The following is a 71,609-nucleotide window of genomic DNA, read 5'->3' on the forward strand; positions in this document are numbered from 1 at the left end:
TAACTATAAGGTGAGTTCCTAACTTTTATTTTTTCATTTTCACTCATATTCCAAATTAAATAATTAACGGTTCTTTAAAAAAAACAAAAGGGAATTTCTATCCAATATTTTATTCCAAGAATACCCTTACTTTCACAACATTATTATAGCTATTAGTACTATAACATACAAAAACGAGAATGCCCTTCCTTTCAAAGTTATTGTAATAATTACAACTAGGTACTATAACATATAGAAATTACTAAGTAGCTATTATAATACTAAAATAGTATTATATTATATTAAATGTTACACATAGCAGTTAATATTTTTAGTAGCAGTTAGTTTTCAAGTGATTTTGATCAATTTAAATTAATTTTGATGAAATTTAAATAAGTTAGTAAAGAGTATTTTGATATAATAATTTTTAAAATTTATGATTTAGAATTTAAATGAACATTCCTTTACTATTTATATAATTTAGGACGTCATTTAATTTTTGTTCATTTTTATCCAAATAAATATTGTACAAAAAGAGAGAAGACCGGAAATAAAAGTATTTGTCAAAGTGGTAGGCTCTCATACCATGCAGTGAATGGATTGGGCCTTATTTGATGGGCTCATATTGGACGGTGCTCAAGGGCCGAATATGGGCCCAAAAGTATTTGTCTCCTTATCCCCAAATAAAATTAATAAATCAAAAAGAAATGATATTCTTAAGGAAAAATCTGAAGAAAAACTTTTAAGGATAGACATATAAATAATGGGATCCACAAAAAGTGAAATGATGGATCCTATCATTTATGTGTCTATTCTTAAGAGTTTTCCTTGAGATTTTTCCTTGAATGTATCAAAACTCTAAACAAATAACACTCTTAGGATAAAGATCATAAACATCGCAACCATTATTTTTTTTAATCAAGGTGCCCCCAAAAGGAGAGTATTGACGCAATGATAAAATTACTATCGTGTGATTTATAAGTCACAGATTTGAATCTCAAAAATAACTTCTTACAATGGAAGGCAAAATTTGGTACAATATAAAATTAAAACACAATCTTAAGTCTATAAAATGAGATCCTTTGAAGCACCCATTAGAGTTTTGCCTATAAAATGGAGTACCCAATAGAGAAAGACTCTGTTGGATCAGACAGACCTGCTTTCACCAGGAAAATTATTGAAAAGTGATTATTTCTTTTTGTTTATTTATTATTATTATTATTTTCAAATGGAAAGTGAAACCTTTAGATAAAGGTGTGACAGATCTTTCTTCCTCCAACAATAATTGCTTAGCTGAGGTTGTTGGTCCACTTACCCCTGTGGAAAAAAGGACCCACTCAACCTACCTTTCATCTTCCACAATAAAGCACAAAAGGATATGACAAATGATTTTGCCACTTTACTTGTCCCATGGCTGGTGCCAACTTACCTTATGTAACTCCAAAGTTGCCCAACTACTCTCCCAGTGCAATTATTAATACAATATATACAGGAATCACAGACTCACACTGCAATTTTTAATGCAATATATACAAGAATCACAGCTTTGTCCAATCCAATTTGCTCTGTGGTAACCTGAAGGTATTGCCATTATTTTTTCTACTATTAATGAAGATAGAGGAGAACAGTGGAGATATGTACTGAAAGATTTTTTTTATTATTTATTATTGTGTCATAGAACAGCAAGTGTGGGAGAAAGGAATCCAATCCTCTGCGAGTTCACAAGGTGCCTGTCTCTCTTCACATTGTGTTAATTCTTAGAACCCTAGTTCTTTGCCTTTTGTTTTGGTGCAATTCAGTGAGTTTCTTGTTGCCAGAAGCTCTTCTTTTAGGTTTACAGAGGTGGAAGTTGCTGTACTTTTGATGCTCGAGATGCAAACTAGAATTTCTTTTGCATACTTTTGTATCGCCTTACAATGTATGATCCAAAGCATAAATTCTTGTAACTGAATATTCAATTAACTGTTCTTCCCTTGCGTTGGGGGGGTTAAAGGAATGAAGTCTCGGTTCCTTTTGTTGCCTCTGTTCCTCCATTTCATCATTCAAGCTACATCTCAAGAACACTCCGATGTGACGATCGTAGTGAAGGGATCTGCTCTAGTGGCCGAAACCAGTGATAGTTTTGTTTGCGCAACTCTCGATTGGTGGCCTCGCGAGAAGTGTAACTATGATCAGTGTCCATGGGGAGAATCTTCAGTCCTGAACCTGGTAAGTTCCCTTTTAGGCAGTGACAAATTTGTTTTAGTGTGGTTTTAGAACAATTGCAACAACTACTTTGGCTCCATGGTTTGTTCTTGACCAGGACTTGACTCATCCCTTTCTTGCAAAATCCGTTGGAGGTAATCAACCCCTTACTCTTCTTCTAGTTTTCAAATCATAATGCTCGCGATCGATCCATCATGATCATTTCCTTCTCATCGAATTCAGCCTTTAGTCCATTGCGGATACGAATTGGAGGTTCATTGCAAGATCAAGTTGTGTATGGCTTTCCGAATCCGGGGAGTCGATGTCTTCCCTTTTCGAAGATGATTGGTGGTCTCTTTGGTTTTTCTAAAGGATGTTTGAGCATGGCAAGGTGGGATGAGCTAAACCATCTATTTCAGAAGGCCGGGTAAGTTCCTTGCTATATGTCAATAGGCTAAATGGAAGCTTGAATTTGGGGAACAAAACTTTAGGATTAAAAGTTTTAAAGATAAATAGAACATTAATAAGAAAAAGTATTAAAGATAAGATAGATCGATATGAAATCTCTACTTGTATGTAAGTAAGAGTTTTAGGTATTGAACTGATTTGTATTGCGGTTGTAGAGCTGTTATCACATTTGGTCTAAATGCACTATACGGGAGGCACCGCGCGCAAGGCGATAAGTGGGCAGGTGCTTGGAACTCTAGCAATGCTCAAGAACTCATCAAGTACTCCATATCGAAAGGATACAATGTTGATTCATGGGAATTCGGTAAGATCTTTCTCTACATCCCTAAGATTCGATCGTCAAGAAGACTCACTTGAATCATCATTGATTATGAAAACATCAGGCAATGAGTTGAGCGGGCAAGGTATCGGTGCGAGTGTCAGTGTTGAGCAATATGCCAAAGATTTGATCGAGCTCAAAGCTATCATGAAAGAGTCGTACAAATACAAAGGTTCGGTGGCAAAATTGGTCGCTCCCGGAGGTTTCTTTGATCAGCAATGGTATGCTCAGCTCCTGCGGGACTCTGGTTCAGGCACGATCGATGCCATGACACATCATATTTACAATCTAGGTGCAGGTGAGTTGGAAAACATACTTCAAAGTACACAATTCATAATCCGTAGTTTTCCCGCCGCTCGTTGCAATTCAAAAAAATACTAGAAAAGATTTTGGAAACTTTTGCAGGTAATGATTCTCACATACAAGTAAAGATTATAGATCCACAGTACCTGAGTAGGGAAGCGGACACATTCAGAATTCTTCAACTCACTATCGAGAGGAATGGACCGTGGTCCTCTGCTTGGGTCGGCGAAGCTGGAGGGGCATTCAACAGTGGCAATCGGTTCGTGTCCAATAAATTTCTCAACAGCTTCTGGTAGGTCTACATTGCATCCCTTGCATCGAGTGTAACTATTTGATTTGCTGAAGACGGGCAATTCAGGTACTTGGATCAACTTGGCATGGCATCGAAGTACAACACCAAGGTTTATTGCAGACAGACGTTGATAGGAGGGAACTATGGTCTCCTCGATTTGAATACTTTCGTTCCAAATCCTGATTACTATAGGTAAGAACTCATTATCACCAAAAAAATGGTTTTGTTATTTTGACTGTATGGTTGATTCTTATCAGTGCTCTACTATGGCATCGACTGATGGGGAAAGGAGTGCTTTCTATCGATGTCGGTGGTTCGTCATACTTGAGAGCCTATGCCCATTGCACGAAAGGAAAAGAAGGCGTCTCTGTGCTGCTGATTAATCTAAGCAAATTCACCAGGTTCAGTGTGAGTGACCTCAATGTTCTCCATGTTGATGACGACGACAACGACGACTCCTCCATCAAAGCATCAGTGGAGTTTGGAAACAGAGAAGAGTATCATCTCACAGCAAAAGATGGCAACCATTTGAGCCAAACTGTGTTGTTGAATGGCACTCCATTGGAGCTTACTGAAGAGGGAGGCATTCCACCTCTGAATCCTGTGAATGCTATTGCTAAATCGCCTATTGATGTGGCTCCCTTGTCCATTGCCTTTGTTGTCTTCCCCAACTTGGATGCAAAAGCTTGCTTGAGATAATGCAACCATAAATTGTAGTAAATAGCAGCTAATTACTTTGTCAAATTGTTGTTGTCCAACTCCATATTCATGGAATGAATTGGATAAGTTTCTCATGCTTTTAAGAAGACATATTACTTTGTCAATTGGTGATTTGACTTGCATTAGTTTACCTGTCTGTAGTTAACAAAATGGGGGAGAAAAGATTAAAAAAAAAACACAGGGAGATGAAAGACACAATTGAACTTATTATGAATAAGAATCTGCGTGAAAGAATTAACTGCACATTCCAATATCTTGTGAATTTTAAGACATTTGCTAGAGTTGCCCAATATTCGAAGGGATTGAGATGTTTGAAGTAAACATCCCACGGCCTCTAAATTTAGAGGTCGAATAAAGAACTGGAAAGGGTCTGAGTAAATTAATAAATAAAGCCAAAATAAACTTTTCAAAGGGGAAAAAAGAAAAATAAACACAAAATCTGCATGCCTTCAGGATAATTATCTCTTCAGTATATACTGGTCATGCAACTGGATGCTCCACCTCCACCAAACAAGGAGCAGATTGTTTGTTCCAGACCGGGAATACACCGTCCAGCATACTGCGAAGAATTACCTTTAAGAAGCTCGATACTGAATACTATTTATCTTAGAATGAATGTAATGTTCAGTGATGCCGGAACAGCAGCCTGAAAAGGAGTCTGGGAGGTGCATCCCATTTTTTTGACTGCACCACTATGCAACAAAATTCGTTTAGATATTTGAGTGAAAAAAATGTGCACCAGTTGAGGATTGTAACTCCTTCCCTCTATTTTCAAGCAGTCCAGTTATCTAAGCGTTATTGAGGGCTCCAAGATATGACAATTCCTTATGAACTCATTGGAATAGTTTACATGCCGCGTCCAAAAGGGCTGCAAGTGCTTATATCCGATCTCCAGCCAGGGCTTGCACTGCCCATTGTAGTGGATCACAGCGGCCGTCTTAACGCTGTCAAGGTCAGTCTTTTCCTGATAGCCCAGACCTAACAAATGCCAGGATGATTCAATAGGATGTACATGACCTCTGAATGCAATTAGAGCCGGTGGCAACGTTCCTAGCTTCCATAGTGTCAGATTTGACTTCAAATTCTGCAGAAGCCAGTTACGCAAGCAAGTACAGTTAGGGAAACGACTTCGACTGAATCATCTAGGAGGGTATGAAAATTAAAAACAAACGAACAAAAGATCAGTTACAAGTTGAGTTTTCTTATGCATGGGTTCAAAAAAAAGAAAAAACTTTCACCAATAGAAATAAGGTGCAATAAGAATCTGAGGACCTATCCGTGACAAAAAGTCAAAAGGCAATACACTTAGTATGGGCCTAGAGTTATAGGCAATGATATAGTCTCAAGTAAAAATTTGGAGCCTATCTTTAACCAAGGTACATTAAACTGTAACGATATCCATAGAATTTTACAAATATTCCATTTGCCATTGGTGCAATGGATATAAAGAAAGTTGAAAAGTATATGATGAATATTTGTTGAAAACGATGAAGACTAAAAAGCAACAATAATATAATTAGATCAAAGGCATCAATCCTGTATATTCTTCCAGATGAAATTTCATATTCTAGTTACAACTTACAGAACTGCGAGTCTTATGCTGCTATTGAAAAGTATGCTTTATTAAGATGAATAGACTGGGTTTAAAGATGAATCTGATCGTTAGTTCCTCAAAAACTTCATAATTAACAAATATTATGGGTATTGCTAAATAGATCATATTCCTCCATATATAAGAAGACCTCATCATGGGTTAGCCCAAGTCATTTAATTTTTTTTGCTTTTAAATTGTCTTTTCGGTGTCCCTTGTATTCTCGCACCTCTAGCTGTAATAGATCAACGAACTAGTTTTGAAATCTCTTGATCATTTTTCCAATATGTTTGTGCCACATCAACATATTTTGTCTCAATCTGTCTACCAGAACTGCAACCAGCTGCTCGATTATAGAATCATTTAAAAAAAAAAAAAACAAATTCTCCTAATACGCTCATAAATCAATTCAACACTTACAATACGAAGCATTGTTGGTCATACTATTTCTCCCTCATGCGTTAGTCACTCTTCCAACGGCTAGTAGCCACATGTGATTTACCTCATCAGTGTTGGCCCTGGGACGGGTTGGCAGGGGCACTGGGGGCAAGCGAATCGTCTTTTGCCACCATTGTTGGTCATACTATTGTCTTAGAACTATACTTTTAACAAAGCACAATACCCTGGCATGAACTTCAAAGTCCTCTCCATTTTAACTACCTAGCAATTATCCTATAAGTTCTTAGATAGAGAGCAAAGATGTATAATTGAACTTCCACTTAAAAGAGGTAGCAGATTGTTTGATTGGCTCCATGAACAAGAATCTAGAACATTATCCTGAAAAATAACTGGTTAATAGGCACCAAAGTTTCAAACCCAAACAAACCCCATTTCCATTGTGGAGAATTGTAAATACTTGTGACAGTTTTATCTTGCTTCAGAAACATATTGTCAAATACATTCCTATAGTATTCAAGATGCAAGTTAGTAGAATTGAAGGCAAGCAAACATCATTCAATTATGTAGGATCATAACAGAGGTTTCAAGAACAATAATATTCAAGGAAGGTTCCAACCAAATCCTGGAAAAATTAGTTGAAACCAAAACAGGTAGTAGGAGAGTCATGATATTTGGTATCACATTCAGCGTGCCAAATGGCTACCCAAGACATTCAATCTTGCTGCCAATCAATGATATTACATCTGTAATCAGAGTGATGCATCTATCTAAACCAATCAAAGTATACCAGAAAACTAAGAGCAAATCCAATGTGCCAAAAAAACTAATTTAGTTAATTTTTTTAGAAGGGAAAGAGCAATTGGAGTATCAAATAATTTAACATTAAAACATTAGATTACATGCAAATTGGAGAAGTTTAACAACAAATAAATGGTAAGAATCTTTTAAAGTTCTCTCTAGAAGGAAAATTTAGCACGTTCATTAGGATGGAAAATGAGATGCCAACTGAGGTTAGACATTACCTCCTTTACCCAAAAATGGTATGTTTCCCGAATATTAGTCTTCCTCCAGGCATTCAAGTCAAAAATATTCATCCCATATGCCCAAGCACATTCATCAGGATCCAATTTATTGGCAATGAGGGGATGCGAGAAGTTGAAATATGTCCTGAACCTTTTACCCATCACCCATGAATCTTCACCTTTGCAAGTTAGGACAGCACCATTTACTTTCCCAGAAAGATCAATTTCCCATAATGGTGACAAGTCATGCTGAACAACAACATCGTCATCTAGAAACACCACCTTGTTGAGGTTGGGGAACAACTGTTTTAAAATTCAGAATGATCACATTATTGCCACAATTCAGGAAACCATTTATGAAGAATACAATTCTGTGCATCAATATGGGAATGAGATGATAATCAAAACCTGACTTAATTGGACAACAAGATGTCTTCTCATGGCCATCCATGAGGTCACAAACATGAACATTAATATAAGACAAACTACTGAAACAATCTCAGAAAATTAGGGCAAACATGAAGGGGGAAAAACAATCCTGCAACAGCTTATGTCAACACAGATCATTTATATCTTTTATGAGTCTTATGACCATTGTAGACACGTCTCAACTAATATTCTAAGCATAGTAACAGCTTTCACAACCATTGCATTAAAAAGTCAAAGTCATGTGTATGTGAAAATACATGTTTGGTGGGGGAAAATACATTTTAATGTAAGACTAACATGGATGTTACTGGTTAATATTGAATATACATCTAACCTTACATGATTTCTGTTAATCACGCTTCACATATGGTACAAAACATATTTGAATCCACTAAAGAGTTTCCATGTAATATAAAAACAACTATTTCTGTTTATAACCCATATATCTGAATCTGGGTAACCAAAACTCAGTTTTAATTACCTTCACACAGCTGCCATTTTCCTAGACTTGAATCTTAAATAAATTAGTTACTATCTGGGGCAATGTGTTTCATTCATATTCTTCTACACTCCAATTGTCTTTTTACTTCAACTAAACATCAACAAAAACTCATTAGGTGGACATTTTTTTTATTTGGTCACTGGTTCACCCTATGTTTTAAGAAGATTTTGACACAAAAAGTTCAAGAAGGATTCATTGGCTGTTCAAATAAGGTTGCCATGTGTCTAATTCAGGCCTTCCAAAAGAATATCAGAATTATTTAAATAAAACTAATTTTTTTAGGGAGGTGCAAAAACACACATACGTATATAATATGATTGTGGTAATTTATTAAATATTAATGGATGCATTTCAGGAATAAAACAACTGAAAGTCATGGTCCTAGGGGAAACTAAGCATCTACAAGGATGAAAATCTGTGTAGAGCTCATGTGACAAGAAACATTGAATCATACATTTTCCAACTTTATTCTCCCAACCTTATTTTGAAGGATGAAAATCTTGAATGACAGTAACAGCTTGCTGTATTAACTTTATCTGATTAAGTTTATAATATGACAATTGAAGTAATATGGGTTAAATCAATGGGTTAACTTCATCTTGAAGGATGATGCACCTAATAACATGGATAATGTATAATAACCTAAGCCAGAAAAGTGCTTAAGATGAAGGTCTGGACCCTATGAGCTGATTCTCTACTCCATACTCCACAGCATAGCAGACAGATTGATAACAAAAGTAGCAGATAACAAAATTCCTCTTACATGTTTGCAACTACATAATTTCTGTGAAATTTTCTTTAATAGTAGAGATGGTATCGTGAGACAAAATGTTTAGTGGCTAAAATACCTCAGGCAGGTAGATGCGCAGATGGTTGAGCAAAGAAATATATTTAGGACTTCTAGCTTGCAATTTAGATGCAAAAACCCTAGGAGTATCAGTATCATCGGCTCCCACAATATGATTCCCATGATAGTGATTTCTGACGCCATTGTGATTTTCAATAGCTTCAAGAACAGGTACATTTTCTCTTGTTAACCAGCCAAACTGGTGAACACCTCTCACCTCAACAATAGCAAAGGGGAGAGTATTCAATGCAAACCATGAATGCATTCCAGGATAGGTTTTCTTGTCAGTTATGACATGAAAGACTACTCTTTCTGGATTTAGTGACGATGCAACAACTGAGTTGACCACTACAGAGGCTGCAAGAATGTTATCGGTGGCTACAACAAAATGATGGTAAGTGTTATCAGCAAGCAATGGTAGCAACTCAGGTGGTGGCAACTGTTTACGTGCTTGTGCATTGGATGAATACTCATCAGCAAGTCGTAATGAGAGACAATGTAAGCCTTTCGGAATAGACGTTGCTGCATAGTGTTTATGCAGTTGCTCTGCTAGTTTAGATCTTTTCAACTCCCTGTCCATGCTTTCCATCTGCACAGAGCATGGCAAGTGATAAGAATAAACCTCCATAAATATTGACTCAATGAATTTTATATAAAAATGGTTGACGATCATGATGTGCAGTTAAAAGAAAAATCCTATAGTTTTCACCTAAATTTTTAACTTAAAACATGAAATTCATTTTTCTTCCTTTTATGGTTTGTCAATTATCGATAAAACTTTGGACATTACTATGCACACAATTTGTGATACAAGATAATTCAAAGCTTCCGACCAATCTGCTGCTCCTAATCAATTCACCAAAAGCTCACATAATTGGACATGAACAATTGTTTTTGACAAATAGACATACCATAATCTGTTGAAAGAGAAAATGCACATAGTAGATTTTAGTAGTAATGGCTAACACAATTTCTAGAACCACAGACTAGAAACCATGAGCATAAGAGTGTAGCTTCTGCCGATCCTGATACTCTGACTCACCAATTCTATTATATTTAATGGCATTGCTTTTATAATTGCTTGAATCATTTCAAAAAATTTCTTAAACTGCAAATATATAGGTGAAGTTTTTCATCATAGTGTCTCTAGCCCCTCCTGAACAATCTCATTTAAATGTTGGATATTTTGAGTGTGAGAGTTTGGAAGAAACAGAATTAAGCAAGAAGATGTTAGGGTTTAAAAGTCTTTAAACAACTCAAATTAAACAAAACAATTAGCCTAATTAGACCTTGAGGTTGGACTGAACAATATAGGTTGGTAACAATTGGCATTTATGCATCTCTCCCCTTATTTACAAGACAAAATGTCAGTAAACCATGCAGCACCACAGTGAAATGCAAGTCCCTTATAGATCAGCAGACTGTCTCTGATCATTGACTGTGATTCTAATCCAAGATCAGAACAACCCCTAGCTGCATGGAAAGAAATACTTAATGAAGTTCAGAACAACCCTTATCCATCATTTTTGGTTTTAATTTTTGTTCGTTATAACTTAAAATAAGTAAAATACAATTGCTATAATTGAATTGGTGTGGACCATGTAGTCATGTTTTGTAATTCTATACTGTAAAAGTAGAAACGTATCGGTTTGAACAAAACCAATTCTCATCTCTGTACCAGTATTTGTATCAATACATACCAGCTATATTGCCTGATTCCAACCTATGCTTTGCTACAAGTTCAAAAGAAACTCATCTTTTCAAATATATGCATCAATCCCAGGTACTTCTAGCATTAAAACTGCTTAAAATACACCATATTCATTTTGGTATTAGTAAGAACTGCTAAAGAGGAGTCTCTGTTATGGGACTTTGAATAGCCTGATGGCCCTGATCACATGTGTTATGGGTTTGCTAGTAGTAAAAATAAAATTAAAAAAAAATAAAGCTAGTAGAAATGAAGAAAAATAAAAATTTAGGCTGCGAATTGTTTTTTAAACAACCTTTTTCTCTTATGAATTTAAGGAAGATTTAAAACTTCTCTTGGTTTTGAGCCTTTGATATTTTAAACACCAGAACTGTAAAGATAACATATCTATTTAGTTTTTCTACTTCAGCCAATATCACTTCCGTATGGTGATGATGTTTGAATTTTTATATGACAAACATTGAGAAATTTAAATATACAAGTGACTACTACAAAATTATTATACATGGATCCTAACTGATGGTAGTCTAAAATGAGAACAGATGATTCATTATCACACCAAAAGGTTGCGAGCATTACAGATTCAATGATCATAAACATTTATCATTACCAAGTGTGTTGGTCCAGACTAGTCTATCATTATCCACAAGCAAATTTAGTCCCAACTATTTTGTTCCTAACACATGGATCACATCCCAACTTCGGAATATATGCATTATGCAATGCTACACGGCTACTAATATTCAAATCTCTTAAACCATGTTAATTACATCAATGAACTTTCCTTGGTCCCCTCTATTCCTTCAACTTCAACTTGAAACAAAACAAATCTGCTTGCCTAACTAAAGAATCCATTAGTCATTTTTTAACATGTTCATGTCATCCTACCCAATTTTTTTTCTAATTCTACTATCTATTCAAGTTAAACCTAACAACTCCATGATAATATTTGTGAATCTTTTTTCTATTAAAATCATGCATTCATCTTAGCATTGACACTTCTGCTACCTTGACTTTTTGCACCACTTCTTATAAAATATGATGGATTGTGCTAAAATTCCAAAAATTTCCTTTTAGCCTAAGGGGAACATGATAATAAGATAAAACTTAAAAAGCTATTTTCATTTCCCACCTTGTATATTTCTATCAATATCTCCCTTTTAAATAGTGTTCCAATTTTGACCAATAAATGCCCCATTTAGGTGATGTGAGACTATAGGATAAAGGGTCGGTTGTTGTTCTTGTTGTATCTTCTTTTTGAATTATTCAAGGTATTTTATAGAAATTCCATAAAATCCATCCATTTATATTCGAGTAGTTAATTTTCTACTTAACTTGAAATTTTGAGGTTCTGAAATTTCTCTCCACAATTCAAGCTTTGAGCTTAAACTCTACTATATCAAGAAGATTTATCTTGAATATAATCGGTAAACACAAGATTAGTCTCAATTCTTTGAGAATGGCCAAGTATTTGAAACTTGATTGAAAAGAAACAGATGTGAAATTATAATTTGGCTACATAATAATATCCTTACAGACCCAACAAGTGGAAATAGCAACTCCATAAAGTTCAGAGAACCTGTAGCAAACAAGAACTAGAGCGTCTCTAGGTAATTCAACTTATGAAGATTGCAACATGGTGAATATTTGTTTTCTGATAAACTACCATAATGGGCTTCTGGGATGAGCATAAAAGATAAGTAAACAGCATACCGTCGCCTTCAACCTTGTAGCAAATGTCTTGGCATCATCCTGGCTATTCTTCATGTCAGAAAGAAACTCACTGAAAGATTCTGGCAATTTTAAGCCAGCTGAAATTTCCTCAGAGTTTACTTGTTCAATTAACTTGTATATATCTTTAACAAGTTTCTGCATATGCACTTAGTTGATTAAATGTAGGATTTTATTTTCATGCAAGAAAATAATCTGTTAATCATGAACTTAAATAACAAAGAAGAAAAAATATTACCTCGGAACCATCACCACCCCGACCAAGAAACTTTGGACCTAGTCGTCTTCCCAAACAATCTGAAACAAATAAAGAAAGATTCAAACCCTGCATTGAATTTATGCCTTCTGGCAAGATGATGTTACATTCAAAAGGTAAAGACAGTCAGATACTCTAATTATAACTATTTTGTAAAATATTCACATTCATTAACTTGTACAACATGCTTGTGGAATACTCCAGAGCAATCTAACATGAAAAGTAGTATAGAAAGTTCAAAGAGAAGGTCATAGGAAAACTATAACCTAATAAAACTACACAAAAGGAGACAAACTAAATGCATGAGGGTGAAAATGCCTCTAGAAGTTAAATAAGCAAATTTTCCAGAACAAAGAATCAATAAATTCAATTGAAGCATTTCCATAAGTAATCTCAGTTGTCATGGTGCTCTTGCTTATTCAAAGATTTGAAGTTATTATTACACAACTGCTTTATAAAGAGCAGCAAACTTAAGGAAGAGCAAAGGAAGCATAGAAAGACAGTACAAATGATGAAACAAAAAAATATACGAAAAAATAGTAGTAATCCGACAATCTTGGCACATGCTTTGATCACCCAAACATCCTTATCCACCACAACTCACTGCTAACAAGTTATCAGAGTCTCCAAGTTGAATATTGCTTCGAGCAACCTTAGAGAAAGCTTATATAAGTAGAAATGCTTCAAACAAAAAGAACCATGCAAATATTGATGACTAAAAAAACAAGGAAAATACTAAACATGAAAACTACTTAAGATCACGACATATATGTGGGAAGTTAGAAAGTAGTTATAAATTGCTTCAAGGTGAGTTCCTGAGAAGATAAGTATTTTGAACATAACTAAGATCTTCATAACAATACAAGCAGGAGCAAATTATATGCAGGTTTTTGTTTAACTCAATCACTGATCAGACAAAAGAGGCAGGTACAGCAATGTGAGGAAACATTTAAAGGAAATTCGCAAACAGTTAACAAATTGTGCAGAGGGTGTTTACACACAAAAAAACTGATCTACATTGTGGTGAATTGACCCAATAAACAAAAGAAAGAGGAAAGGAATGGGATACCTCTGCTCTAACAATCGGTGAGAAGTACAAATACCAGCATATTATGTACATGCACAACTGCTGAACTGTATTTGATCATACAGGTAGAAATTAAGAACACATCTAGATAGGTTGAATATTTTTTACGTACTTATGATGAAAAAGAAAAGGACACCTTTCCCCATCAAAATTAGATAGAGGGCGACATGGAAATACAATCAAGTAGATCGAGTTCAGAAAAAGTCTAAAGGTTTCACACAATGACGCTAAAGTTTGACCAAAAATGGAATCATACAGCATCCTAGACGGTGGAGCTATATTGAATCCTAGATCTAGAATAAAGAAACGGGATGGATAATTTGTCAAATAACTGATTGAAGGGAAAGAAGCAAGAAAATATGTCAATCCAACAGATGAAAGTCAAATTAATAATCAACGGATTTGAATCGAAAAATGCAGCAATTCACCCAAACAAAAAATTCGAATCACATGTTTTAGTAACTATAAATGAAAAAAGATCGAATCTTGCAACCAGTAATAACACGAGAAGATATGGTAACAGATTACAAGCATTTGGAGATCCAGAATAAATGTAGCCCGAACCTACCCAAGGAGGAGCACTTGTTTACGCCCTCGAGGGTGACGACGGCGGTGAGAATGAAGACGAAAGGTAGCAGAAAGGCGAGGATGAGAATGGTGTGGAAGAGGGTCCGGTAGGAGAAGTGACGGGCCGCGACCTTCACCTTCATCAAGTCCAGAAACCCATTGCTGCTCGATATCGTTATGCTTCTCATGCTAGGCGAAAACCTAATCTGCATCGTGGACACTGCGCCAGCAGCGACTCGCCGCCGGCCCTCACCACTGCGGCGTCGCCGTGGCGGCGCCGGCCAGAACAGACTCCGATCCCACAGCACCTCCAAGCAAAAGGCCACGCCACACTAACAAATCGCGAGGACAGCAGGAGAACGAATCAACAGCGCGTCGAGAGGCGGAGATCGGGCACCGGGAGCTGAAAGATCGGGTGCTGGTGGCGCTCATGTGTCAGCATCGAGATTGCGATCGAAATCGCGAGGAAAACGTTCAGAATTCCCGTTCTCGTGGGCTTCGATCTGGCACAAATGATTCGAACGTGGGAACTGTTTCGTGATTCGATCTTCCGCCAGATTCAACGAAGAGAGAGAGAGAGAGAGAGAGATCGATGCAGATCCTCGAAGCAAATGCTAGATTTGTTACTCGTTTGTGAATTTTCTTTTATTATTCTATTATTTATTTTTAAAAAAACATCTTTTTTCCTCTTAATTCGATTATTTTTTTTTTAAAAAAAATCCAGGACAACATAAATCACAAAAAAGAAAATATTTTAAGCTCATAATTAAATAAACCATCTATAAATATTTCAAAGAAAATGAAATGTGAAGAAAAATTATAAGCTTAATATAATGAACAATATACATAAAATAGTTTATACAGCATCTAGCATTTTTCCCAATTAATTAGATATTATTTCAGTCACCGACAGGGATGGCAATCACTCATTATTCAGTTTAAGCTCCTTTATGGTCAAAAATATAATATAAGATGTGGACAAATACAATTTAGAAATATCTTTAAATTAAACTCAAATTTAACTGTCTTCGCTCTTCAGTCATGTGCTTGAAACCACAAAGAGATAATTAAAGAAACTTATGAATTAATTTTAATGAGAAAGATATATGGAATTATATAACTGTTCTTGTTTTGATCCAAATTGCTTAACTTACTTTAATGTCTAATCCAACTGAATTGATTAACTTGTCTAAGTTGGTCATTATGTCTAGCTCATCTAGTTGTTTAGATTGCCCAATTAAGCCAAGCAATTGACAAATCAGGAAGGTAGGGTTGATAAAAACTCCTTATAAAGCATTCAATTATACTCAAATTGTTATCTTATGTCTGTATTAAATTATGAACCTATGAGTCAATTATATGAACATGATAAATTTATATTATAATAATTATGAAATCATAATTACTATAGTTATAATTTCATAGTAGTTATATGAATATTATTGAACAAAATAAGTGCATATTATATTTACTATAAAATTATAACGGTTATAGTTATGATAATAATTACGAAATTATAATTACTGTAACTTAGATTTATTCTCGGATGAAATGCTAGTAAAATATATAATTTTTAAAAAACATCTCTATTTTTTATTGTATTAAAAAAACTTACAGTTTTGTGATGTATAAGCATTATTTTCCATTTGTTATTTTTCATTGTATTAAAAAATTAATGTATAAGTGAGTAATTTGTACCCACGTCTGTTTCTGGTGATCAATCAACTGCGGGACCCATTAAATTCGGTAGAACGGTGGGGACTACGAGTCGTCCTTTTAGTACTTGACCGCAAATGCTCATAGTCAAAGTCATCCGGTCCACACCCGCTCTCCAGTATCGTCCGTGGAGAATCCGACGGCTCTTATCGCGTAGGAAAAGACGAACGGTTTTAAAGCGTGTTTGCAACAGCATCCAACGGTCAGATCTCGCATTTGCACCAGCGGCCGTGCTTTGAGCTGCGTTCTCCGTTAAAGTCCTGCTGTTCCACTTCCTCAGAAAACATCTTGACATCACAATACCTTTCTTATTATTGGCGGCTCGAACAGTCCCCACAATCCCGTTTAATTAAAAGCAAGGTATCTCCACGAGTGAATGGGAGAATCAATTCTTGCAGGCATGTTGACGTCAATGCTACGGAAGGCCGCCATGGCCCATGGGAAGACGAAGAAGACGAAGCCGAGGAAGGGAGAGAGGCACCCGGAAGTCTACTACTTTCCTCCGAGCATAGTTGTCATCAGGTTTCCTTCCTCAAGCAGATCGAGGAAAGGGGTGGAATTTGAGCCCTCGACTAGGGTTTCTATAAACAAATCCCTCATCTTCCCGTCTTCTGGTGGATGTTGACTCGAAATCGGGGTGCTCTCTGCTTCTCGTCTTCGTTGGATCGATGAAGAGGATGTTTTGAGTTGGAAATCATCCGGTAAGTATCTTCCCTTTTGGCTCTTTTCGTTCTTTTTCATAATCCTGCACTTTCTTGCTTTAATTTTGTGGTTTTTGTCTGGTTCTTCAGAAAACTAGGTTGAATATTTATAAAGGAAAACAGAAAACCAGGAAGACCAATACTTTGTGGTGTTTTGTTAGGTGGTTGGTGTCTGTTCTTCATGCACAACTTCCATAAAGATTCCTTCTGTTAGGGTTCGTCATTGATTTGGGGGTTTCTTCCCAAGTTGATTCACCTGAGGTTCAATATCTCAATTATCTGAACTCCCAACAGTTTGTAAATTACACAGAAGCATCTCTGCATCATCCTATGGCTGGTTGTGTGTATTTAGGAGCTTCTCAGGTGGAAGGCAGGCATGTTGTGCAGGAAGAGACAGAGAACCTATTTAGTGGTGTGGTAGAAATGCTTGCAGTAGATCTTGGTGTTCGGTTCTCCAACTTGACAACTGCAGAAGAAGTATCACTATGCGATATTGAAGAGCAGTTGAAAGGATTACACAACAAGATCCTCAATTGGGAATCTGAGAAGTCACTGATATCAGACTTGGTTCGAGATGTGGATGTAATCCGGGAGCTTAGCGAAGTTCTTGGACTACTACAATCGAGCAGTGAAAATGAAAAGCACAATGAACTCCTCACTTTTGCCCAAAACATTCTTCAGATGGGAATGGTCAGACTTGAGGATGAGTTTGTGGAGCTTTTAGATCAATGTTACCAGCCATTAGAACCTGGTAACATCTCATTTCATTCTGCAGAAGATGATAGCATGGACTTCTCGAGCAGCTCGTTTGGTGAGGAATCAGTTGACGGTGCACCCTGCCGTGATGCTGTTAGAGAGGCTGACAAAGTTAGGATTGCTCCAATCCAGCATGGTCTGATTTCTAATATTGTTTCCATTGCCAATCTGATGTTTCGATCCAACTATGATAAAGAATGTTGTCAGGCTTATGTGATAAGCAGGAAGTGTGCTCTCGAGGAATGCCTGTCGGTTCTTCAAATTGAGAGACTCAACATTGAAGACGTGCTCAAAATGGAGTGGGAAATCTTGAGTAGCATGATAAAGAAGTTGATCCCAGCGTTGTGTACTTTCATTTGGGTCTGTGTTGCCAGAGAAAGACAACTCTGTGATCTTGTCTTTGAGCAACATCCAAGCTCAGTCGGAGAGTCTTGCTTCCTCGATATCACAAAGAGTTCTGTCCTTCAACTTCTCAGCATTGTCATGGCCATAGCCATTTCACCTACAACCCCAGAGATGTTATTCCAGACACTCAATACATACGAGGCTCTAAAAGATCTTCTTGTGGACATGGAGCAGTTCTTCCCAGAAGACAAAGGTTCAAATGTTTTGACAGAATGCAGTGAAGTTTCAGCGAGATTAGAAGAATCTGTGAGGAGGACCCTAGAGGAGTTCAAATATAAGATTCGATCGAACATTTCATCCACTGCATTTGCTAGAGGTGACATCCATCACCTTACAAAATATGTAATGAACTACATAAAGGCCCTTTCTGCATACAGTGAGACCCTCAATTTGATTCTTGAAGACCCTCATGAGAATGACCATTCACTGTCAGGAGACGGAGAACAGACTTCTTCCCCTCTGGCTTGGCATCTGAAGATAGTGACCGCAATTCTGGAAGAAAACATCGATCGTAAGTCCCGACTTTACCAAGATGACTCGCTGAAAAATATCTTCATCATGAATAATGTCTGTTATATGGTTGACAAAGTTAAGGGTTCTGAGCTAAGAAGCTTCTTGGGTGACGAATGGATTCGTGCGCACATTGGGAAGTTTCGAATGCATGCATGGAATTATGAGAGGAATGCATGGTCTTCTGTCATCTCTTTTCTAAGGGAAGAGGGGATTTGCAAGCATAACTCTAGCACCCCTATTTTGTCAGTTCTTAAGGACAGATTCAAAGGCTTCAACCTTGCATTTGAGGAGGTTTACAAGGCGCAGACTTCATGGATAATTCCTAATAAAAAACTCCGCGAAGATCTGAAGATCTCTCTTTCTGCCCAATTGATACAACCATATCGAATGTTTGCAGGTAGGTACGCCACCCATCTGGACAATGATAGACATCGGGAAAGATACCTCAAGTACACGTCAAATGACTTGGAAGAATTTTTGCTCGATCTTTTTGAAGGTTCCCCCAAGTCATTGCAGAGTCGACGAAAGTGATGAACTTTTTCCTATGCAATTGCAGGATATGTTATCAAATGCCTGCTGATAGAAGTTGCCCTTCTAGTCTTTCCAATTCTTAGAAATCATTCATATTCCTTTTACACTTTTGTAAATGTATGTTGGCGTATAGCCATTCTCCATGTAATATCTATATCAACTTGCTGTTGTCTTCGCCAATAGCAAGCATCACTGGTGCTCCTTTTCCTTGCCGCTCCAGTTCTCCATCGAAGAAAGCTCTCAATAACTTAACTTAGTTAAACATGATATGTTCTATATTTTTCATGAAGATAGGGATATTAGTTTTTCATGAAGATTTTCATAGGAAGGAGAAACTATCAAAATTTGCATTTATTTTTTCCAGTGTGAAACTGACTTGATGTTGTTTTATGAACGCTTTCATTAACTTGAGCAATTCTTGATATCACTCACCATGAATAGAAGCCTTGTACAATCATGCTTGTTCTTGCTTTTGGTCATGGCAATGCCTCAACAAAGAAAGGCACTTATTATTTGTTACTAATGCAGCAAAGTAAGGATCTAGCAAGCAGCGAGGCATACTTCAAGCAAGATTTGAGTGAAGCCCCAAATTTCAATTATGAAAATCACTTTAAAGTGGACTATAGCTCATCAAGGCTCAATACCAAATGCAAACTTTGTGGGATCATCCAAAAGTATCATTGTGCAGAAATTTATCATTGCATAGAACATACATTTGCAAACAAGTTTCAGTTGTTTCCTTTTTCAACAACAATTCCGTATATGTTAGAACATCAAAAGATTTGTTGAACATTGGACCATAAACACTTCCAATGAATACCTTGTCAAGAGATAGAAGAGTATACCAAGAGCAATGGATACTGGAAGAGCCGGCAATGCCTTGCGGTAAACTGCCAAAAGTAACAAAGTGATAGCAAGCCCGGCCATGATGGCGAGATAACAAGCGTATACTGTCATGAAATCATATAGTGCTGCTCTACCGACTAGAACGCTGTAAAATATGAAATCCCCCAGCCCCAGCTTGATTGCTCCTGAAGAACCTAATCCAATTCCTTCTGCATCTTCTTCTCTGCGCCTTTCCAATTGCGGCGGTAGCAATGGGGCCGTCACTGCTGAAACAGCTGCATCTTCTTCAGCAACGACCAGATTTGCTTCCTGTGATTGTGGATTTGGATTTCCAGCTTCCAGACCATTTAAGTTTGAACTAGAATTAGTAGCAGTATCCCTCCTTTCTCTCCACAGCCTCCTTCCAGCCCCCGGTTGATTCTGCTCCACTGGCCTTGCCTCGTAAACTAATGCAGGTAATTCTTCATCTCTGGAGATTGCCAGCTCCACCAGAAGCCTCAAGGGCCCGCCAGGTAACAGAACAGCAGCCAGGTCGTACAAGGACATCGCGACCAGAAGAGCCCAGGTGGTCCACTCCGGTAGAAGCGTAAACCAGTAGGCCACGAGCACCCCTATCGTCACCAAGTACCCCTGGTTAACCAAGATCGGAACTTTCGACAAGAACACCGCCATAACTCCAACGACGGAGAAATTGAGCAAGAGGAGCGAGAAGGTGACTACATCAATGGGTACGTAGAACCTCGCGATGAGAAACAGAAAGATCTGTCCGCCAAGTAAGCCGAGGACGACGAAGGAGGAGAAGACCATGTACGACTTCAGGAACCGCATGCATCGGAAGTAGAAGAGGAGGACGAGGAGGAAGGTGAGGACCGTGATGACGACGACGAAGACGAGGGAGTTGAGGAGGGCGCCTTCCAGTTTGTCCCAAAAGGAATCGGAGGCTTCCTCAGAGTAGGCGATGGTAGCGATGGAGGTAACGGCGCTTCCCCCGTCGCCGCCAGCGTGGAGAGAGGTGACAAGGAGGACAACAAGGAGCATGCAGGCGGAAACAGGAGCGACGATGCGGACGATCTCCTCGCCCAAGCTTTCGAGGACGCCGGGGTTCGAATTAGGGTTTCCATCTGCCATCGCTGGAGCCGAAAGGAGGCGCAGAGACCTCTTTTGGGTCTCCTCCGGATCCAAAGAGCTGAAAATAAAATACCGACTTCTTAAAGTCATCTAAAAGAAAATTAAAACTAATTTTAAAATTTAATTAATGCTTATAAATTTTAACAAAATTAATTAAAATCCAACTGGTAGATGATAATTAAATTGGTTGGATTAGTCAGAGTGAGTGACCAACACCATAAATGTAAATTTGATGAATAGATTTTTATCACTAATTTATGTTTTAATTTGTTTGATTAAAATAGATTCAAAAATTCTTCCAAAAGAGTTCATTCTGTTCTTTGTGCAAAGAAAATTGAACAACTAGTTGTACGAATGCACCACATCACTAGAAAAATTGGACCTTTAGGTTAATCATCCATGGAAAATAGAATTCTTTGAACATGTTGCACAGCAGGTGATCCCTGCCTAGTTTTCTCTAAAATCTGTTCAATTAAATTCTTCATTTCATCCTCGTCTTCATTGTCGCCGTCGTTATCATACTCATCATCAATCTCATCTCGGTAGAATGATCCCTTGTTCTTCAACTTCTGATCCCCCATCGATTCTCTCCCGCTAAATTTTGGTTCATCCATTTGCCCTATCAAATTCTTGTCGGATGAATGCAAGTAATGCGAGCGTTGATCTCTTGAGTAAGTTGTGGTTGGCTGGTTCTGCTCCATGTTCGTCGCCTGCACAAACTCTTCATAAACTTCATCGTATGCATCCAAGGCTTCCCCGGTGAGGTTCAAGCAAAATGGCCGGACCAAGGCAAAGTTTCCTGCAGTGCCAGTTGGGCTATCCAGATTCGAGGAAGATCCCATGTCGCTGCTGGAGAAGGCTCTGTGAGTGAGAAGGTGATCTGATTCTAGCAACTGGAGCTGTTTCTGTGTTTGATGAAGTGCAGTCTCTAGTTCTTTAATCCGTTCTTGCAGCCTGAGTTGAATTACTTCATGCAGACGTAAGCTCAGCTCGCAAGGTGAAACTGAATAGTTTGCATCGCGTATCAGGTTCGGTGAGGAGCTTCTGCTGTCGTTTGCACTAGTAGACTGGTCCTCAAAGACCCTACCAGGGAGTTTCTCTGCTTTTAGTTCTCCATCTGCTAGTAGGTCTGGATGAAGCTGCAACAAGAAATTTTACAATATAAACCATAATTTGAAAGGTTAGATTTTATAAGATAAATTCTGTTCTATAAAACTTATAATTTAATAACAAAAGCTGGAAAAAAATACACTATATATCAGTTCCTCCTGAACCCATAATTTCAATTTCATTTCAGTTTGGTTTGGTTTTTAGAAAAATTAATATAGGAAAACAATTTCAGTTTGTCAAATTTGGTTAACTGCAGCACAACATATTTAAAAAGTTTGAACAAATATGGAAAAGTGCAAGTTATATATAAATATCTACTTTTAGTTCAAAAAATTCACAAGAACTAGAAAACATATTTGATTTACCTCATCAAGCTCTGGCACTTTTCCAGAATTCATGCTTATTTCTAATTTCTCCAGCTCAATCTCAAGCTCCGCTTCTATTTCACTCCTTGATGCTTCTGCAGGCGAGTGTATCTGGTTATTCTCACCCTTCACGGCTAATTCTAACTCAGAATTGACATCACTTGGTTTCTCATGCCCACAAGCTTCATGAGCCAATTCTTTTACAATTACAGTATCCTTCATCTCCAATTCCTCTTGCAAATCCTGAACTAAGTTTTCTGAACTCTTCAGCTTGTCTTTTAAATTATCTATTTCTTTTTCATTTGATAGTATAGCCGATATTATTCCAAAGCTAACTCCAACAGAGAAGACATGTAACACATCAACCGAGTCTGAAACAAAAGTTGTACAGCTCATTAATGAACAGGATATTTTCATAAACTTAATTGAGAAATTAATGAGAATTTGACACATAAAACTAAGCAACTTATGACTCAATTCAGTATGACTAACATGTAGAGAGAAATAACACAAATCATTTCATTGACATGCCACACAGAATGGTGCGCCCAATGAAGATGACATGGCAATGATACATCCACGACACGGAATTCAGTTCCTCCATATTAAATGTGGCATATCCAAATGGATGACACCTAGGCCGTGCAAATGTCATGCCATTGATAACACGTTGATGAATTGGTATGAGTACATCGTGTGAAGCAACAGAAACAAGGAAAGAAAACAATCATCTTGACTAGGACTTTAACAATAAATGTTTTTTCGTCTTGATGGATGTTCATAAGATGTACGAACCAGATGCAGGACATTCAATCATTATATGTACAGATCATAGATTTGTAAAAACTACACGCACATGAGAGTTGGATAAAAACAAAGCAGTCACGACATCTTAAACAATCCTAACTGAAAAATATCTCATCTCCAGAAACTCCAATGTTTAAATGTAATTTCTATTCTCATGTGTGATGGTATGTGAATCAAGATATTATCAAGATAAGAATCCCACCAAAATTGAACCTTAGTCCAATTAAACAAGACCAAAAAAAAACAAACAGGGTGGTCAATACATGTTTCTCGCCTACCTCTCACATTTTGTATCCTTATTAAAATTTTTTATAAATATAAAATCTAATAATTGTCTTTGAACATGCACATACCCTCATAACCAAGCTTCTCATTATGTTGTTGAGATCCACATTTTGTTAACAAAATTTAACTTAGTAATGATGTTAAGTACAGTAGATGCAGATCAACATTAAATCTAACCAAAGCAAACAGAGAAGAGAACTCAACTTCAGTCCTTTTGGATTGGTGAAGAAGAGGAGATTAGTTTTGAATTGAGTCCATCACCTTGCAGTAATTTTGACAACATAAGAACATTAATTGAATCATGCATCTCCATGGAAACCTTCTCTTGTGTCTATCATACTTTCCAAAATGTCTAAAATTAAGGAATAGGCTCTTGGTACAAAAAGAAAGCCAAATGTGACAATCAAAATATTCTAATCAAGGATCCTTTAATCTTTAAGGTATTCTATGACACACTAGTTTAGTCTCACATGGAGTTGTGGGTTAATCAAAAAGGTTTATAAGCACACACTGAAAGCAAACTACTATTAAGATTGACTTGAAGAATTTTTAGGCTTCTAATTGAGCCTAACAAAGTTAAGGAGATAGTTCTCAAATGTAAGCATACTGTACCCCACACCACTAGGAGGGAGTAAATCAGGAAACCGAAGCCAGTCATCACATGGAAGGGTAATTCCTCAGTCTTTGCCGGGATTCGTCCCTTGCTCAATTAGGCATACTGTGACATAAGTGATATCAGAGCATATGGACTTTTCCTTTCAATGTAACCGATCAGTCATATAAAGATACCCTTTAATATCTTCAACAAATTTAGACCTTTTCACATTAATGACATTAAATATTACATCTTCCAAGAGTGAATTTTATTTGACACCTTTAAATACTTGTGTAACCCTTTCTTCTCTTCTCTGTTGTCACAATACTAACTTTTCTTGTCTAAATACTCAAGGCTACTTGCCATCTTACTTAACTCTAAAAGCCTTATAGTCCAATTCAGCCTAAACCATCCAATATATGTGAAAAGGAAGAGGAACAACATATGTAAACAAATCACATCAGCTTCAACCTAAAACACTACTATTAGGAAAATGGTGGCAATAGTACCTTTGCGATGAATAAGCCTCCGTGGTCTCCTGGTGTTGGAAGGACCTAATTTATCAGGCAGTATGTCTCTACTCTTTCTTTTTGGTGTCCTCAATCCAGGAAGAGGAGAAACCCCAGATATATTCTCCATATTTGTGTTGTCTATACCACTATAAAAATTCACGTCTACAGGCTCATAACTATTTTTTCTGATTATCTTGTTTCCATCAGTAACAACAAGTGGCCTCATGCTTGATAAAGTGGAAGAAGAACTGAAATCAAACTCTTTAAACTCAAAATTTTCATTGTAAAGGTGAGGAATGAGGCAGTCTTCCAAGGAAGAAAGAGGTTTATTTGACTTGCAGCGAGAAGACCTGTTTCTTAGCGAGCTTTGACCTCTACCACTTTTATAACTCAGATTGACATTCCTTGGCGAGCTCTCTGCAAGTGAGTTATTACTGAAAACATCCATTTCAGACCCTATTATCTCAAAATGATCACCATTAGCCTTCGTCATTTCCTTGTCCTTTAGGTAGCTTCCTTTTCTGAAAATCCATGGCTGCAAGCTGAGAATTGATCCATGGTTACTGACATACTCCCCAGGATTCATCAAGCAATCTCCATTAACAAGATCATCAACAGAAGAACGTTCTTCATCTCGTTTAGAAGAAAATTTCTGGAAACTACTGCATCCAGAATTAACTATCTTCTCATTGACCTGCTTGCCCATTTATGTGACTAGCTTGATTTCCTTGCCCAACTTAAAAAATAATATTAGAATCTCTCTTTTCTTTCACAATGCCGAAATAAATAAAGAACACTTGGTATTTACAGAGGACTTCGGCGTGCAGATATAAACTCACTGATTTAGACCCCCAAAACAAGAGAAACCCTCGGGTACCTCAAGACTCAAGTTAGATGCAGCAGGCTCTCCAAGAAAGGGTCGGATCTTTAACAAGGGAAACCAAGACATGTCAAATCCGACGCCAAATCTCCCACTTCCACCACCAAACCTGCGATCTAAGAGGCAAAAGAAAACCGCAAAGGGAGAAAAAAATGGAAAACGTCAAAGGAGGTAAGCTACGATCATGCTCGAGAGGAACATAAGACGAGAAGAGCGTGAGGCATGCGGCCGGTATTCCGATACCCCGAGGGCGAAGATCCCCACCCTTCCGTCGAATCCGAACGGGGAATCACAAACCAAACCTAAGACGAGAGCATCTTGCATCGACTTTCTTCCCTCTTTTAATTCGATTTCAATTTTCTCTTTTGTTTTCTTTTTGATATAATCTTTTAATAGGGTCCCACCGGTAGGGACACTCATACGTTGCGCGTTCGTTACGGAGGTAAACATTTGGGTACGAAGGCAAGGTACGAAAGCAAATTTAAAATCCAATCTTCCATTTGAAACTCTGAACGGCATTTTATTATAAAATCGGAGCATTTTTTTAAATCTAAATTATTAATCGATTGACTACTTAATTAAAAGTAATATCAGTCAATTGATTCAAGTAGTTATCATCAAATATTTTTAATAATATTTTTTGTTAAAAATATTTAAGTTATACAGACCTCAAATTTGTATTTGACATTTGCAATACTAGAGTTCCAAATAAATATTCATTTTTCATATTTTCATGTATTCCAAATAAATATTATTACACTTAGAATTAAGATATATATACTCACTTTTCTAGATTTTTAGTTTTACATGATTTTGGCTTATTAACTCATTAATGAATATGACTTTCAATTTGATACTTAGACATCTAATACTCTCCTTTAGTTACAGTAAAAAGTGATTATGTTTATTTTTAATATTCTTTATAGTTTGTCTGTAAATTATATAAAAGGAGGTAAATTATAAGATCAATTTATAGTCGGCCGTCAAGTGACCAGTGGATGAGAGAGATTTTTTTTCTTAGGGTATGCACTCACCAAGAATTGATCCAATGTCCTAGTATAGTAAGCTTACTACTCTCTAGCCAATTGGACATCCCTTGGAGACTACCCTTTTAGCTCAGTAAACCTAATCTATGTGACTCGATTCCATTGATCCTATCTAAAATCGAGAAAGATTGTGTGCTAGGTAAATGTCTTCAATGTTGATTGTGCAAAAACTTTCAGCGGGAAGTAGAAGACGCTAAGCGATCCTACATGTCAAAAAAGAGAAATAGAGAGAAGAAAACATTAGCAACCGGGCTAGGGAAGAGTCTCCAACACTCAAGTCAAACAAGTGGCCGAGAGGACAAAGAATGCAGTGAACAATAAAAAAGGAACAATGGGCTCTAAGTGTGTAATGTTCCATACTTGTGTCATTAGAAGGAGACCCTTTATATAGTGTCAATTTTTCTCTGTGCACTAATATCGATGTATTTCCAAAAAAGGACCGACCATTTTGACACTCTAACACCTTTCCAAAAATTGACCCACCTCCTCTGCACTTTGCAGAGTAGAAACTTCCATTATAAAATGATGTGCGTAGATTATATACACTTTTATACATACTTTGACGCACATTCACATACTTTATTTGCGCTTGATCTGTGCATTTCTATACCTCTTATCATATTTTTAGCATAATTATTTTTCTTTATCAGAGATTTGCTCTTTGTGTGTTTTTCTGTTGACAGGAGTCACTTTTGAGGCGAAAACAACGCTCATAGATGATTCGGAGAACAAACGAAGACAAAGGGCTTGGCCGTGTGAAGTTCACACGGCGGTGCCATTTATCAGAGGTGGAGAAGAATCTAGCCGTGTGATTCTATGCGACCGTGCCAAGAAGTAGAGAAGAAGATGACCTCGGTCATGTGGATCCACACGACCGTGTGGCCTTCCAGAGGAGGAGTAAACTTTGGCCATGTGGAATCCACACGGCCATGTGAATCATCCAGAGACTAAACAGAACACGATCGTGTGAATCCACACGATCGTGCCAACTAACCCGAGGCCAAGCAGAGAGTGGCCATGTGGATGCCACACCGCTGTGGCACGGGCCATGCCAGGCCCGTGCCCAACACTATTTAAGGGGATTTCTTCCCCTTTCAAAGGGGAGGAAGGTTATCCCTTTGGAAGATCCATCTCGGTGTCAATATATATTTTCCCCGCTCTCCATTTGACGATTCAAGGCCATTTTCATCATCTCATCGACTCTGGAAGCAAAGGATTAGATACGAAGATCAGTCAATGCAATTGGATAAGCTTCTTCTCCCTTCCTCTTCTAGTTAGATTTTGATGCTTTCAATTCTTATGTCTTTGGATTCTTCCCTTTGTGCCATGGAGTAGATCCATTTTTCTAGGATTAAGAGAGTAATTGTGATATGAATTGATATAAGAACTCATGGATATGCGAATTTCTTAACTATATGACATTACCATGCCTTGTATCTATTTGATCTTATATTCATGTATTGTGTTTGAGCTTAATTCTCATGTTTGATTGAATGTTTATAAAGAATTGTTAATCCCATAGGGGAAATACCCTAGATTGTATGACCAAAGGTCCCTAATAACATGGGTAACCTGTGTCCAAACATCTAGGACATTACCTTGAAAGGAGAAGCAATTCCCACAAGGAAGTAGAGAATTAGACGTAATTGTTATCTCTATCTCTATGGTTATTGAGTATAAGTGCGTTCTTATGATTTATGACCGAGGAGCCCTAGTGACAGGGGTAATCCATTACCAGACTTCATAAGAACCATATCCATTTAATAGCATAGGGTATGGATCCAAATAGCATTCCGGCTTGACCATTGCAAGGAAGAGACAATAATGAATCTAGTGTTAATACCCCAAGGTAGTTTTGATATGATCAACCAAGTCAGGTTAGGTCATGTTGATTTTTAACCCTGTGTCTAAGTGTGCAAGAACTTAGGAGCACAGGAAGTCGAGCAAAAGACGTAGCTAGCGAGAAGGATGACACGGGAGAGAGCAGACATGCTCACTACATCCGAGGGACAAAGTGTTGCGGAAGAGTACGCGGGCGGACGAGGAGGCGCGCGACATTTTCGAGGGATGAGAAGTCGAGGCAGAAGCTTGCTCGAAGGTCGGAAGTTGGGTTCGGGTGAGCCCTATTCCGGATGGTTGAGATCACCCAAGCGAGCGGAGCCAGAGTGAAAGACCCGGACAAAGGCGAGCGGAACCGGAGCGGAAGATCGGGACCAAAAGTCAATAGGAAGTTGACTTTCTTGGTCCAGGCACCCGGACCCAGTCTAGGCGCCCGGACTCGCCAGACTCTGGGCGCTCGAACCCTTCCGAGCGCTCGGACCCAAATTGTTATTCGGATTGCGTCAACCACGATCTGTTACGGCGAGGATAAAGTTTTATCCCCCAGGCACCTGGAACCCTTCCAGGTGCCCAACCAAGGCTATAAATACAACCCTGGTTCTAGAAGCTAAAACAGAACACTTGTAAACAACTTTTTCTATTTAGCTTTGCTTTTTGAATGCTTTAATTACTGTAAAGAGGCTTCTCTGCCTGAAGGAGAATTTAGTACTGTTGGTGCGGTTAGCACTAACGATTTAACCCAGGTTTTGATGAATGACAAATATGTTAAGTTAGTTTTGTTGTTGTCTGACACTTTGATCGAGTGTGCAGGAGAAGTCCAGACAGGTCGATGGGCTGACCGGATGTCTGGCACGAAGTCCAGCTAGGTCGACGGGCTGACCGGATAGCTGGCGAGAAGTTCAAGCGGGTCGACGGGCTGACCGGACGCTTGGCGAGAAGTCCAGCTAGGTCGACGGGCTGACCGGATAGCTGGCAAGAAGTCCAAGCGGGTCGACGGGCTGACCGGACGCTTGGCAAGAAGTCCAGACGGGTCGACGGGCTGACCGGACGTCTGGCAGGTAAGTAATGTAAGTCACTGGAAGGGAGTGACTGTGAGAACGCGTTCCCGGGAAGGGAACATTAGGCGTCGATCTGGCTTAGATCCATTTCGGATGTCTAAGTCGAGATCGTGACTAGATTCCGGTCTCGAAAAGACGGAATCTAAGTCATACTCTTTTTATCCACCTGTTGAACTTTAACTGTGCTAACAATCTGTTTTACAGGATGTATATTTGCCTCGGACTAACTTTGTTTTGCAAGAAAAGGGAGTTTTCTGAAACAAGGTGGTCCAGGCGCCCGGTGGTCCGGGCGCCCGGAAGGGATCCGGGTGCCCGGAAGGTGAATTCTATCCAGTCGAGTCGTCGCCACGTGGAGCATCATGGTTTGAGCAGTTACGTCACATTCCAGGCGCCCGGAAGGAATCCAGGCGCCCGGAACAGCATATAAAAGAAGCACCAGGCAGGAGCTTCAGAATCATCAATCAAGCTGAGAACTCTTCTACTGCTGGTCTTGCTGCTCAACGTTCAGTGCGACGCCAACAAAGCTCCGACACTACGCTCCGTTCTTTTCCCTTTTTGTCGGTATTTGTTTTTAGTTTTCATTAGCATTCCCTGTACGGTTCTTTTGTAATCATCATTTCGAATTGCTAGTGATTGCCCAACGAAAGTGGTCAAGGACCACGGGCCTTCGAGTAGGAGTCGTCACAGGCTCCGAACGAAGTAAAACCATTGTGTCTATTTTACTTTTTCGCTGCGTTTAAACTCTTGTTTTTTGAATCGATATTCACCCCCCCTCTATCGAATCTAACGGTCCTACAAGTGGTATCAGAGCAGGTACCGCTCTGATTTGGTGCAACCACCAATCAGACAGGGGGTGAATTTTTTTTGTTCGATAATTAATGTGTTTCGTTAACTTAATATCTCTCTAATCAATTTAAGTTAGTGCAACACGAATCTATTTTTTTTCTATTTTTCTCTTCCCGCACTACTAATCCAAGACCAAGTCTTGGGATATTTTTTGGTTATTTACCTGTGCACAGAATGTCCCAACAAGAAGGATTCAGCACAGTACGACCTCCACTCTTCAACGGGGACGACTTTCCATACTGGAAGAAGCGCATGGAGGTCTACCTCAAAACAGACTTCGACCAGTGGATGAGCATTACGAGACCCTACAAAATTCCAGTGGACAACTCCGGGAATCTAGTGGATCCTGAAGACTGGACAGCAGATCTGAAGAAAAAAGCATCAACAGAAAATAAAGCGATCAACACTCTACAGTGCGGATTGACAAGAGAAGAACTAAACAGAGTCGGTCCACACAAAAACGCTAAAGAGCTATGGGACAAGTTGATCGAACTGCACGAGGGAACGTGCAACGCTAAGGTAACAAAACGAGACCTGCTTTTAAATAAAATTTTTAATATAAAAATGCAGGAAGGAGAAACAGCGAATCAACTCCACGCGAGGATCAAGGACATCCTCAACGGGCTTCATGCGATAGGCCACCAGATGGAAAACAGAGACTTAATAAGGTACGCATTAAACGTCTTTCCACGTAATAGTTTGTGGGTATCAATAGTGGATGCCTACAAAATTTCTAAGAATCTTTCTGAATTAAAATTAGACGAGCTTTTCTATGAATTAGAATTACACGAACAAACTAATGCTGGAGCCGAGAAAGGTATAGCTCTATTTGCAGGTTCTTCCAAAGAAAAGAAAAGCAAGCCTGAATTTGAAGAAGAATCTGACCAAGACTCCGAAGACGAAGAACACCTGGTGAACTTGGTAAGAAAAATGTTCACCAGGAGAAAGAGGAGCTTCAGCAAAAAGGATCTTCAAAAGATCAGCTCTCCCTCAGAACAAAAGAACGTGACTTGCTACGGCTGCAACAAAAAGGGACATTACAAGAACGAATGCCCAAAGCTGAAGTTCGACAAACCAAAGCCAACCAAAAAGAAGGCACTCAAAGCAACGTGGGACGACTCCTCGGACGAATCGGAGGAAGAAGAGCAGAAACATCAGAGCCACCTCGCACTGATGGCCCGCGAAGCCGAAACAGAAAATGAGTCGGAAGATGAAGACGGGTCTGAACCCGAAACAAGCCACGAGTCCGTACTCGTTTCCGAAGGCTCGAATGAGGTATATGTTAATTTAAACAAAAAGTTTTTTAGAATCATTTCTTATTTAAATAGTAAATTAACTAAAGTAGAAAATGAAAACAAATCACTTCTTGAGGAAAATCAACACCTCAAGGAACAATTAAAAAATTCGAATCCAACTCAAGATCTAACACTTGAGGAAGAGAATTTATCATTAAAAAATGAAATAAACAATTTAAAGGAGATGTTAGAAAAATTCACGACAAGATCAAAAAATTTAGACTTAATCCTAAATAATCAAAAAACATGTTATAATAAAACCAGACTAGGATATAAGTCGAATTCAAATAAAACTTTCAAATCATTAATAACCCAATACAAGTCAACCAATCTAGCTTGGGTTCCGAAAGCGTGTCTGACCACGCAAGTAGGACTTAATCAATATTATATACCTAAAGAAAAAATACATTATATAAAAGTGTATAAACCAAACCAAAATCCAAAATACAAACCTAAATCAAATTCAAAATCTAAACAGTTTAAAAATCAACAAAATTATCACCAAGTTAACTATAACTATAAAAAGAATCGACACAAGCCTAAAACCAAAATCTAAATTAATGGCCAATAATTCAGGGGGAGACTCCAGAATAGCTGGCACCTCCAAAACTAACCTACCCGACAGGGTAACCCAAAACAAACTAACCCGGCAGGGTAATTAGGATTAGTTAAAAAGAGACCAAGTTTAACTTGAATCATGGTACTGGTGAAATTTTTGGATGATAGTACGTTAGGGAAGCTTGGGCATCACATGTCTAGAAAGATATGGCTTCGATCTGGTGCATTTGGCCAAGTGGAACTGACCGAAGCTACCCTTAAATGAATCCTAACCAGTTAGACCAAGATTTAGTACTAAGTTCCGTGGATAGGACTATTCGGAAAACCTCGAAAGGTTGGTTACTTCTAATGATGTCCATGTGACTCACCAAGCTTAGAAGTTTATCCGAAGAATGCCTATTTGTGAAAACCAAAACTAAATCTAAATCTAACACACGTTAAACCAAAACTCCATAATTAAAAATCTAATTTTATCTCACGAAATCATAGGATTCCCTGATTGAAAATATAGATCGGGTGAGATGAATAAGGCTTCAAAATTTTAAAAAACTTAAAAAATTATTTTCAAAATTTTAATTTTTAAACTTAAAAAATTATTTTTCAAAATTTTAATTTTAAAAACTTAAAAAATTATTTTCAAAATTTTAATTTTTAAACTTAAAAATTATTTTCAAAATTTTAATTTTTAAACTTAAAAATTATTTTCAAAATTTTAATTTTAAAAACTTAAAAAATTATTTTCAAAATTTTAATTTTAAACTTAAAAAAGTTATTTTCAAAATTTTAATTTTAAACTTAAAAATTTATTTTCAAAATTTTAATTTTAAACTTAAAAAAAATTATTTTCAAAATTTTAATTTTAAACTTAAAAAATTATTTTCAAAATTTTAAAACATAAAAAATTATTTTCAAAATTTTAAAACTTAAAAAATTATTTTAAAAATTTTAATTTTAAACTTAAAAAATTATTTTCAAAATTTTAAAACTTAAAAAATTATTTTCAAAATTTTAATTTTAAACTTAAAAAAAAAATTATTTTCAAAATTTTAATTTTAAACTTAAAAAATTATTTTCAAAATTTTAATTTTAAACTTAAAAAAAATTATTTTCAAAATTTTAATTTTAAACTTAAAAAAATATTTTCAAAATTTTAATTTTAAACTTAAAAAAAAATTATTTTCAAAATTTTAATTTTAAACTTAAAAAATTATTTTCAAAATTTTAAAACTTAAAAAATTATTTTCAAAATTTTAATTTTAAACTTAAAAAATTATTTTCAAAATTTTATTTTTAAACTTAAAAAATTAATTTCAAAATTCTAAACTTAAAAAAAAATTTATTTTCAAAATTTTAAAACTTAAATTCAACCCCGGGCGCCCGGAAGGGATCCGGGCGCCCGGAGTCCCCTATAAATAAGGGGCAGCAGGCGCCCCCAACCTTTGCCCCACCAATTCTCACTTTTGCCAAGGTTCACTCTGAACCTCAGTGCGAAAGTACTCTAAATCAAAATTTTCTTGCGGTAAAGACGCTGTTGCGATTCAACCGAGGTCGTCAAATCTATATTTTTCGATGGCTCCTCGGTAAAAATTCTTCCCCTCTCTAAAAATTTTATTAGAATTTGTCTTCTCAATTTTTTCTTAGAATATTCTTTTATTTATATATAGTAGGAAACGAACAAATACTGGTGCTGGACCCTCCAATACTAGTACAGACCCTAGGTTTCCCACAGACGAACTTAGGATTAAGTTTGAGTCAACCATTTATAAGGCCATTAGGACTACCTGCATAGATAGATCGTTCTTTCTAAGGTCATGTCCCTCCGCTTTAGAGGTTATAGGCCACTATAACTTAAGGAACCTTGTCGAATGTACCAGTCCAATAAACATAAGTCTGTGTGCCGAATTTTGCAATAACCTAGTGAAAGTAGACGATCTCACCTATACCACTAGGGCAGCAGGCACTGATATCACATTTTCCCCTACGACTATCCGAGAGTTTTTAGGGTTGCGTCCATTTACCTGTTCCTTTTTGTGCTATCCTCCGAGGGATCTACCATTCGGAGATCCCTACTCACTTATTACTCTCGATACGATTTATTCGTATTTTTTCGGGGGAGAGAGAGATCCCACTGTGACACAGTTTAGGTCAGTAGAACTTCGGGTCCAGGACTACGCTCTTTATAGGGTTGTAGTCCTTTGCATTTTACCACTGACTACTCGGGACATCACTGTGATGCGCCCATTCCATTCGTTCTTACACTATGCCCTGATTCATAGGTTAGACATTGACATCAGCCTACATATCTTCTCCACCATTATCTACTCAGCTGGATTCGTGATTGATAGACGAGTCCATATGCCTTTTGGTCACATTCTGACAGCCTATATGTCCTCGTTACACATTGATGTCACTAGAGGAGACATTGCCCATATGACCGAGTTCGATGTTATAGCAGCTCGGAACTTCTCCCTAGCCGGTATCCAGATAGATAGAGATGACGGGACTATGTCTTGGCGGAGGGGGGCACAGCACCAGCCCGATCCAGACGCACAGATGGACGAGTTCATGCTCGCACTATTTCCAGAGGAAGCCGCACCGGCTCCACCACCGCCCCGAGCTCGAGCTCCACGTCATGCTCCCCGTACTCTAGCCGACCGTATGACCGGACTAGAGAGAGCTATGGCGAGTCTCTAGCAGGAGAACTCTGACTTTCATCGGGACATTCAGCGAGAGATAGCCGAGTTACGAGCTGCCGAAAATACCCGACACACTGAGCTGATGGCACTTCTCCGATCCTTGGGATCTGGACCACCCCCTTCATCATCTCAGTAGATCTAGTTATGACTCACTTCTATAGCTACACTACCTGTAAAATATTTTGAATCTATCTAGTGATATTTCAGACTTACATCAATTATGTTCTATCTTAATAGACTAGGATTCTTTTTAAACTAATTTTAAAATAATGTTTTTTAACTAATAGGTTAAGCTTATTTGTTTTCAAAACTTTCCATTTTTAGATTTTCAAAAACAGTTTTTGCCTTAGACTAGTTTTGAATCCTTAGAAAGCATGTACCCATAGGACTAGTTTTTGAGCATCTCACCAACACCTTAGGTTTACCTTTGCTTGTGTTTGACAAACATAGAAAGGGGTGAGATGCATAGGCCAACTGTCTGGACTTAAGATGCTTATTTCAGTGCATCAGCATAAGTCTGGACGTTAAATACAATTCAGATATTAATCAGATTAAAGTTCATCAGTCAAGTCAAACACTGACTGGTTATAATTAACTTAATCTGACTAACCAAGTGAAAGCTACTATCTTCTGATAGTTAGTTAGTACCTAATTGGTTAGACAGCTGGTTAAAGATAAGTGTCAAGTTCAGGGGGAGAAATTAATATGTGTTTGAAAAATGTTTTTTTTTACATCTATGTTAAAACTAACTTATTTTTAAAACACCAGTTTTCAAAAAGTTAAATTTAACTAAGTTTAATCCCACCTAATTTTTAAACCTGATTTTAAAAGTTGAATATTGCAAATTTAAACTTATTCAGTTTTGTAACATATGCTTGAAAATTCAACTTTCCAAACTTACCTTTTATCAAATTAGCCTTAAAAATTTATTTTAGCAAAAATTTTACTTCTTGAAAAATTATTCTTACTTGCTTAATTTTTGCTTTGTTTTGAAAAATCGAAGTTGAAAATTTACCTTTTTGAAAAGTAAATGTTACTTAAACATGAAAAGTAAATTTGAAAAACCTGTTTTGAAAATTTTTACACGCTTGAAAAGTTACACTTGATTACCTTTAAATTTATACTTTTCAAAATTCAACTTGTCTCCCCCAAGTCAACTTGACTACTTTTTAACTTGGTGTTAAAAATTGAACCAAACTTAAATATGTTACAAAATCTGATTACTTTTTGCAGTAACTCTACACTATGCTTGTTTATCCTTGCTTATTTTTGATGAATGCCAAAGGGGGAGGGTTAGGTGGCTAAGTTAGCTAAACCAATTTGAAAATACAGACTAACTTTAAAACCACATAAATGCATGTTGTTTCTTGCATATGTTTTCACTAACTTAACCAGGTTGTCATTCCATCAAAAAGGGGGAGATTGTTGGTGTGGTTAGCACTAACGATTTAACCCAGGTTTTGATGAATAACAAATAGGTTAAGTTAGTTTTGTTGTTGTCTGACACTTTGATCGAGTGTGCAGGAGAAGTCCAGACAGGCTGACCGGATGTCCGGCACGAAGTCCTAGGTCGACGGCCGACCGGATAGCGAGCGAAGTTCAGCGGGTCGACGGCTGACCGGACGCTGCAAGAAGTCCAGCTAGGTCGACGGGACCGGATAGCTGGCAAGAAGTCCAGCTAGGTCGACGGGCTGACCGGACGCTTGGCGAGAAGTCCAGACGGGTCGACGGGCTGACCGGACGTCTGGCAGGTAAGTAAGGTAAGTCACTGGAAGGGAGTGACTGTGAGGACGCGTTCCCGGGAAGGGGACATTAGGCGTCGATCCGGCTTAGATCCATTTCGGATGTCTAAGTCGAGATCGTGACTAGATTCCGGTCTCGGAAAGACGGAATCTAAGTCATACTCTTTTTATCCACCTGTTGAACTTTAACTGTGCTAACAATCTGTTTTACAGGATGTATATTTGCCTCGGACTAACTTTGTTTTGCAGGAAAAGGGAGTTTTCTGAAACAAGGTGGTCCGGGCGCCCGGAGGGTGGAGCATCATGGTTTGAGCAGTTACGTCACATTCCAGGCGCCCGGAAGGAATCCAGGCGCCCGGAACAGCATATAAAAGAAGCACCAGGCAGGAGCTTCAGAATCATCAATCAAGCTGAGAACTCTTCTACTGCTGGTCTTGCTGCTCAACGTTCAGTGCGACGCTAACAAAGCTCCGACACTACGCTCCATTCTTTTCCCTTTTTGTCGGTATTTGTTTTTAGTTTTCATTAGCATTCCCTGTACGGTTCTTTTGTAATCATCATTTCGAATTGCTAGTGATTGCCCAACGAAAGTGGTCAAGGACCACGGGCCTTCGAGTAGGAGTCGTCACAGGCTCCGAACGAAGTAAAACCATTGTGTCTATTTTACTTTTCCGCTGCGTTTAAACTCTTGTTTTTCGAATCGATATTCACCCCCCCCCTCTATCGAATCTAACGATCCTACAAGTACGCTTTTCAACTTCCTTGGATTAACAACCTCCCCGGTTGTAACCAAGTAAAATCCTTCGTGCCTCTTCTTGTTAATTTTACTTTCTTAATTTTTATGCAAGTGTTTAATTAAGCTATAACGTCCGAGGAAGGTTCAATTTTTTTGCAGGGCTATTAACACCCCTCTAGCCAGCCGTCACCTGTCCTAACAATTGGTATCAAAGCTAAGTTTGCTTCAGGAGGACTAACCGCTAAACGAAGCACACGAGATGGTCGGACCGAGCATCTACACACCAAAATCCGAAGAAAAATTCCCGAATTGGAAGAAAAAGATGGAGATATTTTTTAAGACAGACTTTGAACTATTAATAATTATTAAATATGGTTTTGTCACCCCGAAAGACAAAGAAGAATATTAGTGGACAAAGAAGGAGCAAGCCGATTTTGTGGCAAACGACAAAGCAAAGTTTCATCTGCTTAGCATTTTACCACCTCAAGAAGACAACCTTATTGGAGCCTACGAGTCAGCCAAGGAGCTCTGGGAGAAATTTCTAGAACTACATAAAGAGACCTCGGAGGCAAAACTAGCGAGATGGGACCTGCTCTGGAACTAGATCAGCAACCTCCGGCTAGAAGAAGGCGAAACCATCGCACACCTCCACTCAAGAATCAAAGAGCTCATCACCGGACTCACGAATTTCGAAGAAAATGTAACCAACCGAGATTCACTAAGATACGTGCTCAACTCATTTCCTAGGACTCCAGAATGGTCGACCTTAGTAGATACATACTTCATCTCTAAGAATTTAGAGGTAAGCACTTTAGAAGAACTTTTTTCAACCTTTGAAATTCATGAGTCAAGATGTGCAGGTCTAAAAAGGGAATCGAGGCAAAACATTGCCTTAAAAGCAAAAATGGGCAAACCAAATTCTGAGGCATCACTAGACGATGACGAAACGACATTAATGGCAAGGAAATTTTAAATTTTATTTAAATCTAATAAACTTAATTAAGTGCAGAGTACAAAAAGAAAAAGAAAGATAAGATGCTATCACTGTAATGAAAAAAGACACATAAAAGATAATTGCCCAAAATTGAAGGACAAGGACAAGAACAAGGAAAAGAACAAGTGACTAGCCCGACCCAAGCATAATCTAAAGGTAACGTGGGATGACACATCATCTGAATCAAAGATCGAAGAAATCATCGGACTTGTGCTAGTGGCAAATCACCAAGAAAATGAAGATGAAGCAAGCCCCTCCGAAATGAGCATCGAGACCATCGATGAAGGGGGAGCGACATCAGAAGAAAGCAGCACTTCAGGGGGAGCTTCAGATTGTAGGATCGACAAGGTAAGTCAAGTACAGTCTCTTCCTCCTGACAAGTCATTTCAAAAATTACTGTAGATTAGAAAAAGAAAATAAAAAGGTAAAATCAACCTTAGCTATGTCTTGTCGATTAGAAGATCTCGACAAAATCAAAACTGAAAATGAAAAATTGAAAAATGAGAATACAAATTTAATGGATCAAATAGAAAATCTGAAATATTCTACATGTTTAAATTTGTCTGCTTCAACTTTTAGGAACTATAAAGGATTAAATTGGTAATTTAGATATTACAAAAGGAAAATTAGAAAATTACCTAGAAAATGTATTCCTCAGAAGTTTTTAATTAATCCTGTAGGAAGAAACCTATTTTGGATTCCAAAATCACATTTAGACTAATTTTTTTTAAGGGCTTTCAAAAAGAAAATTAAATGTTTAAAATTCTTTAAGAGGTTTTGTGTAGAAGTGGTTGATGCTCCAATAACCAAGAAGGCCTAGTGCATCGCCACAACCTGGAAGTCAATTACTAAATTTAATTGATTTACTGTTAAGTAATTAGTGGTTATAAGAATGCTTTAAAATGTATGTCAAAATTTTTAGAAATTATTTAAAAGTTAACTTTTCGAGAACTTTTTTACTTAACTGTTAGAAAATTTTCAGATGTTAAAATTTTCTAAATATTAAAGATTTTTTAGAATTTTTTTTTTCATATATGAAATTTATATGAAATCTTTTTTTTTTTTGCCTTAAATATGCTAAAATTTTCATATCCCTAAGACTTTTTATCATTTTTAAGTAGCATTTTTTTACCCCATTTTTAATGTGATCAAAAGGGGGAGTAATGAAGATTGAGTCTAGTGGGGGATAGTACAATTGCTAAAAATTTTGTATTTGCAATTTTATTTTTTATATATATAACTATTATTTGGATAACTGTTATTTACAATTTTTTATTTTGCAAAAATTATAATTATTTATTTATGGTTTACCCTAACTTAACTTGGGTTTACTCACATAAAAAAGGGGGAGGTTGTTAGTATCTCAAGGTAGTTTTGATGTGATCAACCAAATCAGGTTAGGTCTTGTTAGTTTTTAACCCTGTGTCTAAGTATGCAAGAACTTAGAAGCATAGGAAGTCGAGCAAAAGACGCAACTAGTGAGAAAGACGGCATGGGAGAGAGTCGATGGCTCGGTGCATCCGAGAGATGAAGTGCTGTGGAAGAGAACGTGGGTGGACGAGAAGGAGGCACGCGATGTTTCTGAGGGATGAGAAGTTGGAGCAGAATCTTGCTCGAAGGCCGGAAGTTGGGTTCGGGTGAGCCATATGTTGGATGGTCGAGATCACCCAAGCGAGCGAAGCCGGACCAGAAGACCTGGACCAAGGTGAGCAGAATCGGAGGGAAAGACCGAGACCAAAAGTCAACAAGAAGTTGACTTTCTTGGTCCGGGCGCTCGGACTCGCCAGACTCTAGGCGCCAGGAACCCTTTCGGGTGCCTAGACCCTAATTGTTATCCGGATCACGTCAAACATGATCCGTTGTGACGGGGATAAAATTTTATCCTCCCAGGCGCCTAGAACCCTTCCAAACACCCCGACTAGAGCTATAAACACAACTCTAGTTCCAGAAGCTAAAATAAAACACTTGTAAACAACTTCTTCTGTCTAGCTTTGCTTTTTGAATGCTTTAATTGCTGTAAAGAGGCTTCTCCGCCTGAAGGAGAATTTAGTACGCTTTTCAACTTCCTTGGATTAACAACCTCTCCGATTGTAACCAAGTAAAATCCTTCGTGCCTCTTCTTGTTAATTTTACTTTCTTAATTTTTATGCAAGTGTTTAATTAAGATATAATGTCCGAGGAAGGTTCAATTTTTTTGCAGGGCCATTAACACCCCTCTAGCCATTCGTCACCGGTCCTAACATCTATCTTCCTGCAAGTGCATGGGAATTGAGGATAGACAATTGGTGAACCATGATACATTGATAAACATCACAATGAAATAGAACCCCTAGAGCATCTCCCAAATCAAGTCTCTCACACACACACACTCTCTCTCTCTCTCTTTCCTTTTCTCAATCTTATTTCTCTTTACTTAGTACGTGACTCTCAACGCCAATTGTTTAGCTAATTCTTCATAAGAAATCACTAGTGCTTATATCCTGTCCCTGTGGGTTCAATAATTTTTTATATTACTGACGATGTAGCCATGCACTTGTGACCCATAACAAGTTTTTGGCATCATTACCAGAGACTGCGCTTATAACATTAGTAATAATTATTCAAGTTAGTCTAAACTTGTTTTCTTTCTCATATTACACTACAACAAAAATAGTTTTTCGCAGCTTTCTATTAACAGCGCACATTAAAAGCACGCCGTTAATAGTATTATTAATGGCGTGCATATTGATGCGCGCTGTTAATAGTATAAACTTAAAGAAGGAAAAAAATTACGTCTATATATTAACAGTGCACATTAAAAGTATGCCGTTAATACTATAAATATTTAATAACAATAACGACATGCAAAAATAAGCACGCTGCGAATACTTTTTAAAATTATTAACGGCATGCAGCATGCTGCGATTAGTTTAAAAAATAATAATAATAAAAAATTATTATTTACGACCATGATTAAAAGGAATGTGTTTTGACCCAGCATGTTTTGACCAACTTTAATTTTTTTTCAAATTATAGTTTAAAAGATAGTTATCTTTTAAAAAAAAAATTAAATAAAAATATGTAAATAATAAAAAAAATACATCCAACCCCAAAAGCTGATCAATAATAAACATGGTTAAAAAAAATAAGTAAAGAAAAACTTAAAATAAGTAATTAAATAAAAATGTAATAAGTAAAAAAACACAATTAAAATAAAAAAAATGCTAGGTTAAAAACATAAACCGGATCAAAGCCGCCGAAGCCATCGCCGCTTCCTCTCCCACTATAGGAAAATTGATCTATTGTGATATTATCTTAATGACACTTATTTCTAAGTGTCATAATAAATACCTTATAATAACATTTATTTAAAAATAATAAAAATAAAATAAAATATCATGTTAAATCCTTTATCTTGACATTTCTAATAAATGTCATTATTAATCCATTAATAATTAGTTTAATCTATTAATAATTAGCCTTAGCAAAAATCTAAACCCTCGCACTTGTCACACCCTCCGCACTTTTCCCTACGGCGCCGAAAAACTTCTCACGCTACACGCGGTAAGATATCGGAAAATTTAAATAATAAGGTTATTTGGGAAATAGCCTTATAAAATTTTTCCGGAATTTTTAGAAATTTTCTGAAAATTTTTCGTAGCTCGTACGACAGGTTTTAAGGGGACAAATTGACGGCGCGAATAAAGCTTGTTTGGAATACCCATTTAAATGAGGAAATATTTTTTTTATATAATCCTTTTTCCTTATTTTCTTTCCCAAACGCCGAACCTTTCTTCCCCAACCCCTCGCGACCCGACTTTCTCTCTTCTCTGTTCTCTCTCGCGGACGATCGACGCCGACGGAGCAAGGCTTCAGCTCCGGCGATCTTTTCTCTGCCGGAATCGACCCTTAAGCTCAGATCCAGCCGAAGCCCTTCTCCTTCTCAGTCCGATCTCTCTCTTCTCTCACGCGGAAGATCCGACGCACCCGACGCCGACAGAGGGCAACTGCTTTCCGACGATCTGGGCCTCTTCACGTCGCCTGAGGACCGTCGCCGGATTCTTGAAGGTGCTGACGCTGTCCAAGCTCTTCCGATGGAGCAATCCCTTCCTCGGCCGGTTCTTACGCGTGAGCGACGATGGCTAGGTGGCTAGGGCACGGTGGAGGGCTTGGTTTTGGTTGTTTCCGACCGATTGACCCTTCGTTTCCTCCTTCTTGAGCTGTTCACATAACGATCCGTGGCTCCTCAAAGTGGATCGGATTGGGCGATACCTTCTGGAGACAACCGATTGAGGTAAGCTTAGGTCTTCTTCTCTGTTACCGATCCTCTTCTTCTTTTCGGTTGAATTAGGTTACAGATTTGGAGACGTTGGTATCAGGGAGGTGTTCTTGAGCTGCCGAGAAGAGGCTAGAAGGATGGTTAATTGATCAGTGATCTCCCTGCTTGACCTCCTGTTGTGATCCGATTGATTCCAATGAGGTTGAGTGCTGTGGATCAACAAGCACGACTGTGAGGTGAGGTTCTGTGTACTGTAGGTGTTCTTGGTTCTGCTCTACTTGTTCCAGCATCAACAGTAGCTGTGATTTGAGGTAAGGTGTAGGAATTAGGGTTAATTGGATTACTATATCAGTTAGTATGATTGGTATATCATTAGTTGATACATGTTGTAATTAGTTGTTGATTGTGTGTAGATTTATTTAGTTTAGAATTAATCTAATGGATAAGAGTTCATCTCCTCTTAGGTTTGTGTATATCCTAATTCTCCCATGTTTCTACCTCTTTTTCTAACAATTAGGATAAGAGTTCTATGATAGAGTTCTAGGTTTTCCATACTTTATTTATTTTTTTAATATCTTTTTTGTTTTGTTCTATGATAGAGTTCTAGGTTTAGTATGTATATTATCTTGATGACATATTAAACGTTTTCTTTCAACTTAGGTTCCTGCAATCTCTATGATTCATTTGCAATCTAGTTTATTGAACTATCTCTCTTATAACAATAGCAAATCTGTTTGGCACAAGCCAAAGAATGATCATATTTATATACTGTTATCCATAAAAAAAATTAACTTTGTGGCAATTACATGATGGAAGGGCATAATACCAAGGAAAAACTTTGTCAGTTACCTCTACCTATTAAAATATAATGATAGGTTTTTTCAAGTTTTGTAATTACAAGTTTTGTAAAACTTGTGTGAATAATACATGATATTTATTTGTTTAAAATATAATGATGTAGGAATCAATTTTTTATATGTGATTTTCTTTCTTGGTAATCAAAAAGTTAACTTGCATGTTTGATTGTTTTGGAGATTTTTTGTCTTAATGAGTGATTCACCTTTGTTTAGAACCCTCCCAAGCTGGCTACTCCTCTATTTGATACTAAAATGGCAGAGGACCCTAAGATGACATACATAGACCTAGATAATCTTCAAATTATGTTTTGAACGAAGAGGTATTTACTTATATTCGCAAGCATGTTATATATAAGTCTGCCACTAGATTCATGTCTTTAATGTACTGTTGAATTGATAGCACTAATTCTTTTCCGCACAGTAGTGTTTGGTCTTGCATTGTGATGGCGTCTGAGTGTTGGCTTGGTCTATGTTGGCTTGCTACATATCTAGAAAGCTCCATGATTTGTGCTAAGGTAGTTCTTCTCAACGAGCATATCTGAGATGGAACTTCCATGCTACTTGCTTTTCCGAGTTTGATTTGCTGCTACAAGATCGGAAAGATATTATGTAATTGTTGTTCCTTTTGGTCGAACAGTTTCACTTTTCCGTCTTAGTTTCTTGTATGTTCTTTGTTAAATAATTATGTGGATTTAATTCTTATCGGTAACAGCTGAAGCGTATCCAATTTGGATTTTCCAGCTCAAAATATCAGTAGATTTGTTGTGGTAGTGCCTTAACAGGATTTGAGACTTCTCCATTCAGGTAGGTTATGCTCGTTTGACTCACATTATGATAATTATTTTTAATTTTTTATAATTTAAGTAATAAGTAATGATATATGTATCTTTTGAATTGTGTCGTAATGATTTTGTATATATTTCTATATTTAAGGAAAAGACAAGTCCGGTAGATACAAAAATTACAAGATTGCAAGTTTGGATTGAAGGTCACAAGAAAAAAAATGGGGAGCCTAGTACTCAAGTTGTTGGAGAGAAAATAGTAAGCATGTCCACTCATTTTAGATTCCTTTAGTATTTTATTTCACTGATCTTGTTTTTCATAAGAATTTATACTTAAGATCTCTATTTATACAGCCTAAAATGTTTTTTCTGTACCTCCTTGTACATGTGTTCAAGCTGTTTTTTACTTGTGAGTTGGTACATGTGTTCAATTTCAGGTGGACCTAATTCGACCAAATCATGAAATGCAGTTTCTCGATGATGCAATAGGAAGCACGGTCGCATGATTATCTAAATTTATAGTATTGTGTGATTGATACATATTATACTAATTTGTTTGGATTGTAAGTTGAATTGTTGTTATGTAATTGCTAGTTTGTTAGAGATTTCATATATTGTTTTAGATGTTTTGAGTTTTTGTGGTATAATGAAAAGCTATGACTTTTATTAATTCTATATGGATTTGATTTGTACTAAATTTGTTGTAAAATTTTAATTTATTATTTTTGTCAATTTTTTTTAATATAGTTAAGACCATTAACAGCATACGTTTGCGCGCTGTCGATAGTATTTTTCGCAGCGCGCAACGCACGCCGCGGATAATAGTATTCGCGGCGTGCTTTCCGCGCTGCAGAAAATACTATCCGCAGCGCGCAAAGCACGCCGCGGATAATAGTATCCGCGGTGTGCGTTGCGCGCTGCGAAAAATACTATTCGCAGCGCGCAAAGCACGTCGCGGATAATAGTATTCGCGGCGTGCTTTGCGCGCTGCGGAAAATACTATTCGCAGCGCGCAAAAGCACGCCGCGAATAATTTATGACTTTCAACAGCTTTTAACTGTGCAGCGCACAATGCGCGCTGCGAAAAGTGAATTTGCGTGCTGCGAAAAGCCATTTTTGTTGTAGTGTTATGAATATTTTGCAGTTCTATTTTTGTAGATACATCTTGTATTTCTTTAACTTTTATTTCTGCATTTTAGTTTCCCAATTTATGTTTTTATAAATTCTATTTTTCTCTTTTATTTGCATTCTAGTGCTATCCAATTTCTCTTGCACTTCTAGCTTGCTCAGATAAAATGGTTCTAAGACCATTGAAAGATTATAGGGCTCCAAAGTTTGCCAAAGAGCTAGGGCTCATCATACTACCAAAAATTCAAGCGAAGAATTTCATGCTTAGACCATCTTTTATCTCTAAGATTCAAAAGGACCGATTTTGGGGATCAGATTCAGAGAATCCAGATTCACATCTCATGGAGTTTCACAGATATTGTAACACATAGAAATATGAGGGGGTTTCTACTGATTCTATATGACTTATGGCTTTTCCTTTCAGTCTTAAAGATGCTACAAAGGTTTGGTTCAATACTATGTAACTCGAAAGTATCAAAACTTAGGACGAGTTAGAGCAGAATTTTTTGAATAAATATTTTCCCTCAAGGAAAACCACTCATTTGAGGAATCAAATTTTACATTTTAAGCAATTAGACGGAGAGGGATTACATCAAGTTTGGGATAGATACTTATTCCTTCTGCATCAGTGTCCACATCATGATATTGAGAATTGGTCGATTATTCACTTATTTTACATTGGACTTTCTTTACAAAACAAAAGTCAGTTAGATGTGACATCTGGAGGATCTTTCACAAGGAAAAGTTTGGATGAAGCACATAAAATAATTTATCAAGTAGTGTCGAAGCTTAATGAATAGTTGGGACAAAATTTGATGACCCTTTCATTGTGTGCATTTGAAGCAAAAGGGAATAAGGAGAGATCGATAGAAGGAAATGAACTAGGGCATGAAGATGCTAAAACTCAAAACAACTTGGAAAAAGTCATCAATTTGTAATGTGAGGATCTCTAAGATTTATTCCCTTGGTGTGGTGAGTCCTTATCATAATGTTAGGAAGAATGATTTCTTCAACTGATATTATTGTAGAAGAGAAATGTGGTAATATTTTATATACATGGAGAACTTAGACTATGAAAAAATGGTACAAGAAACTGAGAAAATTTTAGAAGTCATAGTGAATGGGGAAATAAAGTTATTAGAGCAAGATCCAACATTGCCTAAGATCATGCAGCCTCAAGTGGAGCTAAAACCTTTGCCGTCCAACCTTAAATATGCATTCCTTGGTCCAAATTCTACTTTTCTAGTAATAATTAATGCAAATTTAACTGAGCTAGAAATATAGAAATTAATTAATGAGCTAAGGTTGCATAGGAAGCCGATTAGATACATCATTGATGATATTAAAGGAATTAGTCATTCCATTTGTATGCATAAAATTCTACTTGAAGAAGGGTACAAAAATTCAGTTGAATATCAAAGGAGATTAAGCCCAAACTTGAAAGAGATAGTGAAGAAGGAGGTACTAAAGTTTCTAGATGCAGAGATTATCTACCCATCTCCAATAGTGAGTGGGTGAGCCCGGTGCATGTGGTTCCAAAAAGAGGAGGAATGATCATCATCTGAAATGAAAGCAACAAACTGATTCCAATGCAAATAGTCACAGGATGGTGAATGTGCGTTGATTATAGAAAATTAAACAAAGAAACAAGAAAAGACCATTTCCCCCTACAAGTTATTGATGAGATGCTAGAAAGATTAGAAAAATACTCATATTTCTACTATTTGGACGGATATTTTGATTCCTTTCAAATTCCAATACATCCCTAAGATCAAAAGAAGACCACCTTTACATGCCCTATGAGACCTATGCTTATCATCGTATGTCATTTGGACTTTGTAATGCCCCGGTTACCTTCTAACAATGTAGATAGCAATCTTTTCAGATTTAATAGAAAAAATCATGAAGGTATTTATGGATGATTTCTTAGTTTATAGGAATGACTTTGATATTTGTCTATTAAATCTTTCTATAGTCCTTTAAATGTATGGAAATGTGAACTTGGTCCTAAATTGGAAAAAAAATGTCATTTCATAGTTAAAGAAGGAATTGTCATGGAACACAAAATTTCAGAACATGGAATTGAAGTGGATCAAGTCAAAGTAGAAGTGATTGAGAAACTGCCACCACCAATTAATGTTAAAGGAGTAAGGAATTTTTTGGGGTCATGTTGGATTCTATCGATGCATTATAAAGGAATTTTCAAAAATCTCTAAGCTATTGAATAATATGTTGATTTAAGATATTGAATTCTATTTTAATGATAACTGCTTGGAGGCCTTCAAGAAGATTAAAAAGGCCCTTATTACAACCCCAGTAATTCAAGCTCCGGACTGGGAGCTCCCGTTCAAAATTATGTGTGATGCTAGTGACTTTGCAGTAGGTGCAGTTTTAGGACAAAGAAAGGATCAAATATTACATGCAATTCATTATGCTAGCAAGACATTAGTTGCATCCTAAGTAAACTATTCTACCACAAAAAAAGAATTATTGGCAGTAGTCTTTGCATTTGACAAGTTCAGATCTTATTTGGTAGGCTCAAAAGTAATAGTGTATACTGATCACGCTATCATTTGATATCTGATTAGTAAGAAAGATGTCAAACCATGACTTATTAGATGAATTCTGCTTCTTTTGGAATTTAATTTAGGAATCAGGGATAAGAAAGAGGCAGAAAATATAGTGACAGATCAGTTATCCTATGTATTGTAAAATGGGCAAAAGGATGCAGAATTTGATTCACCTATTAATGACATTTTTCCGGATGAACACCTTTTGACATTGGCTTGTATAAAGGTTCCTTGGTATGTAGATTTTGCTAATTATCTTACAAGTGGAATCTTATTCCCAAATCTCAGCAGACAGCAAAGGATTTTTTTTTTTCGGATGTCAAGTACTACGTATGGGATGAACCATTGCTTTACAAGAAGTGCGGGGATGCTATCTATTGAAGGTGTGTGTCTGAGGAAGAAGTCAAGAACATTTTGTTTCATTGTCATTCATCATCTTACAAAGGGCATTTAGGGGTTTTGAAAACAACCATAAAGATTTTACAAGCAGGTTTCTTTTGGCCACATTTATTTAAAGATACATAGGAATTTGTGCAATCTTGAAGTCACAAAGTGGCGACACCTTACCATCCACAGACTAGTGGACATATTGAGATTTCTAATCAGGAAATTAAAGCAATATTAGAGAAGACAGTTTCCACCTCACGTAAAGATTGATCATTGAAATTAGATGATGATTTATGGGCATACCGTACATCTTACAAACTTCAATTGGTTTGACCCTGTTTTGACTAGTCTATGAAAAGCCCTGACATCTTTTAGTAGAATTGGAATATAAAGGTTATTGGGTGATTAAACTGCTTAACATAGATCTCAAGGTAGTAGGAGAAAAAAGGAAACTCCAATTAAATGAACTTGATGAATTAAGGATGGATACTTATGAGCATGCCAAATCTTACAAAAAAGGAATAAAGAAATGACATGATCAACATATACTACGCAGGGAGTTCAAGGAAGAAGACTCGGTGCTATTGTTTAATTCAAGGTTGAAACTCTTTCTCGGAAAGTTGAAATCACGATGGATAGGTTCGTTTAAAGTTAAAAAGGTTTATCTATTCAAAGCGGTCGACATTTGGAATGAAGAGTTCAGGTTAATCAAAGTAACAGACAACACTTTAAAAGATATCTCCAAGGCATGCAGGTTGAAAAAAGAAAGAAGTTATATTTCTCCGAACCACGCCTTGCAGAATGAGCTCATATGGGTTGAGTTAAAGACCCTAAACAAGTGTTGCTTGAGAGGCAACCCAAGGTTTTCTTTATTTTTCATGGTCCCTTTGCTTACATTTAATTCTCTTTGTTAGAGTATCTAATGCATTTTTAATTTTTATTTTCAGGTTCTGTGCAGCCTCCATGAGTTAGTCATGATCCTTTCGTGAGCGTGGAGGTGCAGGAAAAGTTGAAGAGGAAAACTCAACCCTTACACACCTTACAGAGTCGGTCGTGTGAGTTCATATGGTCATGTGAAGCAAGATGAAAGAGAGAAGGGCAAGATCGTACCATTTGACACGGTCGTGTGGCCCTAACAGAGAGGAAGAAGAGGGTGGCCATGTGACTTCACACGACCATGTGAAGCTAATCTAGAGGAAGCCGACCTAGGCTATGTCATTTGACACAGCTGTGTGAGAAGTCAGTGAAAATGAGACCGTGTGGATCTCGCATGGCCCAACCCAATCACCCCACTTTAGGGCACGGGTGTGCGAAATCCACACGGTCGTGCCCGCTGACTCCTCCTTCATCCCCATCCCTCTCCAATTCCCTCTTCCTCCAAAAGCCCTCAAATTGCTCCCTTCGACCTTCACCATCCATTCTCTTCACTAAACCTTGTGTTTTCACCCCATTAAGCTCAATCTCTCCATTATCCATAATGTCAAATCCTATCAAAGAAAGCACTCCAACAAGGAAAGGGAAGGAGAAGATGGATGCTTCAAGAGAAAGGAATACATGCTTCAAAGGTATGTCTAACAACTTTGGTATCATTTTCTCTAGGATGAAAAAATGCATCGCTATACTTCATTGTCTAAATGATCCATTTTGAGTACTAGGTTTATAGACCAAACAACCTTATGTTAGTACCCCGGGATAGTTTTGATGTGATCAACCAAGTTCAGTTAGGTTCTGTTGTATTTAATCTTTGTATCTAAGTATGCAAGAGCTTAGGAACACAAGAAGTCAAGCAGAAGATGCAGCTAGTCAGAAGGATGACACAGGAAAGAAGTCGACGGGCTTGGTGCATCCAAGAGACGAGATGCTGTAGAAGAATACATCGGTGGATGAGAAGGATGTATGCGAAGTTCGAGGGATGAGAAGCTAGGAAGAAAACCTGCTCGAGGAGAAGGTCAGAGTTAGGTTCAGGTAAGTTCAACTTTGGTTAGTCGAAGAATCACTGTCACGCCTCGGAGGAGTCCCTGTCCGAAGAAATTTCGGCAGCACCTCCCCTGTACGGCGGACAATCTGAAACTTTCTACAATCACTATATACCTAAGCCACATGCGGTTGGAATAATAAAAAAAATAAAACAATCACCACGCAGTTAATATCAATTTCAGCCTCTGGCTGACACAACCACGCAGTTTAACAGTAAACAAATAGAACAGTAATACGATGACTCGAAAAACAACCCTACTCAACTACACTCGTAAAGCTCAAATCCAACAAACTCACCTCTTTTACCATCCAGGCAGGCATGGAGTAAAACATATCCAAATCATACCAAAATCCATCAACGATAAGAATCCATACAATATCCAAGTATCAAACAAACCAAGTCTAAACATAGTCAAAAGAGAAAACTAAAACAACAACTCGTGATCAGCAGAGGACTAGCACTTCGTGCAATGGGGACTAGCGACTGGAACTGCTCCGGACAGCCTCAACCTGATAATATAACAATAATGGAGGCGGGGTGAGTCCAACACTCAGCAGGTACAATTGATATACAAAATAAAGTAAATAGCAGACAACACTAATCATGCGTACAGTCTCCTGAATACGAGAAGGATAAATGCAACTGAAACAAAAATAGGAGAAAACTGTACTAACCAGGATCAAGGTAAAAAGGTAACAGGGTCGTCAGACCGAAGGTGTTATAATCCTGTATGTATGTCAATCATATGCATTCATACAAATGCAGCAAGTAAATGCAGCAACCACAAACAATAAATGCATCATGCATATGATGCCAATGACATGGTCACCCTTGACGGCAGTCAGCCATCTCACACACAATGGTGAGTCCGAGTGGGTAGAGCTGTGACAACCGTGCACTCTGACATCACTGCCCCTGATGAGTGACCGAGTGGACGGGATGCTGTCGGAGTACTCACATACTCCTACCCCGAAATAATAAATGGGGGAGCGCAATGCTCTCATCTCCCGGTACACGATGACGGGGAGGACTCTCTACCGGCTACCACGCTGAGTCACACTACCCATGAGCGGACCAATGGAGCCAAACAAAGTCCAACTACCTGCCGGCTACAACGCTGCTACACTAAACCAACGGAGCCAAACAGAGCGGAACTGTCTGCCGGCTACCACGCTGAGTCACCAGACCAACGGACACACTTGTCTGATATACCACTAACCCATGAGTGGTGGTGTGTACAGATACATGTAACTGGCGATGCGCTCACAATAATGGAGCAGACAATCGCACAGCATGCAATCATGCAAGATGATGCATGACACTAAACATGGCAATATCATGAATAACATAGCAAGATCCATACATAAATAAAAGGTGTACCACAAGTCAATGTATCAGATGAAAGGTACACAAACAGATAGGGTATCAAATAAACCCTAGGTCCTGAACATAATGTATCATATGGTTTGGTCACTACCTAAAACATGTATGATCAGGTAAATAATAACATGCACTGCATAATAAGTAAACAAGCAAACATGTAACAGATCATGTAGTGACCAACCGAAACAAATGGAAAACACAATCATGCTATATGTTAAACACATTATAATGCATATCAAAAGACATAAGTCAAAGTACCCGCCTCCAATAGGAAAGTTCAATCTGGTCCAAATACGACGTCGAGATACTCATCTCGCGTCAAAGTCCTGTAACACATGGTATCCAAATTTAGCTAATTACATATAAATAAATTAGCTAAATCAAATCCTCAAGAAGCTAATGTAAACTCAGATCCAATTATAAACCCTAATTGAATCATTTAACTCCTCAATCATTTCTAATCCATTCGAATTAGGACTTGCAATAAACATGGTTAATCATAGCATCTTACCCGATTTAGTCCTAATTCGACACATATATCAACTAATCAAATAATCCAAATTCATTTTGATCTATGTCCAAAACCAATTACATACTCCTTACCTCAATTCACAACCAAGTGACCGCTGGTGGGATACTGCCCGAGGGCGTCACCGCCGAAGCGGGATCATCGGAACTGTGGATCACTCGAAATCAGTGCTATCCGAAGCTAAAATGATCAAACTAGCATGATATATGATACGAACCGTACATACCCAAATCTGCCGTACCTACAATGGTGCCAATCGTTTTCCCTCAGCCGCTGATAACTGATCCCCAATCAAAATACCCAAAAATCAGCACTTGCCGTAATCCAAGAGGTTCAAGTGCTACTGATTGAATCTGTAACCCAACCTCAACTCGGAAGAGTACTACAATCAGTGATCTAATACATAGGAACAACAAAGATAAGTTGCTCACCTCACCGCTGTCTGGTTTGAATCCGGCAGAACAAGAAAATCTAGGGCACAGACAGAGGAACAACACGAAGAGGGGCGGCAGAGGAGTGCAAGCTAGGGCAAAGGAAGATGGAAACTGCCGGCAAGGGATCTGCATCCCTTGTGCTCGCACGGCCGGAGGAGGAAGGAAATCGGCTGCCGGCAACCACCTAGGGTTCATATGCTCGATTTCCGGCAGCCCCTGGTGTCCGCGAAGAGATGGAAGCAGGCTCGGTCGGCGGTCGCTCGATGAAGAATGGCTCGGGTTGGCGTCGGGCAGAGGAGAGGAAATCGATCGGCCTCGGGGAGAAGAGGAATAGGTGGTCGGCGCCGAGAGGAAGGAGAAGAGGTGGGATCGGCGTCGAGAGAAAAGAGAAGAGAAGGAAACCGCAGCCGAGCGGTTAGGGCAAAGGAGAAATCGACAGGGGAAGAAGACTCGGCGCGAGGAAGAGGGAAATCGCGTGAGGGGCTCGGGCACGCGAGGAAAATTAAAAACACAGGGTAAAGAAATAAAGAAAAGGGAAATAGAAAAAGATTAAGAAAATAAAACTTTTCCTCATTCAGTGGGGTAACCTAATCCGGCCTTTTCGGGACCCACCTTTATCCCCGTAAACTCGTCCATACAAGCTCCGAAAAATTCCCGAAAAATAATGTAAAATTCCGTAAAATTCCCTTATTATTATTCTCTATTTTCTGGTATTTTACAATCACCTACGTTAAGAGATCAGCTTTTGAGCTGAGTAACCCTGTGGAAGGCGCCTTCCATCGTTGGAAGGCGCTTTCGATGAACAGTACGAAGGCGCCTTCCAGCCTATTAAAGGCACATTCCCTAGCTATTAGCCGAAGATAAAATTTTATCTTTGGTAATAAGATTTGCCACGCTGGAGGTGTCTTCCACCTTATTGAAGGAGCCTTCCAGCTTCGGATAAAATTTTCCAGGGGATATAAAAGGGCTCCTGAAGTTAGGAATAATTCAACAACTTGAACAACAAGTATTGTACACTTTCCTAGTCTTTCTTTTGAGCTATCAACGTCTGTAAGAGGCTTCTTCGCCTGCAACAATGGAGAATTCTAATGGAGCTTTCTTCAAAGCCTTAGATTAATAATCACCTAGGTTGTAACCAAGTAAATAGAATTGTTCTCTTACTTTCTTTTATTTAGTTGTTCAATTAATTCATTATTATTATCGTGCTAGTCTAATCAAAGGATCAAGAAAGGAATTTATTTATTTTTGGCAATTCACCCCCTCTTGTCAGTCTCGCTGCACCAAGAAGTGGTATCATAGTCAGGGTATCTTAGAAGGACTAATCACTGACTAAAGCATTGAGACGATGGCCGGATCGAGCATCTATCCATCGAAGTTCGAGGGAGAATTCGTGATATGGAAGAAACACATGGAGGTATTCTTTAAAATAAACTTTGAATACTTTTAATTATTAAATATGGTTTTGTAGTTCCCAAAGACCCACAAGGAAATGAAAAAGAGAATACCAATGGACCAAGAAGGAGCAAGCAGACTTCGTAGCAAATGGGCAAACCAAGTTCCACCTGCTCAGCTTACTTCCACCCCAGGAAGTCAATCAAATTGGTGATTACAAATCAGCAAAGGAACTTTGGGAGAAGTTTCTTGAGCTACACGAAGGAACCTCCGAAGCAAAGCTCGCGAGATGAGACCTGCTCTGGAATCAACTGATTAACCTTTGGATGGAAGAAAGTGAAACAGTCGTACATCTGCACTCAAGGATCAAAGAACTCATCACCAGACTCACAAATCTCGAAAAAAGGTAACGAACTGAGATTCATTAAGGTACACTTTAAATGTATTTCCTAGGACACCCGAGTGGACATCTATAGTCAACTCATTTTATATATCTAAAGAACTCGAAGTTAGTTCATTAGAAAATCTATTTTCCACTTTTGAACTTCACGAATCAAGATGTGTAGACTTACGAAATAAAGGAGAAAAGACAGTCCACAACATAGCTCTAAAGGCCAACCAAAAAGGTGAACTAGATCCAAACTCTGAAGAATCAATTGACAAAGATGAAGTAACATTATTGATAAGAAAATTTAATAGGTTTATTAAATCTAATAATTTTAATAAGTTACAGGCGAAAAAGTACATTCGGAGCACAAGAAAAGTTCAATGCTACAACTGTCAAGAAAAATGACACATCAAGGACGACTATCCTAAATTAAAGAAGAAGAAGAAAGACAAGGGCAACAGACCAACAAAATCAAAGCAAAGGAACTTGAAAGTTACATGGGATGTGTTAGAGCATATATTAAAAGTCTAGCTTTTTGTATAAACATTTATAAGAATCACATTGGTCAAATGTCTACATTTATATGCTAAGTATAGTTGTCTATTTAATTTATATTATAAATAACATGGTGTGAGGTGGCACACAGAAGATCATATTATGAGTTCCTTATAAATTATAAATAGTAGCTCACAACCAAGATGGAATGGGACAAACCATTGGAGTGGTTGTAGTGTAATTTGGTAATAGTTTATCTTGACTATAAAATTACACTAGTACACTATGAGTGTATTGAGCAGGACCATTTGAGGTAGTTTCTTTTTATACTGACTACATAAAAGAATAAAAATCTCTGTTATTATGGAAGTACATACTCTTAATCATGATATAATAACAAGTACGTATACTTAATATTTATTTCTTTAATTTATCAAAGGGTGAGATTTAGGTCACATGGACAATGCTACGAAAGTGGTGGTTGTTGCAGTGGGAGATGTTTATTTATCTTTTAATAAGAATAAAACATTGATCTTGAGAAATTATCTTTACGCACCAAGTTTTAGAAAGAATTTGATTTTAGTTTCTAAACTATTCAAGGATGGATATTCTGTCTCTTTTGATAACAAAGTTGTTATCAAGATAAATAGGGAAGTTATCTGTTCAAGTACGTTGGTTGGCAATTTATATACTCTAAAACTAATAACTCCCACGATACAACAAATGGAAACTAATAACACATCTTTTAATTCTAATAAGAAAAAGTAACCTTCAGAAATGAACCAAACATATCTTTGACATCTAAGGCTAGGTCATATTAACTTGAGTAGGATTCAAAGGTTAATAACCGATGGACTTTTGGGTTCATTGGTGGTGGAAAACTTTCCAAACCTGCGAGTCTTGTTTGGAAGGGAAAATGACCACGAGACCTTTTAAGGCCAAGGGGTATAGAGCCAAAGATGTGTTGGAATTGGTTCATTCTGATTTGTACCTATAACTATCCAGGCAAGAGATGGTTTTGAATATTTCGTCTATTTTATAAATGACTATTCGAGATACGAGTACTTTTACTTGATGTGTGCAAGTCTAAGTTCTTTGATAAGTTCAAAGAGTACAAGGCTGATGTGGAGAAACATCATAGTAAAAGTATCAAGACACTACGGTCTGATCGTGATAGAGAGTACCTCTTAGGATAGTTTAGGAGTTACTTATCAAAGGTCGGGATTCAATCCCAACTGTCTGCACCTGGTACACCCCAACAGAATGGTGTGACAGAAAGAAGGAATAGGACTCTTATGGAAATGGTTAGATCAATGATGAGTTATTCAGAATTACCAAAATTTATTTTGGGGATATGCTCTGGAAATAGCAGTGTACATTCTGAATATAATACCTTCTAAGTCAGTACCCTCTGCTCCCATAGAATTGTGGAATGAGCGTAAACCTAGTCTGAAGCATATTTGGATTTGGGGTAGTCGAGCACATATGCTGAAGGGAGATACTGATAAGTTGGAATCACGTACAGAAGTTCACTTGTTTGTGGGTTATCCTATAGGAATGAAAGGTGGTTTATTTTATAGTCCTAAAGATCAGAAGGTCATTGTTAGCACCAATGCCCGATTTTTAGAAGAAGACTATGTAATGAACCACAAGCTCATGAGTAAAATTGTTCTTGAGGAAATTAGAGAAGACACGTCTAATTTAGTACCAACTGTACAAGATGAGATACCACAAGAAACTGCAACACATGTCACAAATGATGCACAACTACAAGAAGTGTCTCGTCGTAGTAGGAGGGTTGTTAGACAACCTGAAAGATTCATGTTTTTGGGAGAGTCTTCGGACTTGATCCCAGGTAAACATGAACCTGATCCCTGAACATATGACGAAGCACTCCAAGATAAAGATGCAGCATCTTGGCAAAGAGCAATGAATTCAAAAATAGAATCTATGTATTCTAACAAAGTCTGGGAGCTAGTAGAACCATCAAGTGGTGTAAAATCTATTGGATGTAAATGGGTCTACAAAAGAAAAAGAGGGATAGATGGGAATGTTGAAACATTCAAAGCAAGGATTGTTGTGAAGGGGTATACTCAGAAAGAGGGAATCAATTATGAGAAAATCTTTTCGCAGGTAGCTATGCTTAAGTCTATCAGGATATTTTTATTTATTATTGCTCATATGGATTATGAGGTTTGGCAAATAGATGTCAAGATAGATTTCCTTAATGGAAGTCTTGAAGAAAACATTTATATGAAACAACCAGAGGGGTTTATTGCAAAGAGTAAAGAACATCTTGTATGTAAGCTCAATCAGTCTATTTATGGACTGAAGTAAGCTTCAAGATCTTGGAACATCCGGTTTAATGAAATAATCCAGTCTTACTATACATAGATGACATTTTGTTAGTTGGCAACAATATCAAAGTGTTGTCAGAAGTAAGGGTATGACTGTCCAAGCAATTCGATATGAAGGACTTGTGAGAATGCAGACATATTCTTGGGATCAAAGTAATAAGGGATCGCAAGAAAAGAATATTGTGCTTATCCCAAGCTTCATATATCGATACTATCCTAGCTCGCTTTAGCATGCAAGACTCCAATAAATGTTTTCTACCTTTTCGGCATGGAGTATTTTTATCTAAAGAGATGTCTCCTAAGATATCAAAAGAGATAAAGGAAATGAATGCAGTTTCTTATGCTTCAGCTGTAGGAAACCTAATGTATGTAATACTATGTATGAGATTGGATATCTATTTTGCCGTGGACATGGTTAGTAGATATCAAAGTCACCCAGGATCAGGACATTGGACTACTGTAAAAGCATATAAGGACTAGAGATTATATGCTAGTTTACAAAGCAGATAATTTTCTCCGTGTGGGTTACACGGATTTGGACTGAATGAGACAATAGTAAGTCGACCTCGGAGTTTTGTGTTTACTTTAGGAGGTGGAACCATAACAATGGAGTAGGATTAAGCAGAAATGCGTTTCAAACTCCACCATTAAAGCTGAGTATGTGGCAGCCTCTGAGGCAGCCATAGAAGCTGTATGACTCAGAAACTTCATGATGGACTTAGAAGTGATTCCTGGTTTGCCCAAAATTATTACAGTTTATTGTGATAATAGTGGTGCACTAGAAAACTCGAAGGAACCACGAGCCCATAAGGCAAGTAAACACATAGAGCGTAAGTACCACCTAATACGAGACATCGTAAAACGAGAAGAAGTTGTTGTCGCCAAGATTGCATCAGATGATAACCTGGCAGATCTTTTAACTAAGGCCCTTCCGGCAAAAGCTTTTGATTGGCATGTTGAGGGGATGAGAATCAGATGTATAGCAACATTTATGGCAGCATAGTCTTTTAGTATAAGTGGGAGATTGTTAGAGTGTATACTAAAAGTCTAGCTTTTTGTATAAACATTTATAAAAATCACATTGGTCAAATGTCTACATTTATATGCTAAGTGTAGTTGTCCATTTAATTTATATTGCAAATAACATGGTGTAAGGTGACACACAGAAGATCATATTATCAGTTCCTTATAAATTATAAATAGTAGCTCACAACCAAGATGAAATGAGACAAACCATTAGAGTGGTTGTAGTGTAATTTGGTATTAGTTTATCTTGATTATAAAATTATATTAGTACACTATGAGTGTATTGAGCAGGACCATTTGAGGTAGTTTCTTTTTATACTGACTACATAAAAGAACAAAAACTTCTGTTATTATGGAAGTGCGTACTCTTAATCATGATATAATAACAAGCACGTATACTTAATATTTATTTCTTTAATTTATCAAAGGGTGAGATTTAGTTTGTTAAATCAATAGGTCCGATAAGTTGGGAAGTGATATTATTTATATGGTGTGTTGTTGATTATAGAATGAAACTGTGTCCTAGTAATGTAGGTTGGTGATGTCCCCTTGAGGAGCTCATAAGGATTGTCATGTAAACCCTACAGGTGGACTTAGTCTGACATGACAATGAAGTTGAGTGGTACTACTCTTGGAGTTAGATATTAATTAAGTGAGTTGTCAGTAACTCATTTAATTAATGGACATTCGATATCTTAAACACAGGGAGATTAGCGCACTCATGATAAGAAGGAGCCCATATTGTAATATGAGATTGGTGCGGTAGTACAATAATAACTCTTTAGTGGTATGAGTTATTATTGAACTTGAGTTGGGTGTTCAGGGCGAACACGGGAAGCTCAAGCTCATCGGGAGACCAAAACCAATTCCTCCTCTCGGTCCCTGTTGTAGCCTCTTATTTATAAAGTTTTTTATCCACCCAAAGCCCAGCCTCTTACACAAGCTTAGGAGGCGGCCAAGCCAAGCTTAAAGTCCAAGCTTAGTGGCTGGCCAAGCCAAGCTTGGAGCCCAAGACTAGGGTCGGCCAAGCCATGCTTGATGATCAAACATGGAGTCGCCCATGATAAGAAGGGAAAAGGAGATTTTATTAAAAATAAAATTTTGATAAAATCTTTTCTTTTATAGCCATACATGAAGGGATTTAAAAGAGAAATTTTATTTTTAAAATTTCCTTTTATAGACATCCACATGGTTTTAAAAGTGAGTTTTAAATTTTTAAATCTTTCCTTTTATAGCTTTCTACAAAGGATTAAAGAGATATTTTAATTTTGTTAAAATCTTTCCTTATTTGTAGATGTCTATAATGTTTAAAAGAGAGATTTTAATTTTTGATAAAACTTTCCTTTTTGTAATCATGATTTAAAATGAGAAGTTTTAATTAATCTTTCTTTTTTTGTAATTGTCTACATGTTTTAAAAGAGAGATTAATTTTATGCTAATGCTAATAACTAGCATGATGCAGAAAATAATTGCTAATTATACCTTCTCTTTGTATGCTAATGACCTCAAGATCTTCTGCCATATTCCTCACCTCGCCTTGGACATCGTGTGGGCGATGATCCTCCAAGATGAACACCATCCAAAAGCTTTCTTCCTCTTCCTCTAAAATCCGGCCACCAACACCACTAAGGAAAAGAGAGCAAAGGGAAAGGGAGAAGAGAGAGGGTCGGCCACACCAAGAGAATAAGAGTTGTATCTCATGAGGCCTCCTCACCCCTTCTTTTATATTACTTGCCCAAGACAAATAAGGGAAGAATTTTTACAAAAATTAAAATCTTCCTCTTATTTTTCCTTTTCCCTTTTTATTTTCCTTTTCTTTCCTCTTGATTGAATCAATCACCAAATCATTGGATGATGATTTTATTTTTTATTTTTATTTGGCCGGCCACCTTGCTTGGGTACCAAGCAAGGGTGGTCGGTCCCCTTAAAGAAGAGGAAAATATTTTTTTTATAAAATTTTATAATTCCTTATAAAATTTTACAAGCTCTCTTCTAATTTCCTAAAGTAGGAGTTAAAAAAAGAAAGTTTTTTAAAAAATGAAAACCATGTTTTAAAATTTAAAACTTCTCTTATAAAATTTCTTTTTTTAACATGGTGATAGAAAATTTAAATTTTAAAACTTCTCTTCCTTTTTTCCTAAACCATGAGGATGGTTAAAAAAGGAAAGTTTTAAAACTTTTAAACTTTCTTTTAAAACATGTGGCCTAATTCAAATAAGGAAAGTTTTTAAATTTAAAATCTCTCTTTTAAAACTTGTAGTTTTCTACAAAGAGAAGATTTTAAAAATTCAAAACACCCCTCCTTGTTTGAATTATTGTGGACGGCCCCTACATGCTTGGGCACCAAGCATAGGGCCGGCCCTTTAAGAGGAGATGTGGTCGGCCATTGCTTGGTCACCAAGCAATGGACCGTCCCCCTTCTTGGACACCAAGATGGGTCTTTCTTTGGATGAACTTGAGGCTACGACAAGGACCTAGAGGAGAAATTAGTTTTGGCCTTCCGATGAGCTTGAGTATCCCGTGTTCGCCCCGAACACACAACTCAAGTTCATCGATAATAACTCATTCCACTAGAGAGTTATTATCACACTACCGCACCAATCCCAAATTACATTATGGGCTCCTTCTTATCATGAGGGTGTTAGTCTCCTTGTGTTTAATATAACGAATGTCCACTAATTAAATAAGTTACTGACAACTCACTTAATTAATATCTAGCTCCAAGAGTAGTACCACTCAACTTCATTGTCATGTCAAACTAAGTCTACCTGCAGGGTTTAACATGGCAATCCTTATGAGCTCCTCTTGGAGACATTCTCAACCTAGATAACTAGGACACAGATTCCTTCTATAATCAACTACACACACTATAAGTAATATCATTTCCCAACTTATCGGGCATATTGATTTATCGAGCTAAACCTCACCCTTTGATAAGTCAAAGAAATAAATATTAAATATATGTGCTTGTTATTATATTAGGATTAAGAGCACACACTTCCATAATAACTAAGGTCTAGTTCTTTTATTAAGTCAGTACAAAAAGAACTTTCCTAAAATTGTCCTACTCAATACACTTAGAGTGTACCAGTGTAATTTATTAATCAAGATAAACTAATACTTAATTACACTACGACTATTCCGATGGTTTGTTCCTTTCCATCTTAGTCATGAGCAACTGTTTATAATTTATAAAGAACCGACAACATGATCTTCTGTGTGTGACACCACACACCATGTTATCTACTATATAAATTAATTGAACAATTATATTTAACAAATAAATGTAGATTTTGACCAATGTGATTCTTTTATTTCAAAAATAAATATTTACAAAAGCTAGGCTTTTAGTATACACTCTAACAGACCCCAGTAGTGTGGATCCAGATGGCCGTGTGGCCTTTTAGAAGAGGAGCAGACTTTGGTCGTGTGGAATCCACATGGCTATGTGGATTGTCGAGAGGTCAAACAAAACACAGTCGTGTGAATCCACACGACTGTGCCAACTGACCCGAGGCCAAGTAGAGGGTGGTTGTGTGGATGCCACACGGTCGTGGTTGGGGCCATGCCAGGCCCGTGCCCAGCACTATTTAAGGTGATTTCTTCCCATTTTCAAGGGGAGGAAGGTTCTCCCTTTGGAAAGGGAGGGTCTTCGACACCCAAGTCAAACAAGTGGCTGAGTTGAAAAATAATGCAGTGAACAGTAGAAAGGAACAATAGATTCTGACTGTGTAATGTTGCATTCCTGTACATTTAGGAGGAGACTGTTGGTTGCTACTCGGAAAACCTATCGGTTCCACTGTACAAAAATTTTGTATAAAGGTCTGAACCTTTTCCTAGCTACCATGTGTTCTTTTAAATTAAACTCGGATCGCCTGCGAAACTTAACACGTTTGATCCTAAGTTTAATTTATTTGTTCTTTTAGGTTTAGACTTGGATCTCCTACGGAACTTAACACGTTCGATCCAAATCACCTAGGTCACGAAGACAATTAAATATCTATTTTCCAAATCGTCTTCTAGTACTGCATGGCGAGGCACATGACCTTCTTGGATATGGGAGCAACCACCACCGATTAGACAAAGCCTTTTAAGGAAATTAAATATTTAACCTTCTCATAGTAACCCTAAGTTAACCTCTAAGAACAATCAAATCACAAGGAAAAGAAAAAAACAAAAGAACACAATTTTGAAAACTAATTCGAAAAACTAGAATCGCATGCCTCTTGTATTTGGTATTTTTACATGAAGATAAAACTAACATGATGCGGAAAACAATATTAGTTATACCTTTCTTAGTAGATAATGACCTCTTGATCTTCTACCGTATTCCTCTTCTAATCTCGGATGTTGTGTGGGCAACGATCTTCCGAGATGAGGACCACCTAACACCTTCTTCTCCTTCCTTCAAGTTTTGGCCAAGCACAAAACTTCCAAAGGATGAAGTTCTTTTTCCACCAACTAAGCTCCAAGGGATGCAAGCTTTCTCTCCTTCTTCTCCAAGCTAAAATCCGACCACCACTTGATCTCCAAGAAGGATGAGAGGTTCGGCCACACCAAGGAGAGAAGAGAACTTGAAGGGGACGACCACACCAAGGAAGAAAAGAGGGAGAAAATAGAATAGAGGTTGTTCTCACAAGGGCACCCAAACCCCCTCTTTTATAATCCTTTAGCCTTAGCAAATAAGGAAAATTTAATAAAAACTTCCTTAACTCTATTGCCATTGAAAAGAAAAATTTTAATTAATTAAAATTAAAATCCTTTTCTTAGTGTATATGGCCGGCCACAACAAATAAGCAAACAAGGAAATTTTTCGTTAGAAAAATTAAAGCTTCCTAATTTGCTTCCGGAGAAATTTTAAAATTAAATTTCTCTTTAATAATCCCTTCATGATTGATGCTATAAAAGGAAATTTCTATAATTTTAAAATTTAACTTTTCAACATGTGGATGATAAATAAGTAAAGTTTTTACCAAAATTAAAATCAACCTTTTAATCTACAAATAAGGAAAGAGATTTAACTCTTCTCTTAATCTTTTGTAGAATCTTACAAAAGGAAATATTTTAATTTTTAAACTCTCTTTTAAATCATGTATTCCGCATAAGAAAAAACAATTTAAAATTAAAAATCCTTTTGTATTTATAATGGCCGACCACCTAGACTTGGGTTCAAGCTAGGGCCGGCCACCCATGGACCAAGGCTTGGCCGGCCCTAGCTTGGTCCCCAAGCTAGCTTGGCCGGCCCCTATAACATGGGTATGAAGGTGGGTATAGGTGGATATAGTACTCTATAAATAAGAGGCTACGATAGGGACCAAGAGGAGGAATTGGTTTTGGTCTCCCGATAAAATTAAGCATCATGCGTTCGCCCCGAACACACAACTTAATTTTATCAATAATAATTCATTCCACTAGAGAACTATTATTGAACTACCGCACCAATCCCAAATTACATTTTGGGCTCCTTCTTATTATGAGTGTGTTAGTCTCCCTGTGTTTAAGATGTCGAATGTCCACTAATTAAGTGAGTTACTGACAACTCATTTAATTAATAGCTTAGTCCAAGAGTAGTACCACTCAACCTTATCGTCATGTCGGACTAAGTCCACCTGCAGGGTTTAACATGACAATCCTTATGAGCTCCTCTTGGGGACATTATCAACCTAAATCACTAGGACATAGTTTCCTTCTATAATCAACAACACACACTATAAGTGATATCATTTCCCAACTTATCGGGCTTATTGATTTATCGAACTAAATCTCACCCATTGATAAATTAAAGAAATAAATATCAAATATATGTGCTTGTTATTATATTAGGATTAAGAGCACACACTTCCATAATAACTGAGGTCTATATTCCTTTATAAAGTCAGTATAAAAGAAACGACCTTTAATGGTCCTACTCAATACACTCTTAGTGTACTAGTGTAATTATATAGTTAAGATAAACTAATTCCTAATTACACTATAACCTTCCAATGGTTTGTTCCTTTCCATCTTGGTCGTGAGCTACTGTTTATAATTTATAAGGTACTGATAACATTATCTTCTGTATGTGACACCACATACTATGTTATCTACAATATAAATTAATTGAACAACTACAAACAAATGTAGATAATTTGACCAAATGTGATTCTTTATTCAAAATAAATGTCTACAAAAGCTTAGGCTTTCAGTATACACTCTAACAGAGACCACTTATATAGTATCAATTTTTCTCTATGATCTAATATCGATGTATTTCTAAAAAAGGACCAACCATTTTGACACTGTAACACCTTTCTAAAAATAGACCCACCTCCTCTGCCCTTTGCAGGGTAGAAGCTTCCATTGTAAAATTGTCTAGAGAATATTCCCTTGATCCTCTGACAATCGTTACATAAAATACCAAAAGGGAATATTAGACCTTTTGGTTGATGGACTCTTAATATGCTTTGTTAGTAAGCCGACTGAATCCCCTCTGCCGATTAGACTTCTCTCGTAGATAGGGTTGGGTTGGCTAAAGAATGATGACCCTCTCAAGGACTCGACCTTCTCCACTTAGCTAAAGAGTCTGATCCGATTAGGTTGTATGCCTATCATGTCCGATAGGATCGATGGTTAGATCAGCCAGACCACTCGGTCAAGACACATGACCCCACTTTGAATGATACTAATATAAATAATCTTGAGAGACTCGGGATCTAATTGGACTAGTAGTCCGATCGGCTAAACTACTCGACCGAGACATGTAACCATGCTAACCCTGAGTATTGATCCCTCCTTGACTTTAAGCATCATGTTAGTCAACTTTCTTGACTTTGACCTCCCTCCGAGGGCCCTCATTATTCGTAATATCATCCATATCAACAAATCTAGAACATATGACGCTAGCCTAAGTCCTAGCTTGTCCTAGACTCTTTAGTCCCTCTGTCAAGCACTTTAACTTAGCAACCTGAGAACCTCAATGAGGATACTCTGAGCACCTGTCTTAGCAACTTAAGTTCTTGTGAGCCAAGCACCTCAACGTAGTGTTCTAAGCGTTTGACAATCTTGTTGGGATGTATACTATAAGTCTAGCTTTTGTATGAACATCTGTTTTTGAGATATTTTGAAATGAGAATCACTTTGGTCAAATGTGTGCATTTTATATTTATAAATATGTCAATGCAGTTGTACATTTAATTTATATTGTAGATAACATGGTGTGTGGTGCCACACAAAAGATCATGTTATCGGTTCCTTATAAATTATAAATAGTAGCTCACAACCAAGATGGATTGGGATTAGAACGGTTGTAGTGTAATTTGGTATTAGTCTGTCTTGACTATAAAATTATACTAGTACACTATGTGTGTATTGAGCAGGATCGTCTGAAGTTGTTCGATTTATACTGACTACATAAAAAAACTGAACCTCTGTTATTATGGATGTGCGTCCTATTAATCCTTATATAATAACAAGCACATATACTTAGTATTTATTTCTTTAACTTATCAATGGGTGAAATTTATTCGTTAAATCAATAGACCCGATGAGTTGAGAGATAGTATTATTTATATAGTGTGTTGTTGATTATAGAAGAAATCTGTGTCCTAGTCATTTAGGCTGATGATGTTCCCTTGAGGAGTGATAACCATGATTTTACTGCATTATTTTGATTCATATATGCATGGTTTGATGTTGATTTCATAGGTTAAAATCATGGTTACATTACATTTTGTGCATTGTGTGTATTTTTAGACTTAATTGCAAATTACTTTATTTTTATATTATTTGATGCTAATATTTGATTCTTATTTTGTAGGCATCAAAGGATCTTGAATTTGGATCTATTTGGACCGAAATTGGGCTCAAATCGGAGTCCAAACAAGAAGATCAAGCTTTGAATCATTATGGGCTGTTTATCAAGAATAGGACAGATCTGGACCATCCGTTGAAGATCTGGCCAATTCAACTTAATAGGGAGCAGATCTGAGCCATTGATGAAGATCCAGAAGTTTTGATCCAGATCTGAGTTCATCTAGCCATTGATCAAGCTGAATTAATCTGGGCCGTTCAATGAAGACTGGGCCGATCTGGGCCATCCAGTGATGATCTGATCAATCCGACCTACGGGAGGGTAGATCTAGACCCTAGATCAACATCAGTACCTTCGGATCGGATTGTGGATGACATTTCACCGTTGATTTAGCCCGGAATCAATCTCAGCCGTCCGTTCAAATCCAGATCTGATTTAAATATGAGAAGCTACAGTAGCATTCCTCTTTGTCGAGTCCTCCACACACTGTTCGTGTCCTGCAGTGCATCTTCTTCGGATTCCGACCACCATCTCCTATTCCCGATCTATTTTCCGGCGAATTCATCGACGACGACGTTCTCAGTTGCTTGCGACCAGCTTCCGGCCATCTGAGCTCGTTCAAAGGTGGTCCTATGGCGAGAATTGTGTCCGCAAACCTCTTCTTCTGCCGCTGCCGATTGTGAGGTGTTCCTCCAATCGGTGGTTCCGCTTTCATCAGTGAGCTTTGGCGGTGTTCCTCCACTGCTACTGGACCATTCCCGACGACCTTCCATCCATCATCTTCTCCACATCAGATCTGAGGTTGCAGCTCACAGATTTTCAGATTTCCTGAGTTGGGCGGCACCGATCTTCATCAGCTTCGTTTGGAGAGGTCTCTGATGGTGCTGGTGAAGGCTGAGCTGAGTGTAGCTACTGAGGTTGTCTTCTCTGATTACAGTTGGAGTGTTCTCCGTTGTTTACTTGTGTGACGGCAAGGAGAAATTGCTGTGAGAAGAGATTTGGAGTTGAGATGGTTTAGGGTTTAATTTTTGCATTCATTTTATTGTTGAAAGATTTAGATTTCAGTTATGCTATTTTGATTTAGTAATCATAGTTTTTAGCTTAATTGTTTTAATTCAAGTGTCTTAGATAATTAGTTTCAATTGAGTTTGAAATTGTTCTTAATCTTGCTTAGCTTAAGTTGTATCACTGTTAAATATTTTAGTTTCTATAGTTAAGGTTTAATTTCTACTTTAGAACGTATTCATTCATGTCTTGTTGTTTATGCTTAGTTTAAGAGTGTGTCAATGATTTAATCTCAATGTAGGAGTGACAATGCGTTAAGGTTTGATTGTTGTCACATAGGTAGGTTTTATTTATGCATTAGAATAATTTCTTAATTACTGTGTTTTTCAGTTGTTAGATTTAGATTCAAGATTAAATCCCCCCAACTCCATTTTTATATCGAAACCCGCAAAAATATGAATAAAAAGACGATCCTAAATTACATCATACTATTGGTTCCTCGAGAGCGATCCTGGGCTCGTTACTACAACGTTATTGCAAAATTAAGGGGTTCAGTGAAATATTAAATTGTTAATTTGATAAGCCTATTTGTGACATTTAATATAGATTTTAGGCATTATCAAATTTTGGCGCCGTTGTCGGGGATTTGTAATATGCAATGTTTAGTAATTTTAGGATTGTTGTTTTGATTGCTTTCATGATTATATATCCATGTGTTGATTTTATTTGTTCCTGAGTCTTCTGATTTTATTTGCTAGTGTTTCAGTGTAAGAACAGGAAATTCATGTGACCATGGATCCATATCATCAGTATTTTGGAGATGGGATGGAGAATTATTTTTATCAGCCTCAGACTCAGTTCTATCAGTCCTACCTACCTATGGAGCAGCGGAATAGGTATGAGGATGCACAAGAACAAATTGAAGAATCAATGTGGAAATACAATAAAGTTATGCAACAAATGAGAGAGCATCAAGAGCAACAATTTGCAAGGATACAGAATATACAGAGTCAGTTAGATCAGATAGCATCATCTATTAATCAGTTACAAGCACAAAGAGCCAGTGAAGAGGTGGATTGTGGAGATCTTGTCAGGCCTGACACTACTTCTATTTCTTCACAAGAATTTTCTAATATTATTTGTGATGATGATGTAATTGTTCAAATTGTTGATTCTACTAATGTTGTTGCTTTAGATGATGTGAGTGATGCAGGTACTGTTGCAGAAGATGATATAAGTGTAGGGGAGTGCTTACTGGAAGCATTACCTCAAGAATCACCAAGAATGGAGGATGTAAGTGTAGGGACTTGTGCTATGGAGCCAAGCACCCAAGAATCACTACATGAAGTTGAACATTCGCTAGAACTGGAGTCTGAGCATTTATTTGAGGAGAAAGAGGTAACAAACACCACTCCAGGTACCTCTCAAGATGACAATGTGAGTATTTTGTCTAATTTTTCAGAGAATTTTATTGAGGTACCAATTGTAGATTTATTAGTTGTGATGCAATTCTTGATATATATTTTACCCACACTAATATTCTCCTATTTTCTTTTTATCCCACATGTGTGTGGGAGGTGTTTTCTTTGATTGATGTTGTAGGAGAACCTAAGCTTCCGGAGTGGGTGCTAAAACTGAACCGATTAAGACCTCCAGAAGAAATTTTCAAAGGAAAAAGGATGAATAAGAAGAATTTGAGTGGAACCACGATTACTCCACTTCCGGGGTGGCTTCTTCTTCTAAACCTTCTTCAACCACCGGGAATGAAAGGGGAGTTAGTTCCAATTTTGCTTTCTCTCGCATTTTAATTCATGCTTTGTTAATAAATTCGTTATACGTTTCTTTGGTTTAATACTTTGCATTTGCACTTTGTTTTTACATTTTGCATTTTATTTCCATATTTGCTTCCATACTTTTCATTTTGGTTTAGTATACATAGCACATCATTTTGAATAAAATTCTCCATGAATTTTTCTAGTAATATTTTTAAGATGGTAAAAGCTTCTAAAATTTGATCATCAACTTTAGGTCATTTGACATGATTGGATACTCTACTTACATGATATTAGTTAATTTGGTGGTGGATTCCAATGTGAACAATTGAGCTTGATTGCATGAATATTTCCTAGAGAGGACCACTTAAAGCCTAAACTCTATTATTTTCTTTGTGTGACATGTACTCATAGCAATTGAACTCTAGAACTTGCTTAGTTTCTTTTCAAAGTCACAATAGCATTTGCGTGCATGGAATTGAGGATTTTATCAATTTTTGTTTCCCTTCATACTTTCCAATTCCTTTCCTCACAATTTTCTTTAAACATTTTCATCTTACATTTTATCCTTTTATTACCTTTGCTTGCTCTATTTTATTTAGAGTTTTGGTTGAATTCTTGATGAGTTAGATTTTGCAAGATGGGTAAAGGGTTAAGTGTGGTGGAAAATTGGTATACATTTGAAGATGTTGAAGGTTTTGGATGGTTCTTTGCATTGAATGCTAAATCTAATTATTCTTTGAGTCTATTCTTGGAAAGAGCAAGCTTCTAATGCCTTGGATTTTGGAATTTGATACTATGGTGATACATTCAAAACACCATAGGCAGGTTTGGGAGAGGATTTTGATATTACTGAATTCTGAATGCTGAAATCTGGCCAAGCTGATCACTGCTGGGATGCTGTGAGAATTTCAGTGAGAAACAGATTGAGAGTTGGTGTAGAAGCTGGAAACATTGCTGTTGAGAAATTGGATTAAAGGTTGGCTAATTCGAGAACTCAAATTGAAGTGGAGAAAATTCATAATGGAATTTATAACAGAAACATGGAAAGGCAGAAATCTGAAGAAGCAGAAACTTTGAATTCAGTGAGTTGAGAATAAGAAGTTGCTGTTGTGCAGTTGATTTAAATGTTACTGATAGAGATTTAAACTTCAAGGAGTTGTGAGTTGTTAGCAATACAGAATTGACTTATGCAAATCTGTGAATGCATTACTGCTATTTGTATTTCCGGAAAAGTTGGTTTAATTCCAGCAACTCCTACATCAGAGCAACAAGATGGCATATTCAATAGTTGTTCTGCAGAAAAGAGGAATCAGTGGAAGTTCTTGGCTGTTTGTGTGTTTTTGTTCCAATTATTGATGCATTTAAATTGGGAGTAGAAGTGTAGTGAGCAGCTATAGAAATTAGCAGAACTGAAATGTACAGAGATTTTCATAGAGCTAGAAATTGAAGTGCAAGCTGCAAAATGAGGAGCATTTTGGTTGTTGGTTTATGAAGTGATACTAAATCCAGGAAATGGAATGCCATGGAGAAACATGGAACCTAATCACTACTAGGAAGCTGGAGCAATTTGCAGCACTAAGTCACTGAAAAATTCAAGTGGAGTTCTTGTACTTTCAGTAACAAATGGTGTTCTGGTCTTTCTATGTCTTCAACTAAATGCATAGACAGAATTATTAAATCTGTTGCTATAATGCTAAGCAGAAGCAACGGAATAGGAATACTTTGAAGTCTAATCAGATGGTAATTTCTTGTTATGACAGTGTCAAGAGGACCAGCTGTAATCAATGTTGTGGAGTCGTAAATGAAGCCTGAAATTGATTTTGTTGCTGCTGTGAAGAATGTTTACTATGAGACCTTTAAGCTGGAATTTTTAAAAGCAATTTATAGGAACCAGAACAGAACAGTGAAGAAGAAATGCACATAAGGAAACTGAATCTGATTTCTGATTTTTGAAGTTGCTGGAAGAAGGAAACAAGTGCAAGAATTGGATTCTGAATTTTGCAATGCAGAAATGAAGAAATGGTGTAAGCCGCAGCAGTGAGAAAATATACAGGAGATAGATCTTCAAAATTGCAAGTGAGGTGAAGAAAGATTAAGAAAGTTCATACTTACTTACTTACAAATGGTGTTTTCAATTGTCCAAGTGCTCTACAGATTGGAATTTAGATCAATTCAAATTCTGGAACTTGAAATCTGAGTTCTGAATTTTTAAATGAAAATTCTATTTTGTGCCAATTCCAATCTGTGGAGTATCAAAAAAACTAAAGGAATTTTACTGCACTGATAATAATCGAAGGTTGCTGCATATGGAGTTTCCAGAAGCTAGCTGCTGGAAGTTGTCTTAGCAGCTGGAAATTGTGTAATTCCAGAACCTGATAGACCATTTCATTGGTTCAGTAACTTAGAATCAAATTCAATTCTGTTTTTGGTTACTAATCTCCAGGAGAAACAGAGGTATGAAGGCAGTGTATCAAGTGATATCTGCACGTTGTTGTGCTGACTGGAATTCAAAGAAATTTGTTCACTGAAAATTGGAAATTAGTTGTTGTAGAGTGTTGATGAATGAAGATCTTGCATCTCTATAATTTAACTGAATTCTAGACTGGAAATTTGATACGGACATTGACACAAGCTAAATAATTGAAGCTGTCCTGGTTTCTGAAATTCTGCTCAAATAACTGAAATCAGAAATCAGAATTTCTGCTGTTGAAT

General features: G+C 37.3%; 5 protein-coding genes and 1 long non-coding RNA gene across 12 annotated transcripts; 3 read left to right on the forward strand and 3 right to left on the reverse strand.

The window, feature by feature from the left end:
- Nucleotides 1–1,429: 1,429 nt before the first annotated feature.
- Nucleotides 1,430–4,369, forward strand: LOC122056233 (heparanase-like protein 1). Of its 5 annotated transcripts, none has more exons than XM_042618080.1 (10): nt 1,430–1,560; nt 1,658–1,705; nt 1,797–2,187; nt 2,282–2,318; nt 2,407–2,590; nt 2,787–2,935; nt 3,015–3,248; nt 3,356–3,512; nt 3,612–3,737; nt 3,803–4,369. In XM_042618080.1, the coding sequence occupies exons 3-10, from the start codon at nt 1,975–1,977 to the stop codon at nt 4,242–4,244; spliced, it is 1,542 nt and encodes a 513-aa protein (XP_042474014.1). In that variant the 5' UTR covers nt 1,430–1,560; nt 1,658–1,705; nt 1,797–1,974; the 3' UTR covers nt 4,245–4,369. The 5 variants fall into 5 exon arrangements, with proteins under 5 accessions (XP_042474014.1, XP_042474013.1, XP_042474010.1 ...); XM_042618079.1 differs by having other exon boundaries at nt 1,433–1,560; nt 1,973–2,187; nt 3,356–3,545; XM_042618076.1 differs by having other exon boundaries at nt 1,434–1,560; nt 3,356–3,545.
- A 122-nt stretch (nt 4,370–4,491) lies between these two features.
- Nucleotides 4,492–15,019, reverse strand: LOC122056232 (probable galacturonosyltransferase 13). The gene is made up of 6 exons (XM_042618075.1): nt 14,406–15,019; nt 12,733–12,791; nt 12,477–12,632; nt 9,057–9,644; nt 7,278–7,580; nt 4,492–5,349 (listed from the first exon to the last, which is right to left on the reverse strand). Exons 1-6 carry the CDS (start codon nt 14,614–14,616, stop codon nt 5,050–5,052), a joined length of 1,617 nt encoding a protein of 538 aa, XP_042474009.1. The 5' UTR covers nt 14,617–15,019; the 3' UTR covers nt 4,492–5,049.
- Nucleotides 15,020–16,497: 1,478 nt separating this feature from the next.
- On the forward strand, nt 16,498–19,315 carry LOC122056234 (exocyst complex component EXO70E2-like). The gene is made up of 2 exons (XM_042618081.1): nt 16,498–16,821; nt 16,912–19,315. Exon 2 carries the CDS (start codon nt 17,152–17,154, stop codon nt 19,024–19,026), a length of 1,875 nt encoding a protein of 624 aa, XP_042474015.1. The 5' UTR covers nt 16,498–16,821; nt 16,912–17,151; the 3' UTR covers nt 19,027–19,315.
- Nucleotides 19,316–19,780: 465 nt separating this feature from the next.
- LOC122056237 (presenilin-like protein At2g29900) lies at nt 19,781–21,000 on the reverse strand. The gene has a single exon (XM_042618083.1). It carries the CDS (start codon nt 20,998–21,000, stop codon nt 19,792–19,794), a length of 1,209 nt encoding a protein of 402 aa, XP_042474017.1. The 3' UTR covers nt 19,781–19,791.
- Nucleotides 20,926–25,902, reverse strand: LOC122056236. Its single transcript, XM_042618082.1, has 4 exons — nt 24,672–25,902; nt 22,476–22,846; nt 21,383–22,139; nt 20,926–21,058 (listed from the first exon to the last, which is right to left on the reverse strand). The coding sequence occupies exons 1-3, from the start codon at nt 25,378–25,380 to the stop codon at nt 21,390–21,392; spliced, it is 1,830 nt and encodes a 609-aa protein (XP_042474016.1). The 5' UTR covers nt 25,381–25,902; the 3' UTR covers nt 20,926–21,058; nt 21,383–21,389.
- A 16,601-nt stretch (nt 25,903–42,503) lies between these two features.
- Nucleotides 42,504–44,719, forward strand: LOC121968154. 3 transcript variants are annotated; one of them, XR_006107970.1, is made up of 6 exons: nt 42,504–42,637; nt 42,723–42,858; nt 43,904–43,994; nt 44,192–44,283; nt 44,413–44,520; nt 44,699–44,719. It is a non-coding gene; the product is annotated as an uncharacterized LOC121968154 (long non-coding RNA). The 3 variants fall into 3 exon arrangements; XR_006107971.1 differs by lacking the exons at nt 42,504–42,637; nt 42,723–42,858 and adding an exon at nt 43,784–43,799 and having other exon boundaries at nt 43,901–43,994; XR_006107969.1 differs by lacking the exons at nt 42,504–42,637; nt 42,723–42,858 and adding an exon at nt 43,784–43,799.
- Nucleotides 44,720–71,609: the final 26,890 nt, after the last annotated feature.

Source organism: Zingiber officinale, chromosome 3B (genome assembly GCF_018446385.1).
Source record: "Zingiber officinale cultivar Zhangliang chromosome 3B, Zo_v1.1, whole genome shotgun sequence".
Taxonomy (NCBI): domain Eukaryota; kingdom Viridiplantae; phylum Streptophyta; class Magnoliopsida; order Zingiberales; family Zingiberaceae; genus Zingiber; species Zingiber officinale.

Excerpts from the sequence above, each read along its gene's own strand:
- LOC122056237 (XM_042618083.1), bottom strand. The coding sequence starts at position 21,000 with ATGGCAGATGGAAACCCTAATTCGAACCCCGGCGTCCTCGAAAGCTTG.
- LOC122056236 (XM_042618082.1), bottom strand. The coding sequence starts at position 25,380 with ATGGGCAAGCAGGTCAATGAGAAGATAGTTAATTCTGGATGCAGTAGT. Across the intron at positions 22,847-24,671 it reads GAGGCTTATTCATCGCAAAG|ACTCGGTTGATGTGTTACAT; the intron begins GTACTATTGCCA and ends CTTTTGTTTCAG. Across the intron at positions 22,140-22,475 it reads AAGTGCCAGAGCTTGATGAG|CTTCATCCAGACCTACTAGC; the intron begins GTAAATCAAATA and ends TTCTTGTTGCAG.
- LOC122056234 (XM_042618081.1), top strand. The coding sequence starts at position 17,152 with ATGGCTGGTTGTGTGTATTTAGGAGCTTCTCAGGTGGAAGGCAGGCAT.
- LOC122056233 (XM_042618079.1), top strand. The coding sequence starts at position 1,975 with ATGAAGTCTCGGTTCCTTTTGTTGCCTCTGTTCCTCCATTTCATCATT. Across the intron at positions 2,591-2,786 it reads CATCTATTTCAGAAGGCCGG|AGCTGTTATCACATTTGGTC; the intron begins GTAAGTTCCTTG and ends TTGCGGTTGTAG. Across the intron at positions 2,936-3,014 it reads TGTTGATTCATGGGAATTCG|GCAATGAGTTGAGCGGGCAA; the intron begins GTAAGATCTTTC and ends TGAAAACATCAG.
- LOC122056232 (XM_042618075.1), bottom strand. The coding sequence starts at position 14,616 with ATGCAGATTAGGTTTTCGCCTAGCATGAGAAGCATAACGATATCGAGC. Across the intron at positions 9,645-12,476 it reads CTACAAGGTTGAAGGCGACG|ATGGAAAGCATGGACAGGGA; the intron begins GTATGCTGTTTA and ends TGCTCTGTGCAG. Across the intron at positions 5,350-7,277 it reads ACCATTTTTGGGTAAAGGAG|AATTTGAAGTCAAATCTGAC; the intron begins GTAATGTCTAAC and ends TGGCTTCTGCAG.